This window comes from Marmota marmota, unplaced genomic scaffold, assembly GCF_001458135.2.
Source record: "Marmota marmota marmota unplaced genomic scaffold, marMar, whole genome shotgun sequence".
NCBI classification, from domain to species: Eukaryota; Metazoa; Chordata; class Mammalia; order Rodentia; family Sciuridae; genus Marmota; species Marmota marmota.
The window spans coordinates 10,418,840-10,490,928 of record NW_026000240.1 but is presented as its reverse complement, the minus strand read 5'-3'; the positions used below and the strand labels follow the sequence as shown (position 1 = coordinate 10,490,928).

Genomic DNA, 72,089 nt, shown 5'->3' with positions numbered 1-72,089 from the left:
GAGTTGTTTGAACAGGCTGGTGCTGTTTAGTAAGTGAATAAACTTAGTTGTTTGAATTCACCTGATTATTTTAAACAAACCGATTATCTTTCTGAACTTTTCAAAAATTTGGACATTTTTGTGAAAAGATATCATGTACACAAAACAACAAAAAGCTCTAAAATATTTTCTATACAACATATAGTATATTACATGTGTTGTATATAATGCAAGTATGCATAATATGAATAATATATTATAACTAATGATGATATATCAATAAAATTGATAATTAGTGATGGTCTATTAATAAAATGTGCATATTATGAATAATATATTAATAATTAATGAGGGTCTATTGATAAAATTATAATATATTAATAATTAATGACGGTCTATTAATAAAATTAATGATGGCCTTTTGAAGCACTAAATTCTGGATAGGAAAAATCTGAGGTGGTAAACTTAGTTTTGGACACTAGGAAACCAAGGTGAACCCCAACATAATGGGTAGGTGCCACAGTCTAGCTGGGCACAAATCACCGAGCCGCCACAAAGCACTTGTATCTACAAACAGAAAACTTTATGGCCTGAACTCCAACAGCATTCCATGCACACTCCCCGGGAACTCTCCCGAATGCCACGCCGCTCCTCCGGGAACCACCAACCAGAAAATCCCTCCTCTGGGACTTCCCCAACCAATGCTAACTCTTCAGGAATCCCGAGAGACTCAAAAGTAGCACGAGAACTCCAAAGTAGCGGGCCTAGGCGGACACTAAAGGTCTAATATACAATTGAAACAATTCAGCATCATCTTAATGGTTCGCCTCTCAACCACTACTATTGGCAAAATGCCAGGGGCCATTCGGACTCAGCTGTGGCTCTCAGCAGGCAGGCCACCTCAAGCCTAGGTCAGCATGACCCAGTCTGAGAGGAAGAAGGCAGATGGGAGTTTGTGGGTGATCAGAGTGGGAGTCCTCGGAGTGGAGGAGCAAGTCCCGGGTACAGCTTTAAGCCCTTCGTAGACAGTTACTGTCCATGTGGTAAACTGGAAGGGCTGGACACTGGAAGCTGCTCCTGAGTAGGAAACCAAAACAGCTGACAGAACAACAGGACTGGGAATCATGAGCAAGGGCTGCCTTCAGGATGGAGCAAGAGCACGGCTGGTTTCTTCAGTGACCATTAAAACCTCAGGAGACCTTCTGAGGAATAAAGGGAAACAGTCTTAAAAGCACACAGACATAAAAAACAAGACACCCCTGAAAGAAAAGAAGTTAACTTGGCCTGAGAAATCTACACTAGCAGGAAATAAAGCAGCATCTTTATCATCAGGAAGGAAGGTGGCGGCGCCTGAAACATGGGCTATTATATACGGTATGAAAAGATACTTTCAAATCTGCAGAGTTTCCAAAAACAGTCTACTCACTCGCACTAATTAAAAGATAAAAACAAAAACACCAAAGCCAAACTGCTTGATATGTGTAGCCAATTAAAGGGTGAGTAAATCTAAGAATGTGGGAAAATGAAATATAAAAGATTGCTGGTAAACATCAATGTTAATTAAATATAGAACTAGGCCAACAGAGAGGGGGCCACACAGGAAAAGATAATTTATGCAGATTTCTTTCTGTCTCTATAGTGAGAACAAAACAAAACAAATAGGCATGCATAAAGAGGCTCCCTGCAAAGTGTCAGATGTCTATAAGGATTTGTATGTGTCCTCTAATCTCTTTTTCTAGGCTAAAAAAAACCCATCTGAGATATCCATCAGGAGATTCTTCACATCTTCCTCATTATAGTAAAAATCTCAACCTAAATATTAAACAGTTGCAGAATGAAATGAAAGCCCCCTGACATGGTGGATTTTTGTACCATTATTAAGAATATTATTTTAAAAATTTAATGAAAAGTAAGATGTGAGATATCCTGAATAGTGAGAAAACAATGAAGTAGATGCACGGGTCTAACACTGAACATTACGCAGATAACCCAAACTCTTGCACACTAACAAAATTCCATTAGGGATTTAGATAATTTTCATTTTACTCTTTATATTCTGGATCACTTATATTTCCAATAAGGAATGTACATGACTTTTTTAAAACATTTTTTTTTAGTTGTAGTTAGACACAATACCTTTGTTTATTTATTTTTATGTGGTGATGAGGATTGAACTCCGAACCTCACATGTGCTAGGCGAGTGCTCTACCGCTGAGCCCCAACCCCAGCCCCAGGAATGTGCATGATTTTATGAAGAGGAAAATATTGAATTTTAAAATACTGAATGAGATTTTGTTTATTTGCTAAAGTGGATAAATATATAGACCATGTGGTTTATTCCACAAGTTATTTTAACAGAAGATAGACTTTTTTTTCTTTTTGGAAACAATGCAAAGTTTCATAGAAACTCTAGTACAAATTACAGAAATGCCAAAGAGTAAAGACATTAATATAAATTTCTTGGATTTAAATCTTAATTGTACCTTTAAGCAACTGTTGAATCCCCCACAAAATTAAATTACATCTGCTGACTCAGATTCCTCTGTAATTCAGAAGTCATGAGACCTGCCCTGTAGGTTGTCGAGGACTGAATCATACATGACCTGAGGAGTGCACCTAACTGAAGTGATTTGCTTATAATTTGATTCACAATAACTATTAGCTCCCAGTAAAGATAAACTCTCAGGAGCAGAGAACCTTGGAGCTTTGAGCAGCTTGCCTACACTTAGGTCTAAATAATAGTAACACTACTACTGATAATTACAAAACTAACATTCAATGTTTTATATGCTATCAGGTCCTTATATATTAAGAGATGCATGTGAACTTAAGAATCTTCATTGCAATATTGTTAGGTACTATCAAAACTACTCTTTTTCTATTGAAAACCAAGGCACAGTCCCTTAAATAGGCAAGTGTAAATGGTTCAAACAGGATTTGCACCAGGATGTCTGTATATAGACTGCAATTTGGTATTTATTTATTTGTTTGTTTATTTATTCATTTATTGTTTTAAAAATATTTTATTGCTGCATTTTAATTGTACATGATGGTGGAATTTGTTGTCATGTATTTATTCTTGCATACAACACAATGATGTAATTTGGCCAATATCATTCCCCATATTTCCCCTTTCCTTCCCCTCCTCCCTCCTTCTGTTCTCCTTTCTCTATTTCACCGATCTCCCTTCAATTTTCATGAGATCCACTCCCACCTTTCTTTTCCTTTTTTCTTCTTTATCTTCCACATGAGAAAACATACAACCCTTGAGATTCAGAGATTAACTTATTTTGTTTAACATAATAATCAGAACTTCCATCCATTTTCTTGCAAATGCTATAATTTCATTTTTCTTTATGGCTGAATAAAACTCCATTGTGCATATACATCACATTTTCTTTGTGCGTTCATCTGCTGACAGACCTGGGCTGGTCCTGACGGGGCTCTCTGTGTGCTTCTCTTTATCTTTTCTGAAGAATAGTCAAGAAAAGAGAAGGGGCTCAGCCAGACAAGGCTGTGGCCACTCCTTGGATTTTACAAAAATACTCACCCCCCCACTCCCCTGGCATTGGGGATTGAACCCAGGGGCTCTTTACCACTGGCTACATCCCTAACCCTATTTATGTTTTAATTTTGAGACAGGTGTCCCTAAGTGTCTGAGGGTCTCACTGAGTATGCCAGACTAGTCTTGAACTTGTCGTCCTGCCTCAGCCTCCCAAATTGCTGGGATTACAGGCAGGTGCTACCATGCCGTGGGGGGTGTTACAAAATCTACTGATTTATACAAAAGTTTATTAAAATCTACACAGTTTAAAGATTCACTTAGCAATACTAACTAATTCTGATAATTTAAAACCCAGATGTCAAATTAAAACTTTTGCTTGACATCTCAATTTATTTTATATAATTCTAATTAATAGATTAGAGAGTTTAGAAAAGAAATTGAATTCATCCAGCGATGCTTTATCTATACTCCTATTCATATTCATAGTATTTCAATAATTCAACTTTATGGCTTTAAGCATAAAAACATGATTTTATATCATCATTTTTATACTTGGAATGGAACTACCATTTGACCCAGTTATCCCACTCCTTGGTTTATACCCAAAGGACTTAAAATCAGAACCCAAATTTTTCAACACCATTTATTCCTGTATTATTTTATTGAGTAATGCAAGCTATGAAACGATACAGTTAAATTGTCTTAAGGACCAAGAAGGGAATATTTCAATCAGGAAACCTGGTGGAGACATCCAAGTACATCTAGTTGACCTGGACACTACAGGATGGAGAGAATGTGAAGGATGAAAACAGGATCTAGACCTGTACCTTCCAGTAGCCATCAGCCCCATGTGAAAATTTAGATTAATTAAAATTAAATAAAATAAAGAAGTGAGTTTCTCTGTTGCGCTGGTCACATGTCGATGATCTGACAACGGCATGTGGTTTCTGGCTACCATATTGGTCAGTGCACAACTGTAGAACATTTCCACTTCACAAAGTTCTCCTGGAGAGTGCTCTTCTGGACATCTACAGTGAGAAGACAATGAAGACAGCAAGGGGGTAAAGCAAGGGGGTAAAGTTCAAGTCTGTTCAGAGAAGATTGTGGTGTTTAGCTTGTGAGAGTTTGGGGTCAATGTTAGGGTGTAGGGCATGACGAGCAACCACCAGATATATTCTGAATAGCCTTCAATACCACCAAGCCAAGTTATGTTAACTTGGTCAGCAACGAGAACCATGCATGACTTCTTGTCTGGGAAGTGATGTTATTTGAAATGACTTAGGAAGTGGTTCACAGAGATAGAGTTCGTGGTTGAGAAACCGTTATGAGACCTAGAGCTTGGAATTGAAAAATCTGAGAAGTGAGAGTTTTGAAATGGATCCCACAGGCCTTGACATCATTTAAAGAAAGGGGAAGAGAAGTCTGAGGAAGAGGATTAGTGGTCGTGGCGTGGTCAGAAATGCAGAAGTCCGAGAAGGATGTTTCCTCTGTGGAAGGAAAGAAAGCTCCGTTTTGGACAGATTGATCTTCACGTTTCTTGAAATATTTATCTGAAGATGTCCATGAAGCATGAGGGAAAGTTTCAAAGTCCTCTCCTGTTTTCCCCCAAAATGTCAACTGCTGGCCTGTGAGCCTGGGATTCACTGAGATTAAGGGAGTGGTCACTGGTAGAGGGACCAATATATAAAGGGTGACTGTGCCCAAGTCGGGAGTGACAGCAGCAGATACTAAAATTAATGTGAAAAGCCAAGAGTTGGGGCTCAGGCTGAAACCATGTTATTTATAGCTTACAGCTTTGGGATATTGCGCAGTTTTAAAAGAATAACTTCATTGGTTTCACATCATTTCTCAAGAAGGCTACTACCGAAAAAGTCTATAACAGGAAAAAACCTCAGATTGTTGCATAATTTTTTTTTGATATTTATGAGAGTCCGACAATACCCTTGGGAGTATGTAGAAAGAGTAATCAGAAACTTTAAGTTAGGATTCCCTTAAGTTTCACTCTACAGTTTTATACATGATCCAAACTGTTGGTAGAAATGATCAGCCCAGCAGGTTCAACCATCGCAGAGAATCACGGTGCTCCTTTACCTGTGGTATCCAAGAAAATTCCAAGATCCCTGAAGTCATTCTCTTTTATGCATTTTTTTCTCCTGTTCTCCTCCAGTGTCATTGGTAGAGGAGGCACAGAACCAGCAGCGTCATTTAAAAGATAAAGCGAACCCAGATGGTAAGATAGAGTTCTGTGTTTTGGCCTAACTTCATGAGAGGAGACAGGAAAAGACAAAGATTCTATCTTGCAAGAGATATGCTAGTCTTTGACACAAATTAAGACAAGGTACCAGTAGGTCTTCCAGAGAACAAAACAAAGTAAGATGAAAAGATTGGTGCTAACTCAAAATTTTGCGATTTGATACAGAGATAACCTGAATGTGCAGAAGTACTTCCACCAGGACTCATCCTATATTGCGGAACTACAAATGCTGCTTTTGCGCAGTGATTTAGTTCTTTGAAAGGGTTATACACTTACTAAGCCTGAAATTACTAAAACCCTTTGAAATGTATTCAGTTCAAGAATTTCTAATGAGTCCATTCAGAAGCCGCCTATAAGATGTCTTAAATTCAAAGGAAACAAAACAGCACAGGGAACAATCCACAGTAGAATCAGGATTGAAATCCACACCTCTCCAATCTCAGTGGCAGTTCACATTACCCACAGAGAACAGGGTGGACTTGACAGAGAATTGATAAACATCCATGCCAAGGGGTGGAGAAGGTGGCCAAAGGCTCCGGCAAATGACCACCACTGCCAGGACTTATATTTGCACAAGCTACCATTACTTAGTAAGAGGTGCTTGCTTGTCTCCAGCAGTTGTGGTGATGTGTCAGGAAAGCCACAGGTCAGCTAAGATACAGGGAAAGTGCGTCGTCCTCTGGCCTCCTGTGCCCCAGGGCACAAGCCTCCCACCACAGTCTCCGCTGGTGCCAACAGCTGCCATTCCACCCCAACATCCCAAGGAAAGTGACGTGGTGCACTCTCCTCCACGGGTTTCCAGCCTGGTGTGGAATACCTGGTGCCCAAATGGGTGGTCCCTTTTTCACTTATATGTGGAAACTGGAATTCCTCTCACTGTAAGATCTGTGCCTGAGGAAGGACTTTCCTTTTCTTCCTTTAATTCTGGGAACACAGTTAAGACTGGAAACTAAAGTTTGCAGAATCACTGTGCGGTGAACTGTGCTTTGCCCCTGGCACAGGCTGTAATTGAAAGGTTGTAGTCTTTAAAAAGTTTTATTGGTGCCTCATAATTATACAGAATTGTGGATGTCGTTGTGGCATATTCACACATGCACAAAACAAAATTCAACCCACCTCCTGCCCTTCCTGACCTCCTTCCTAAACCCTGATGTTTTCCTCCCATTTTCATAAGATCCCAAATGTTGTATTCTTAACTATGAACTCATCATTATATAAATAATAGACAATTATGAATATGTTACAAAAGTAGACCTATATAATTACAATAATAAGGGAACTTTAGTTGAGGGTTGAGAGTTCATGGCATGATAATTCTTACAGGTAATATGTTCTAAGCATTTTATAGAAAAAATAGAAACAACTCTACATTTCATAATTTATTTTATCAGCTATAGGCGAGTAAATGCAATAATTGATACATCTTGAGGTTCTTCTGTTTTTGTCTACTTCAATTAAAGATAATCAGATAATCTACCTTTGAGTTTCTCCAATATATGATTTCAGCTATGTTGACAAATGAAAATTTATTAGGAATTTGGATAAGTTGTTTATTGCGATATCAGATGTAACTACCTGTGTAAGCTGTTGTAATAATGGTCTTGACTTTATAAAAGGATGTTTTTGTGTAGAGGTGGAAAGAGCATTATTGAGAAGGCGGCCTGGTTTGAATTCCGGTCCCTTATCTACTAGAAGTGAAACCGTAGACAGGTCACTTAACATTGCATCTGCTTTTCTACTCATAAAATGAGAAAAACTCATAAAGTTTTTGTAGCAGATTATTTAATATTTTTAAAGTCCTTAGGCTGATGCTTATCATAATAACAATAAAAGTCTTATCTCATTATGGGTCTTATATCATTTATAACTAGACTATGTGGGCATCAAATGCAGGAGAAATATTGTGAGAGGTTAAACTTTGAAAATAAAATAATTCCATTAACCATGCATTTTTAAAATATTAACACTTTAAGAATACTCTCCTCTTTTAAAAGGAGCACCATAGCTAATCATTCAAATAACTTATTAAGAAACCAACTCCTTTCTTTAAATGCCTGCTAATTATACAGCGTTTCTTGTTGTGTTAGAAATTTTCACATTTAAAACCTATGGAGACTAAGCTGACTTACTTGGGAACTTCTCTGATATTATAAAGTCAGTCAAATGAATTATATAAAAGACTTCTGTAAATAAAGTCCTGAATAATATCCAAACTTTTAATTAGCTGTGAAAATTGGGGAAATGTGCTCTGGATAATTAGTGTTCACAGAAAATAGTGAAAGCTCATTTTATTTAAGTCTCTTCATTTTCGAGTTTTTAATTTATTTTTGGTTGGAACTCCAAACTTAAAAACGAAGAGATTTCTCTGTTAGGCACTTTTCTATATTTCCTTTTCAATGAACACAGAAACAGACAAACTCAGGAAGTAAAGCTACATGAGGTTTCAGTGGTTTATCGCAACAGAATGATCTGCGAAGAGTTCCAGGTTGGTTTCTGAGAACACAAAACACAGGCTGCTACATACTTCAGACTGAGGCTTAGCTATGGCAGCTACCAGCTAGTCCTTTTAAAAAGGTAAATACTTTAAGCCTTAGTTTCCTACAATGTCTAATAAAATTAATACTATTTACTTATTATGATATTTGAAATTTAAATTAGATAATTCATAAAATATCTGGCATGGTTCTTGGCATATAACATTTATTAAATAAATGTGTGAAGCTCTAGTGAGTTGAGATGGTGATGGTGATGATGATGATGGTCATGGTGATAGTGATGATGGTGATACAATGGTGGTGGTGATGATGATGCTGATGATGGTGTTGATAATGGTTGTGGTGGTGAATAATGATTGTTATGATGGTGTTGATAATGGTTGTGGTGTTGATGATGATGATGGTGATGGTGTTAATAATGGTGGTTCTAGTGATGATGATGGTGGTGATGATGTTGGTATCTATTGGTTTTACCCCATTCATCTTTGTCTTTAATCACTGATAATTTAACCTATTCCAATGTTCTGTGTCTATAGTTCTTTTCTCCCACACAGGGATGCTTTACTGTGCTTTCCAAGTGAATGTTCCTCAAGGATCTAACTGGTTTCAATTTGACTTCTCATATGACTATGTCTCCTAATCTTCACTTCTGTACATTTGACTAGTCCTTGTAACTCACGGTAATAAGGCACTATCTCTGATTCCAAAGTGTCTCCTGACTCCCTGGTATATTGACAAACTTCTCAGAAATGACCCACCCATCTCCTCAACCAGCGATGTACTGGTAATTCTGATAGTGTCCATTCTCTCACTGTGGTCTGTCCCAACCTGACCTCACTGCATGCAGAATTGGGTGACCATCACACATGCTGATCTGAGCATACTGCTGAACTTCCCACAACTCATAGTGCCCCAAGCAAAACCTCATTATCTTTGCTGCCTTACTAGTTAAGGAGACATTGTTGCCGTATTTCTCCAGGCTAGAAGCATCTCAGTAGTCCTGATGGCCTTGGAGGACTGTTCAAGTGGCCCTTCCCCCATGCCTGTGCCTTAGCTTTGCCAGCTGCTTCTGCCCAGGGGGTCTCCCCACATCCTTGCTGTGGGGGTCCCTCAAGCTTCAGCTCCAATGTCGAATCCTTTGATGTGCTGTCCTCGCTCTGCTCTCCAATTAGAAGTAATCACTTTGTACTCGAGCTAGGCATTTGTCTAAAAATAGAAGCATCTGCAGTTGCTACATCAAAAGTAAACCCAGCTTTCTCAAGGTGAGGAGAGAAGGGAAAGTTCCACTGGGGTGTGAACATGGACTGGACAGTTCTGAGGTCTGACCTGCAGTCGCTCTCCCTCCTCTCATGAGCATCTCTTGTGGGTTGCAACCAACAGTATGGGAACCTCGGAGGGACCTTCTCCCTTTGATCTTGTGGTCTGAGGGTGGATTTTTCAAGTCTCCACTAATTCTGGCAACAGTTCAATAAAGGCTGAGATTGTAAAATAAAGCATTCAAAGAAACTCAAGAAAAACAGGAAGGAAATAACAAAGAAGTGCAAACTGATAATGTGAATCACTCTCATATAAGGGTTTAAGTTTGTCCGTAAATTATCAATGGCAGTTTATATTTTACTTTATTTTTATTAAGACCATTGCACATCATAAAATTTACAAAATCAAAAGAGTATCCAATATACTTTCAGGTAGATATCATTCACACCAAGCAAATAAGCATGTATTCTTATTTCTCCTTGTTTAAGACTTTGTTTTTAGAACAGCTCAGGTTCATAGCAACATGGTTAGACAGAGAATTTCCCATATACCTCCAGCTCCTGAACATACCCAGCCTCTCCAGTTATCAGCCTCCTTCAGCAGAGGGGTGCATTTGTCACGGTTGATGAACATACATTGTCAGATCAGAAGCACCCAAAGTCTATCATTAGGGTTCACTTGTGTACGCTTTAGGAATGTGGACGAATGTTTAATGACGTGTGATACACAACCCACCATTATGGTCGCATTGTCCTGAAGATCTTCTGTCCCCTACTTATTTTTTCTAACCCACAATGTTTGGCAACCCCGAGTAGAAATTACCTATTTGAGTCCTTGTTGTGCTGTGTTCCTTACCCAAGATTCGAAGCTCCTTGTGTGCAGGGACAGAGTTCTACTGACCTCTAGATTACCCTTTCTGACTGGCACTGTGTCATGTGTTCAGCAAAATTCAACCATCTGTGAACAGAATTATTGACATGAGAACTTTGGCTCCAAGGTTTAGCTTTAGAAGATTATAACAGGCTGCACAATAGTTAAAAAACCATCATAAACATTACAGTGGTTGTGTCACTGTAGTATGCTTATTTTAGGTCTTTTGGATAAATCCTCAAGTGTGGGATAGCTGGGTCAGATGGAGATTCCATTCCTAGACTTTTGAGGAATCTCCATACTGCTTTCCTGAGTGGTTGTACAAATTTGTGATCCAACCAACAATGTATGAGTGTTCCTTTTTCCCTGCTAATAAAATAAACATACAGATATTGACATAGAGATCATCATATGTCACCATCACCATATGTGTTCTTTTATATGTGAATCCTTGTGACTTCATTTGACCTTAAATATCACATAATAAATAACGACTTCCTCTTTCTTTCTATATCTCTTCTAAGACAAGAGAAAAGTGCATTATCTGAATCCTGCAGTGCTTCATTACGTGGAGACGTCTTTTAGCTTTTCTTTGTTCTTCAGAAACAGTAATGGAGAATGGTGCCTTCACAGGCAGTTACTTCTGAAGAGTCCAGCCTCAGAATGACTTTAGAATTGTGGAAGGAATGTCTTATTTCAAAGCATTTGATGGTGCCAGTGGTGTTTGATTTCTTCTTAGTTGTGGAACTTTGAACTTTTGGTAAAAAGAGGAAGAGAGATTGTGGCAAGGACTGTGAGTAAACTTGACCTAGAAGACAAACTAGCCAGGCCGGGATGGATGCGCTCAGCGTGAGCCCTGCTCAGGCTTGCTGAGCATTGCACAATGTTCCCATTCTGGCCACCAGACCTCCATTTCCCTTTGTGGAGATCAGTGAATCACAAACCTTGAGTCAGCCACCATGATCTTTACACTCTCTTCTGCTTTGTCTTTGATTTCCTTATCCTTGTCCCCTGCTGGTTTTCTCCCAACTCATGTCATCATCTACCAGGTATCTGGACAGGAAAATACATCTTAAAGGAGATTTCAAAGGAAGAGTTATTTTGGAAATAAGTGGGCTAGATTTCAGGAGATCTGGTTGCTTTTAGCTAGCTCTCTGTCCTTGAAAGAATCTCATTAGGATTCCAGACAGCATTTACAAAATTATGAATTGGAATGAATAGCATTCATGACAATTTACTATGCTCATACTTGATGATTCTGTATAGGGTGCTTATATTTACTGGAAGATAAGCTTTACTAAATATATACAGAATGTACTAAGTCCAGAGTAGGTGTGCAAGGACAATAACGTGACAGTACAGTTCCAAGGAAGTAACAACATCCAAACAACTAATAGGTAAAGAGAAAAACAGGAAAGAAGATACAAATCTGAGTATAGTAATGGGTGGCCTTGACCTCCAGACTCATAATGCAAAATTTATATGGTACAAATTTTAAAGGACAGAATTATTATAATGGGCAATTATTGTGTTGCTTAATCATAGATACTGATTATTATTTTACACTGACAATATCTGCATGGATGTTTTACTAGTTTACTGTTTACTTATGATTTGTTTCTTTATAACTGGAAATTTTTAAAACTTAAAATAAAAAGAATCCAACAATCACATTCATTGCCCAGAATCATTTTAGCACCTTTTAGAAGTTACATTCTTTATTTTCATGTTTGCATTATTTGTACATGTTGTGCATATTGGTTTGAGTTCTTCCAAAAGTTGTTTCTAAGATGAGGGTTTCAATGCAAACAGGTTATTTCAGATGAGTGGGGGACAGAAAGCAGGGTGGTTGGATAAGGGGGCTGGGAAGGAAAGGAATCACAGTATTTAGCCCATTTCTGTAGTGGCTAACTAGAGCTAACATCATGGAGAAACTCTGGGATGGTACAGAATACAGAATGATCTCACCTGGATTTCCAGGTGAGGGGGTTTGTGTTTCATGCGTCTGAAGGTGGCTGTCCATTTCTCATACTCCTGGACAACTTTCAGCATGCAGGGACACAGCAAGCCCCCATGGACAACTGTCAGCATGCAGGGACATAGAAAGCCCCCATGGCCTGGCAAGGAGAGCCCTGGGCAATGTGGTGGGTCAGATGTGAGGTGTTCCTCAGAAGCTGGTGTGGGAGACAATGTGAGGACATTCAGAGGTGAGGTCAGTGGGTTATGAGAGCTGTGACCTGATCTGTGGCTCCATCCTCTGATACGGATTAACTGGGTAGTTACTGTAGGTGGGTAGGATGTGGCTGAGGAGGTGGGACACTGGGGCTGCCTTTGGGGTTCATGTTTTGTCCCCACTGTGTGGAGCCCTCTCTGCCTTGGTGGCACATACTGAGTGCCTTCCTCCACCTCAACCTTCCACCATGGTGCCTCACGCTGGCCCAGGGCCATGGAGTTGGCCGCCCCTGAACCGAGACCTCCAAAACCCTGAGTCAAGTAAACTCTTCCTCCTCTAATTGTTCTTGTTGGGTATTTTGGTCACAGAGATGGAAAAGCTGACCAAAGACGTGGAATCTGAACACTGGCTGTCAGGAGTCACATGGAGGCCACAGAGAGGCTGGGGGGAGGTGGTGGACAGACAATGTCCACTTTAATATTCCACATAGATTTTAGGAAAATCAGTCTTTCTCTTGTAAAACAGAACATGTTTGCCATAAACATTTAAATGTGAGAAAAGTAAATAATGACATCAGTGTGAAAATCCCCCCATATTTGGCCAGGTGGTAACTGTAAGGGCTTCCTTCAGGGGAATGCCAGTCCCTCGTGTGCATGTCAGCTTTTAGTGGTCTCCTTGATACTTTCCCTTTTAAAATTTATTTCTGCAATTATGTTTATAGCATTATTTTGCTCTCTTCTATCTATAAATGCCCTAGTTTCTTATATTTTTATTGTTTATCGAATTATCGTTGAGCTTGAATGCGTGTGCTTATTAAAGCTCCCTAGGGTACCATGGTGACAAATAGCCTTGCCCTTCCAGAATGCTTTCCTCTCCATTCGGGTCTTCATCTTCCCTCTGATGGGCCATTCTTTCTGGTTTTCTTCCTCTTCCTTAACATTTTGCTTTTAGCCTTTCTCCCTTGCTTTCTTCCTCTTCTTCCCTTCACATCCTGTTTTATTGTTGGGATAGATTTACACATTTCCCATGGAATTCCCACCCACGTTGCTTGTAATTGAAGAGTTCTATCCATTCTTTTTTGATGACATAGTGTGAATACATTCATGAATCTTTCCAGGAAAAATAAGAATAAATTTTGTCTTGACATTCTCGTTACTATTAGAGAGATGCTTTGCTTTCTGTCCATTTCCAGTAGATAGAGAGAATGGAAAGGGCCGGACGAGATGCTGTGCCCTCTTTGGCTCTATCATCTGAGATTTTGCAAATATCCTATGGAAGAAGTCAGACCCCTTAGTTCAGTGTGTTACATTATCATGGGGCTTTACTTGGGTTTCATCCTATTTCCTCCGTTTGGTATGTTGGCCTTACTTTTATGGTGTAATAATAACTCAGCTTCCTGTCTTCAAAACAAAAATAGTCAGTTTTCTACTTTACTATTCCTTAAAACCAAAAAAGACTTAGTCACTGAAGTTTTCCAAGCTGAATACCCAAGAGTCTGCTGTGATCATCAACTCAGAACAAGGTGAGATTCCAGATATGTGACTTAGGACGACAGATCTTTATTTGTATCTAGCCTTATGATTGAGGAGCACTAATAAATTATATAACTATGGTTTTAAACATCTCTTGCAACTCACAGAAAAGAATTCCCATATTGGAGCAGAAGCTAAGCAACCTAGATATTTTGGTGATTTCCAGTTAATTTTTCTTATATTAAGTCGCTATATTATATACCTAAATAGCTATATATACCTAAATAGCTATATTATATCTTATAAATCTTATATACCTAAATAGCTATATTATAATCTTATAAATGTAACTTGGAGGCAGGAAAAATTCAGAGGACCATTGAAAGTACTAACAAATTAGCAAAGCATGTAAGTGAATTGAAGGCATCTGGATTGGTCAGAACCCAAGACAGAAAAACTGTTTCGCATAGTATTGAATAAAAAGGCCAGGGAGTCAGCCAGGGATTGGGAAGCACCCTGACTCAGGGACGGATACATATGACAGTGTTAGCATCCTGAACCTGGAAGGCAAAGGAGAAAGCAGGCTGCAGAATCAGGAAAGAGCTGGGCCTCTGGAGGCTTCTCCTGGGAGGGGTCACGTCCACGGCCCACAGGAAGGGCAAGAACAAGGCAAGAAGACTGGAGTCCCTTCTCCCCCAGCCTCCTGTCCTCCAGTAGTGCATCCCACAGGCCAAAGCCAGCTGAAGCAGAAGGCAAGAGATGCTGTGCAAAGAGCAAGGTCAATGTCCTGGGGCATAGAAGACACGGAAGAGCGGAGAGTGAACCTGGAGGAACAAACGGAGGCCGGCCAGTCCTGCCTCTTACCCAACATTCCTTTCTCATATTATTTCCCCAGCCATTGAGCAAAGTTCAGGGATGAACTCTTTACAGAAATAAAGGGAATATTTTTCTGCATTTAAATAAACTTAGGAGATCAATTATGAATCAAGTGTGTCACAAAGTCACTCTGTGCCCATCACCAACACAAGAGCACCCACTCACATGGGCATCTCTTTGTCCCACTTGCATAGCTATCCTTTGGTGAGTCCTGCATGCAAGGGGCTTTTCCAAGGGCTGTATGTGGAGCTACTCTGATAAAGCTCAGTGGTTAGTGGGTGCTCATCCTCTCCTATTGCAGGAAAGGGAGCTGCAGCTCAGAAAGGCCCCCCAAGGTTAATAATAAGAGGCGGATGACACTAGCCTCATAGGATGAGTTTGGAAGGGTTTTCTCCTTTTCTAGTTCATGGAATAATGTGAGGAGTGTTGGTGCTAATTCTTCTTTGAAGGTCTTATAGAACTCAGCTGTGAATCTGTCGGGTCCCGGGCTTTTCTTGGTTGGTAGGCTTTTGATGGCATCTTCTATTTCCTTGTTTGAAGTTGATCTGTTTAAATTGTGAATGTCCTTTTGACTCAGTGAGGGTTGATCATATGTCTGCAGAAATCTGTTGGTGTCTTCGAGGTTTTCTGTTTTACTGGAGTACAAATTTGCAAAATACTTTCTAATTGTATTTTATATTTCAATAGTGTCTGTGGTGACATTTCCTATTTTATCACAAATTTTGGTAATTTGCGTTTTCTCTCTCCTTCTTTTCGTTAGGGTGGCAAAGGGTTTGTCAATCTTATTTATTTTTTTCAAAGAACTAGCTTTTTGTTTTGTCAATTTTTTTGAATTGTTTCTTTGGTTTCAATTTCATTGATTTCAGCCCTGATTTTAATTATTTCATGTCTTCTTCTACTTTTGGTGTTGGTTTGTTCAGGGATGCAAGGTTGGTTCAACAAATGGAAATCAATAAACGTTAATTCATCACATCAATAGACATAAAGATAAGAATAATATGATCATCAATTGATGTAGAGAAAGCATTTGACAAAATACAGTACTCTTTCATGTTCAAAACAGTAGAAAAATTAGGATAGTGGGAACATACCTCAACATTGTAAAAGTTATCTGTGCTAAACTCAGGGCCAACATTATTCTAAATGGAGAAAAATTGGAAGCATTCACTCTAAAAACTGGAACAAGACAGGGATGCCCTCTTTCATCACTTCTATTCAACATAATTCTTGAAGCTCTAGCCAGAGCAATTAGACAGACAAAAGAAATTAAAGGGATATGTATAGGAAAAGAAGAACTCAAATTATTGTTATTTGCTGACAACATGGTTCTATATTTAAAGGATCAAAAAAACTCCACCAGAAAACTTTTAGAATTAATAAATGAATTCAGCAAAGTAGCATGATATAAAATCAATACTCACAAATCAAATGCATTTCTGTACATCAGTGATGAATCCTCTGAAAGAGAAATTAGGAAAACCACCCCATTCACAATAGCCTCAAAAAAAAAAATGCTTGGGAATCAATTCAACAAAAGAGGTGAAAGACGTCTACAATGAAAACTGCAGAACACTAAAGAAAGGAATTGAAGAAGACCTTAGAAGAGGAAAGATCTCCCATGTTCTGGTAGGCAGAATTAATATTGTCAAAATGGCCATATTACCCAAAGCGTTATACAGATTTAATGCAGTTCCTATTCAAATCCCAACATCATTTCTTATAGAAATAGAAAAAGCAATTGTGAAATTCATTTGGAAAAATGAGAGACTGAGAATAGCCAAAACAATCCTTATGAAGAAGAATGAAGCAGGTGGCATCACAATACCAGACCTTAAACTATACTATAAAGCTATAGGGACAAAAATGGCATGGTATTGGCAGCAAAATAGACATGTAGATAAATGGTACAGAATAGGAGACACAGAGACAAACCCACATAAATAGTTATCTCATACTAGACAAAGACACCAAAAACACACATTGGAGAAAAGATATCTTCTTCAACAAATGGTGCTGGGAAAACTGGAAATCCATATGCAGCAAAATGAAATTAAACCCCTATCTCTCACCTTACACAAAACTCAACTCAAAGTAGATCAAGGACCAGAGACCTTACACCTAATAGAAGAAAAAGTAGACCCAAATCTCCGTCATGTCGGATTAGGCCCCGACTTCCTTAACAAGACCTCTAAAGCACAAGAAATAAAATGAATAATTAATAAATGGGATGAATTCAAACTAAAAAGCTTCTTCACAGCAAAAGAAACAATCAGTGAAGTGAAGAGAGAGCCTACAGAATGAGAGCAAATTTTCGCCACATGCACATCAGATAGAGCACTAACCTTCAGGATATATAAAGAAGTAAAAAAATTTAACACCAAAAAAAAAAAAAAAACAAAACAAACAAACAAAAAACAACCCAATCAATAAATGGGTTAAGGAGCTAAACAGACACTTCTCAGAAAAAGATATATAATCAATCAATTACATGAAAAAATGTTCAACATCTATAGTAATTACAGAAATGCAAATTAAAAGTACTCTAAGATTTCATCTCACTCCAATCAGAATGTCAATTATCAAGAAAACAAACAACAATAAGTATTGGCAAGGATGTGGGAAAAAGGTACACTCATACATTGCTGGTGGGACTGCAAATTGGTGCAGCCAATATGGAAAGAAGTATGGAGATTCCTCAGAAAACTTGGAATGGAATCACCATTTGACCCAGCTGTCCCTCTCCTCGGTCTATACCAAAAGGACTTAAAATCAGCATACTACAGGGACACAGCCATATCAATGTTCATAGCAGCTCAATTCACAATAGCCAAACTGTGGAACCAACCTAGATGCCTTTCAATAGATGAATGGATAAAGAAACTGTGGTATATATATATACAAAGGTGTATTATTCTGTAACAAAAGAGAATAAAATTTTGGCATTTGCAGGTAAATGGATGGAGTCAGAGAATATCATGCTAAGTGATGTAAGCCAATCCCAAAAAATCAAAGGCCAAATGTTTTCTCTGGTAAGTGGATGCTAATCCATAATAGAAGGGGTGCATGCGATGAGTGGAGGAACTTTGGATGGGGCAAATGGGAGGTGGAGAAGGGTCAAGAGGATAAGAAAGATGGTGAAATGAGATGAGCATCATTACCCTAGGTACATGTATGATTGCACAAATGTGGGACCCTACTTTGGGTACAACCAGAAAAGCCAAAAATTGTAGTCCACTTGTGTATAATGAATGGAAGAGCATTCTGCTGTCATGTATAACTGATAAGAACACAAAAATAAATTAAAATTAAAAAATAAAAAGAGGCGGAGCTAAGATTCTGGATTCAGTGTCTTGCTGCAGAGCATCTACCCCTAGGTTGTCCCATATGAAGTCAAAACTACTAAATACAGGTGTTTCCAGTTGCTTGATTTTAGAGTCCTGCGAATTTCTAGTGCCTCTTTTATTATACCTGAGTGATGATTACCCAATAGGAAAATAAACAAGGTCTTAAACAGAGGAGCCACTTGCAAATTCTGCACATCTGAGAATCATCATCCAAGAGGCCGGGTGCTGGGACCTGGCCAAGTGTCTCTCCAGTTGTAAGTGGGCCAGTCGCACCCCTCTGTAACCTCATTAGCATCTTGCTGATTCACTCACCAGATCAGACGGAACTGTTTTGTAACCTTTAAAACCATCCTTCTGGAATGCAGCACAGCTCCTTGGTTCACCGTCTCCCTGCAAAGATATTTTGCGTCAGGTATGATTCTAATAGGAATTTATGGTAGTTCTCTCAAGAGGGAAAAAAATCTAAGTTTCTTCTTATGCCACAAAACAAACATATTGAGATTTTTGTAACAGAAGTCATGATTTCAGTAGATTTTGAGAATAACACTAGGAAATAAGCACAGTATTATAGAATTGATCTCTAATTTAGTTGAAGATCGATTTGTAAAAGTACTTTTTCCTCCTGACTATTCTGAATTTTAGTATATCCAAGAGCAATTTTATCACCACCATTTAGTGTCTAAAATTAAACCCAAGGATGTTACAAATGTTATGCCCATTCTGTAAACCAAAGTACATGTTAATATTATAGAATGGGCATAACATTTGTTAGCTATCTTATCATGTCTAAGACAGATTGGAAATGATGCTGTAAGGACAATCAGTGTTTCTCCTAACTGTTGCCCCTTCTACAGTTGATGCAAATCCAGATGTCTATGGTAACTGAGGTGGTAGAGAGAGGCCAAGGGTATCTTGGGTCTCTTGCTTTGGGGCCTCTGTGCTGTTGGCTGAGGATAGCGAGTCAAGGAGTGACTGACTGAGTGCACTAGTGTCCTCAGCAAGGTACAGAGTCGGGGAGTCCAATCCATTCATGATGCCCACCACCCTCACAGGAGTCACCTACATCACCCCTGTCCAGGCTTGTGAGGTCCTCTGCTACTTCTTGCCACTCTGAGTTTCTTTGTGGATAAGTTTTTAAGGAGATTTCTCAGAAATGCTGACGTCTGGGTGGGGAAAGTCATGCTGGTTGAAGGGGACAGGGTTGCTTAGGCCCCAGGAGTTCTCAAGGCAGCTTACCCCCCTAAGATGGCCGGCTGGCAAAGACACTTAGCAGCATGGACAGAGTGCATTTCTACTAGTCAGTGTGCCTTTCACTTATATCTTGTATGATTTTTTTCTAATTCATTAGATTTCAGTGAACTTATTTGTAAAATGATAATAGTATCTAATGCAAAATATTGTGTTACATTGTCACAAATATGTGTGTATGCATGACTGCATCTCTCTATAGAAAGAAGTCCTTTTACAGATGACTACTTAATAAATATTATTATAATAATGTCATTATTAATAATATTAATATTATTATTACCTCCAATTTGAAGTTTCAAATTCCTGTTTAAACATACTTGAATAGATATTTTCATCAATAGCCCGCAGTAGTCAAAGTTCTTTGTATTTTTAAAAGAGCAACACCAAGAAAATATTTGATGTTATAGCAGAAATAGCAAAATTAACTTATATAATTGGATCAGACAGTAAATTTTTCCAGGTTGATATGTGTATGTTTGTGTATACATATGTGTGTGTCTTATCTAACTTCTTTAATGAGAAAAAAAATGACTATTTTTTGAACCATGAGAACACATCTGTTATTCTGCTGCTATCTAAAAAAAAATCAAATGATTTGGATTTCAATATTGTAAATACATTCATAAGAATAAAATGGGTAGCATATGTCTATAATCCCCGCAGCTTGGGAGACTAAGGCAGGATTATGAGTTCAAAGCCAGCCTCAGCAAAGTCGAGGTGCTAAGCAACTCAGTGAGACCCTGTCTCAAAAAAGGGGGCTGGGGATGTGGCTCCGTGCTCATGCTCCTGAATTCAATCCCCAGTAGCTCCCCCCCACCAAAAAAGAACAAAATGGGTCATCCTGTCTCCTGTTTCACATAGCTCCAGGTCACCCTTCTTCACCTGGAGGAAGCTGTGCATTTGAATACTAATGAGACCCCAGTGGCAGCTTGGGCTGTCACCATTTGTCAGTGGATTGGACAATCTGCTTCACAGTGCTACTTGAATCATCTAATTTGACCATGTGACTATCAAAATGACATTTGCAGTAACAGTGCACACGATTGATACTGCAAGATTGTCATTCATTATAAGAACAGATTCAAAATTACAATTTTTAAAACAATTGCAAACAGAAAATTAGGAAATGATTGAATAATAAACTTCTTTTTTCTGAACCTTACACCAGAATACTGAGGAGTGTATTTCTTACAAACAAGGATATTTTTCTATGCAAGCACAATATAATCATTGAAACCAAGAAATTACAACAAACATGCTACTAACATTTAATCTTCAGAACTATTAAGTTTTCACCAGTTGTTCTAATAATGACCTTGCAACACAGGACCCTGTTGGCCTCTATTCATGGAGCTGTCAGATCTCCTGGGTCTCCTGGGACTGTAAGTCTCCTCAGTCTTTCTTTGACTGCCATGATCTTGGCACCTCAGGAATTTAAAGACCAGCTATTTGGAAGAAAGCTCTGACCTGTGTTTGCCTGACTTCTTTGTGGTTGTGTCTGGGTTGTGCATCTTTGGTCAGCTCTGGAATTGAGGCTGTGTGGCACATCCCCGGCCCCCCATGGTGATAGTCCCATGGCTGAAGAAGCCCATTGGGATCACTGACTAATGCAAAGTCTATGGAACCTCTCAGCTGTAGGGGAAGTTCCCCTTTTCCTTATCAATAAGAACTTGTGGACCTACAGAAAGCTATGTTCCTATCCCAGTTCTCTTCAAACTTTCAATAAATTCATTTAATTGTATCTGAAAGGACCTGTGGTTTCCATGTGACTAAGTGGACCTCAGTTCTTCACCGTCTTATTGCCTATTTGAAGGTCTGTATTGTCCCTGACTGTGTCATATGGGAACATACCCCTTGGACACTCTTCTTGTCCTGGTCAGGCTCTGACACCCATGCTGCATTGCCCTGGCAGATGCCTCTCAGCTCACCAGGGCTCTGACACCCTGTAGAGGCCACCAAAGCTCCCCAGGCCCTGACACCCTATAGAGGCCACCAAAGCTCCCCAGGCCCACACTGAGGCCTACCTGGACCTGCTCCTCCTGATGGCTTTAGGACTAGAATATTCAGAAAGGGGAAGGGAAAGGGAGGAGTAGATAAAAGAGTGAAGAGAAGGAAAACGAAAGGGAAAGGAAGAGAGACGGAGAGAGAAGAAAAAAGACCCCAATTAGTAAAATATAATGTTGAAATTCTGCAACTTAAAAGATCATTTTTTTCCCATATTTTCTCAATTTCATCTAAGAAAGCCATTCAGGCATTCTTAGGCCACTCACAGCTCTTATAAATCCTTTTCAAATGTTTAGAACGTAAACGGTCTTCATGGTTGCCCGAGTGCCTTCCTCGTCCACAGCACAAAAGCTGAGGGAGGGCCTAGTCATGCCGAGAGAGAACTGGTGATGGATTTCTGAAAGGATTCTTTCAGAAGCCTTACAAGTATGCAATTTCAAATGTCTGCTCACTAAAGATAAAATAATAGAGTATGGAATAAATCAAAGTTCTTTTTTATTATGGAGGAAAAAAAAACATTGCCTTTTAAGGTTATAAAACAAAACTGGTAAAATTGGCTTGGGACTTCTGTATCTTCTACTCTTGGAATATAAACTTTAACCTTGATCTGACCTCAGTGAGCTGCATGCTGTTGAAAAAACCTGTCTGCACTCTTCTTGAAAATGTGCAGACAGGAGGGAGACCATGAAATGAACTCAGCCCCGAGGCTTCAGTGCACGGGATGAACTGCGGTATTCCCCAGCATTCAGACCCCCCACCCTGGACTGCCTTGAGACAGCTCTTCTACCACTACCTATATCAATCCTCGGGTTGGAAACATTTTATGACTCTACTTTGCTTCATTAGCTAGGTTGTAAACAATTGGGTTATCCAGACCAACCTTTTGATGGTGATTTTGCTGTCTTCTTCTTGCTATCATCCCGAATGGCAATAATCACCAAATTGTCAAATGAGTAGATGGATGGGTGGATTAATCAATGAACCAATCAATTATTTCAAGAACCTGGCATTAACCATGCTTTAAAACTCTCTTTCAACCCTAAAACCCTTTGGATTGGCTTTCCAGGAGAGAGAGAGAAAAACAACAACAAAACAAAATTTAAAAAACTCTTGCTTTTAATGATCACATTTGTACTTAAGATTCTGTGACTTAAAAAAAAAAGAAAAAAAGACCTGTCATATTTATATTGTAATGTAAGAAAACTGTGGGATTCTTAGGCAATTCCTACTTCTATGTACACACACTGTAACTTGCTGGAGCAGATGAGCAATTACTCCTTATTTATAAAAGTCAAGGAATGATTTTAAAATCTAATATTTATGCCCTGCCCCAAAGAAAATGCTTCAGCATCATCAGCAATTTTTCACCAATACTGGGAAATCTTCATTGATGTCTTGAGGCAAATCCACAGCTTCACCAATCATACAATTTTCTGGGCTTCTCCCTTGTTTTAGCTCTCCTAGTTATCTCTCTAACTGGGAGTATAACAAATCTTTACCTGTTGGTACAGAGGTGACACACAAACATCTCTTCAGAACATGAGTTACAAGACAGCATCCAGAGTCAGCTATGCCATTTTGAGACAGTGCTACCTTCTTTCTGAAGGCCAGGTCTTGACACCCTGAGAAAACGCTAATGACACACAGTAGAAAAAATTCTCCAACTTAGAAACAGCCTGATGGTGAGACATTTACACAAAGCATTGGAAATATAATTGCAAATATTTTGCCCTATTCTTTCTTTCTGAATTACTGTTTTTCTACCACTGACTACTTACTAATAATAGCAATTGTACCTGAAGATGACTTGTGGGTTTAACATAGGAAGCATAACACCTCACCCCTCAGCCCTCTGTCTAGACCCCTTCCCCTCCCGCTGTGCACAGTGGCTGTAGCATCCTGTCCATGGCTCATATCTTACTGAACCCTCCATCTCTTGGTGTCCAGCCACTATGGCCTTCTGGCTTCCCCTGCAAGAGCCAAGCCAGTTCCTGACTTTGTGTCTTTGTTTCTGTTATTCTCCCCACCTGAGGGACTGGCAGTCCAATGACATGTGGCTTGGTGGATAAGGGGCTGCACTCGGCCACCATTTTGTATCTGCCTTTCTCACCTCAAGTAAATATACAGTGTAAGTCAACAGAGTATGTTTTCTATGTAAATGTTCACAAAATAAAGCACCCCCAACTTCCTCCCACCAGACTGCTACCCTACACAGGAAGTCTGGGGTCCACTGTCTGAAGGTCTCCCTCAGATCTCCACATGGTATTCTCCTCCTTCTGCAAGACTCCACCCACAGGCCGGCCATTTGGATGGGTGGAGTGTCACAGGGTTCTCACTATCTTGGATTAGTTTATCTTCATCATTTACACTCTTTTCACCATTCATATTCCCCCAGGAGATTGTAAGCACTTTGAGAAAAGGAACTGTGTCTGTCTTGACTCCAACTGTACCCCAACTTTTGACCCCCACCATATCCCAGGTCTATCTGTCAGGTACATAAAATAGGATTTCTTTGCTTAACAAAATTGGATATGTGGCCCAATTTTAAAACACATGACTTCAGAAATCATATTTAGCCATCTTAAGATGATTTTGGCTGCCCTCTAAAAACAGTATTTCTTCAGTATATTTAAATGCTGCTCTTCATACATGTTGGCATTTCTAAATATAAGCAAATGAAATAGCTCAAAAATACAAAATTATATTATTAGAGCTCCAATATGAGGCCCAATGAAGCAAAAGAGAAAGTCATGAATTCTCCCATTTTCCCAGACCTAGCAAATGGACCCTCCAGTCACCCGGTCCATTGCTCAAGCAGGAATGTGGAAATTGTCGGAGACTGGACGGCTCCCTCTACCTTGTCCCTTCCCCGTTCAATGAATCCAATTGACCTTGTTCCCTACGTATCTTTAATTGGCATTCACAATGGTGCTAATTCAAATTTCCATCCCATTAGGTCTCAACTAACATGCACAAAATACATTTTGTTAGGTTTGGAATATTCCCTATATTTTCTTTAAAAATCAAAATTTTCTTACTTTAACATGTAACTTAAATCTCTCATTTTTTTTTCAATATTTTAAAGGAAGAACCTTGTTAAAAAAATCACAAATATTCTAGATGTCATTGTTGAAAATGTCCAGGTCTTTAGGCAAATAGATGTCAAGTGTAATTTTCGATTTTTTAGGGAATATATTTTATTTTTCCTCAAGGTCAATGGGATCTTTGAGATACATTAATGTTCAGACCATTTGATGGAATTTTTCTAACTAGTGTCAAACATAATTGTGATAAAATTAAAAATATAACTTGAGCTTTCTTATTTGTTATAGATTTGGAAACTGAAGTTGTTTCCTTGATTGATACAGTTTGTTCTGAAGAAAATGTTCTGGTGCTGTTGGGTTGCAATGTAATATTTTAAGGATAATTTTTCTTTATAAAACAATTTAAGAGAGAAAATTACATGAGAGTACTTTTCATGACAAGGGCAGACTAAATTTTAAACAACATTAAAAGACAAAGTAGCAGTAATTTTGAGTTAAATGTATTGTGAGAAACTCATTATTCAAATGGCATAATTAGGCATTTTAATAGTGTTCTCCCTTGTATACAATTGTGACCAACTGAAGTTTTACCCCAAATTATTTATTTTCATGCAAAGAAAGCAATTTTGTGACTTCTGGATATTTGTTGAATTACAATTATTATCATTTTTTATTTATTTGCACTTTTGGCAGATCCCCAAAAGGGCTTGATATTTCCATTGTGACTATATAGCAAGGAACAGATTATCTAATAAACTTCATAAATTTACTTTCAAAGAAGTCGAACAACCCATTATTATTTCAGTTGCTTGTGAAGCATGGAAGAAAGGTTTTGAAATAATTAAACATCCAGGGAAGTGATAATATTTTCATTATATTAAAAAAAAAACTCTTAATCTAAGTGTAAAAAAAAAAAAGTTGGTTTCCAGCAGTTGATTTTAAAACCAAGTTGAGATGAAAAGAAACACTAGAGTCCTGAAGTGAAGATTTGTTGTGCCACATAATGGGATTTGACAAGGCTGAGAAGGCTTGAGTCCTAATGAGCGCTGTGGAGGCTAACAGGAATACCGTGGGGACGGCCGCGCAGGCCAGAATTGGATTTGGAAGCAGCAGGAGGGATACATCCTGGCAACCAGGGGCTGCTTGTTCTCTCGGAGTTGGAGACTTCAACAACAACGACGACGACATAAACACAGGCGCACACGTCAGCATGCTTTAGAGTCAACGCATGTTGTCACCGCAGAACAGCCAGTTCCTTCCATCTGGCCTGAGAAAACAGGGCTCCCTTCTCCTTCACTCCATCTCGCTGAGCGCAGGGTGACAGGTCACAGGCTCATTGTCTTGCCTCATTTGGTTCTGCCCAGCGCTGACCACTACTCCTTCTGGAGTTCTGACACTGCCCATGTTCCTTCATCCTTCTTTGTTTTCCTGGTCATTCTGTCCTGGTTTCCTCAGCTGAGACTTTACTTTGACTCCAACCCTCTTAAATTTCCTGCTTCCTCTAGTTGATGCCACTGACATCCCTCAACAGCTGCCCGACTCCTCGTTTTGGCCTCCCACACTGGCGTTCACCCTCAACAACCTCCTTTAATTGAGCACTAGTTAGTGCCAGGAAGTTTATAAACAGCGTCACTTAAGTCCTCTCATTTACACCTCATGAGGACCTCATGGAGCAGGGATTGTTGAGCCCAGTTTTGAGGACTGAGAAAACTGCAGCCCAGAAAGGTCAGCTGTCTTTCCTAATTTCTCCTGGGTTTGAATCCAGCTCATCGGAGTCTTGAACACTGCAGAATGTTACCCTTCCGCTCTGCTGTGCCACATGACAAGACCCACTCTGACCTTGTAGTAGGATTCTCTGTTTCCGCTCCCTTCACAGACGGTCTCCATTTAGTGCTGCCCATTTGGGGCGGGGCGCTCTGTCTGAGTTCACATGTGGTCATGCACTGACTCCTCTTCCTATTGGCATAGTAGAGGGAGATCAGGGCAAGTCAGGCAGGAGAAGAATAGCAAATTCTCATCTTTGTTTGCAATTATAAGAAAGAATACAGAGAGCTCCTATGCACCTTTTATTCTGTTTTGCCTAATAACAGCTTGTAAAACTATAATACAACATGACAAACAGGATTCCCCACATTGATAGAGTCAAGGTAGTCTCCTGACTCTCATCACAAGATTCCCTGAGGTTGTCCTTGCTTAGATATATCCACCTCCCACCCTCCTGCACCACCCCCAATGCCTAGCTGGTCCACTCACCTGGTATTCATTTCTGTGATGTGCTCATGGCTAGAGCATCATGTGAGAGGATGCTAGAGTGGCTGCGTCCTTTGGGATCTCCCTTACCCCAACTTAGCATGGTCCTCTGGAGATTTGTCCAGGTTATTGGCTGTATCAATAGTGTGTTTCTTTTTATTGCTGAGTATTATTCCATGATATAATTGCACCACTTATTGAACCAACCTTCTACTGGCAGATATCTGGGTTACTTCCAATTTTTGCCCATTACAACTAAAGATTGGAAACATTTTGCACAGGTTTTATGTGAATACAGATTTTCATTTCTCTGTAATAAGTGTTCAGAGCACAATTTATGGGCCGTATTGTAGTTGCATGCTTAAAGGGAAGAAAAAAAAAAAAACCTGCCAAACTGTTTTCCAGAGTAACTGTGCCATTTTACATTCCTACCATCAATGTCATGAGCCAATGTGATGATCCAGTTTCCCATCCCATCACTAGTATTTGGTCTTGTGACTATTTTTGTTTTAGCTATTTTGATGGGTGTGTAGTAATGTCTCATGGGAACTTGCAGTTCCTTAGCTGATGATGCTGAACATCTTTGTTTTTTGCCACCTATATACACCCATGCCTTGCGCCCACTGTCAACATGGACTATTTGTGATTTTACTAATGAATTTTGAGAGTTTTTAATATATTCTAAATATAAGTCCTTTTTCAGATATGACATTTGTAAATATTTTCTTCCAAACTACAGCATATCTTTTCCTCCTCTTAGCAGGATCTTTCCCAGAGAAAATATTTTAACATTAGTGAAATCCAATTTGTCAATTTTCCTTTTGGATGACATGCTTTTGGTATTTCCTAGAAGTTTCTCCTGGTCCTACATTCTGAATATAACCTGTGATTTTTCTATGGTTCTGTGGTTTTACATTTAAGTGCATGCTTCATTGTTAATTAAATTTTTCCATAACGTATGAGGTTTAGATCAATGATTTTAGAGTTTGTTTTGTGGTTTGTTTAAGGATATCTAATTGCTTTGGCACCGCTTGTTGAAAAGGCTCTCTTCTGTTTAATTGCTTTTGTACCTTTGTCAAAAATCAGTTGGGTATTTTTCTGTAGGTCTAGTTCAGGGTTCTCTAATATGCCGCATCCATATATGTGTATATTCCCCTGTCAATATCACACAATCTTGGTTACTATAGCTACATAATTGAGCAGTTTTGATTACTTTCAAAACTGTTTAGTTATTTTAGCTTTTGCTTTTATTTGTAAATTTTAGAATAATCATATTTATATCTACAAAAAATCTTACAGGAATTTTAATAGTTACAATAAATCTATGTATCAATTTGGGAAACATTAGCACCTTTTCTGGGGTGGGGGGCTGCCAGGGATTGAACTCATGGGCACATCCCCAGCCCTATTTTGTATTTTTATTTATAGACAAGATCTCGCTGAGTTACTTAGTGCCTCACCATTGCTGAAGCTGGCTTTGAATTCACAATCCTCCTGCCTCAGCCTCCTGAGCCACTGGGATTACAGGTGAAAAATTAGAATCTGTATTTTATTGAGTCTTCTAATCCACGAATACGGTATGCCTAACCAGCTTGATTTATTTCATCAGCATTATATAATTTAAACCTATAAGTCCTGTATGTGTCCTGATAGATTTACAACTAATTACTATACTTCATTTTAGAATTTATGTAAATGGTGTTGCATTTTTAATTTCAGCATCCATGTGTTCATTGTTAGTGTATAAAAAATCCAGTTGATACTTGTATGTTTAACTTGTATCCTGTGACCTTGTTGAACTCAGTAGTTTTAGAACTTTTATTTTGATGATTCCTTGGGATTTTTTCCTACCAGCACTATTACTCTTTAAATGACCTGCTTAGAGTCACAATGTCCGATCAGGTCTCACTGCCCAGCCTCCCACCAAATCCCATATAATGCTCTTTCCTGATTTGAACTTTCCGTGGCTCTCTGCTGCCTACTGCAATGAGCACAAGCCTCTTTGCTTGTTCCTTAGAGTGTGTTTTTATTCTGCCCAAATTACTTTCTTTCACACACTAAGCTGCAGTGAATCTATTTTCTTCCTTCTTCTATACAAGTCCATTCTCTTTCCATTAATTTGCTCTTTATTTCTTCTCTTATCCAAATAAAAAGAAAGGCTGTAGTGCCTTTCATTCTTATCCCCCAATATTAAATCCTGTCTTACCTTTAAAGCCAACTGAATAACAATTCCCTCCATGGATACACTTTCACAGTCTATTCAAGTCCAACCCAAATCACCTCCTCTGTGAAATTCTTTTGCCATTACATATTGATACAGTTCACTCTGAACTTTTCTACATTTTTGAATAACTTTGTACTAATTGAAATGCCTACTACATCTCTGGCACTCTTGAAGGCAGGGGTTATAATTGAAATATTTAGCAATGGTTAGGCGCTACCTTTAATCAATCTGTATATAGTTGAATGTTAGCCCTGGTTGGGGACTTAGACTATATAGTTCTTAACTCAACCCCATCCTTGGCGTCAGCCTTACCCCCTCACATCTGCATGAGAATAAAAGAAAGCAATAACATTGACAGTATCACCATATCTTCAGCCTCAATTACAGTCTGCTTAGGCTGCTCCAGTTGTTTATCGTCCTGTAATAAACTACCCCAAAACTCAGTGGCATGAAATAGCCACAATGTTATTTTTCTCATAGGTTTCTTGGGTTTGACATTTACACAAATCTCTGCAAGGCGGGTTTGTCTTTGTTCCATGGTTTGTAAGGCTCAGCTGAGAAGACTCATGCAGCTGTGGGTGACAAGTCTGGATCACTTTTCTTCACTCATGTCTGATGCCTGGCTGGTATGATCTGAATGATCCTTGGTATTCTCTCCCCCCTCCCCCTCTCTCTCCCTTTCCTTCTTCCTCTCCCCCTCCCTCTCCCTCTCCCTCTCTCATGCACACAGGTTTCCAGGCCCTCTATAGATAATTCATCTCTCTCTGTGACTTTTGCAGCATGTAGGATCAGAGTGGTCAGCTTCTTGTGTGGTAGTTCAGGGCTCCAAAGACAAAATTCCAAACAAGCTAGGCTGCATGACTTTTGACGACTTAGTCTCATAGTCACAATACACCCCTTCTGCCACAATCTGTTATTCAATTTAGTCACAGGCCCTCTCAGATTCAAGAGGAGGTAACATAGTCTCCAAGTCTTCCTGGGGAGAAGGCCAGTGAATTTAAAGTCATGTCTTAGAACTACTGCAAAAGCCTCAAGCCCTGCCTGAGGATGATCGTTCCTATCCCTGACTCCATCCATCAGAAGGCACCATCTGCCTGCATTAGGGGAAATCTTAATTCCAAAGTTCTTGTGAAATATCAATGATTTCCGCCCTGGGATCTTTCTAAACCTGCCTCTTTTCTCCCCGTGATTTAGTGAGGCATTCTTGCTACAAGTTTGCTTCTAACCAGCTATCGCTTCTTCTCTGTCCAGTCCATTTCTTCTCTTCCGACTTCCTGATTTGTATCTGTCTCCTGACAGCATGTCTTGCCCTTTCTTTACATATGTTCTGGAGACATAACTCCCCAAAGGAGATTTCTGTTTTCTTCACTTCTTCTTCTTCTTTTTTTTTTTTTTAAAAAAAAAAAACCAAAACCTGCCCAAAATGCCCCAGTGAAGTGTTCCCCTCCCTGTTTTTCCCAGAAAACAGCACTTTGCTATCTGGTAACCCAGGCTTGCCAGGAAAGGGATAGCCATCCCGGCTCTCCACTACTCCTTGTAATTCTCCACCCACCAACTGTCCCTTTACTCAGTGTTCTCAGTCACCAAACTTGAAATCAATCTTCTCATACAACTTCCATGATCTTCCTGCCTCAAAGCAATCTGTCCAATACCCTAGACTCACAGTGGTTGGCCCTCCTCTGCTCGGTGGCCTTTCCTGCCCTTCATCCTCAATAGCCACAGTTGTCCTAGATGAGCCCTTCCCCTATGTCCTGGTGGTACCCTCCACCCACCTGCTTTCACCTGGAGCTTGATTCCTCTAGCGTCTTTAAGAAATCCCTCTGTTTACCACCTCTTCTCTTTCTGATGTCTTTGCTTCAAGCTGTAAGTGACACAGAATTACCTCTTGGTCAAAATTCTCTTCTAAAGCTAATGTCCTCATGGGCTGCCTTGGAACTTCTGTAACTCCATTACCCCCCACACCCATCTCCAGTGTCCTCCTCTGTCCATCTTTGCTAGTGATGCTCCCCTCCTCCCCTGCTGCCTCTCTGCTCCTGTCTGCATATACTCCCTGGTGACTGCACCTACTTGATTGGTTACAGCTACCGTTCCCACCTAGATAACTCTCACATCTCTTGCTATGACCCTGCCATAAACTCTGGAGTGGCATTTGCAATGACAGATTGCACCTTTGCAACCAGATGTCCCATATGTATCTCCAGCCTCAGGAGCACCGCAGCCCTTCCTATCATCCCCCTCCTCCCATCCTCCCCAGGTAGAGCACATTTTTAAAACTTAGCTTCCATGCCAAGAAGTAATGATGGTGATAACTAATTTTTAAAAAATAATCAAATGTGAAATTTCACTCCATGTGCTGCTTAGCTGTCTGCAGCAGGCAGAGTGCAGGACACACTGATGGTCAAGTAAAGACAGATGCTGATTAGCATAACCAGTATCTCAGGGATGGGCAATTCTTTTAGCTGTCCTTCTTACTGGAAATGCTTTTCAAGAATATCTCCAATTTTGTTCTTATTTTAAGCTCTGCAGGCATCTTTCTGATAACATAATTAGATCTACCTTGAACAAAAGGCAGATGTCTGTTATTGTGACTGGGATATAGCCACTGTATACTTGAAATTGGCAATCTAGCTGGTAAATGATTCTCTTGTCAGTTTGCTTGGTGTGAGTCAGTCCCTCAGCATTGGTGAACTCTAGATGAACTGTTGAGATCAAGTTTCTGGATCTGCAAAACCAGAGACCAGACTGTGAGACTGAAAATAAACCATGAACCTGAGAGGTGAGGCCCAGCAAAGGAGGTCGGCAAAAACTTCTTGTTCATATAGTTTAGCTGGATTCACTTTGTCTCCTGCATCTTTGTTCCCCTGGGCGCGTGCCCTAGTGCAAATCAGCAAAAAGTCGAACGCTTGACTATGTGAAGTTCAGTGGGGCACCCCAAGGAATAATATTAAATGCACCCAAGAGACCACTTAGTTCCACAACATGAATCTCTAGGAGACCAGCAAAGCCTCCACAGCATGAAAGAAGATGACAGAAGTCTAGAACAAGCACAAATAGCACAAGAAGTGGCAGAATTCTCAGTGGCCTCAAAAAGTGCATGCCTGCCCCTTCTGAGTGGGAGCTGCACAGAGTGCCATGTGCTCTATTTCACTTAACTCCTCCAACACCCTGTGTGTGGCGTACCCTTGTGCCCATTTTGTAGCAGGGGAACTCACAGCCAAGAGGGTTTAAATAATTTCCCAGGGCACACAAGTTGCAAGTGGTAAAGTGGGTTCAAGCCCAAGGATTCTTATCGTAAAGCTGATGTTATTAAGCCCAAGTGGAGATTTACTGTGTTGCTGTTAATTGTTCAAACATACTAAGAAACAGTATGAAGTGGTAAGTCATCGGCATTTACATAAATCCGAATTTCAATTAAAACATCTTTTAACTGCCAACAACCATCCTGAAAGGTAGGCTATGCTGCTTCAATAATTTCTGTGGGAATTCTAAATGGAACGTTTAGAAGCAAATGGCACTAAAAGAAAGAATGGGACAAGTACATGTACAAAATTAGCAATTACCATTGTACTTACTTAAGAACAGTTTTGAAAAACAACTTCTCTTCTCCTATTCCTTTAACTTCATGCCACCTGTTACTAAATGAGTAATGGAGAATTTTCAAAAATTTTTTAACCATGACAAGATAAAAAGTAAAGTGTCCACTGAAACCTAGGACACAAGTGTGTGTATATAGATTTATATGCATATATATATGTATATGTATCTGTAAAGTTGTGTGTCTGTCTGAAATTAAAATGGCAAAGCATTTCCAGGTTACAGCCTCTGGACTATTCCAATTTGTTTTGGTTAGGAGCATTAATCACAACCCAATGCACTGATAGACATTATTTGCTAGATCCACCTTTGAATGAAAGCTTTGTTCTATCTGCAAACCAAGGTGACAGAATTAACTGGATCATTTCCAAGGTCTCTATTGCTTTAGTCCATCATCAAGGACTTCCCACCTCCACAGAGGTGATTTTCTCTCCCCACAGGTCATCTAGAAACACAGTGCTTTTCTATCTTTGAAGTGCCAGTGACCCCCATGAGCCTCTCTTGCCACTGCCCCTACCCAGTTCTCCCAGCTGCTCAGACCGGGGGCCTGGCTCCATCCACAGCTGCTGTTCTGGACTGTCCATCCCAGTGGCCATGCTGGCTGGAGATGGCAGTCCCCAGGGGCCAGCCCAAAGCGTTCTAACCCTGCAGGCTTCAGCAAGCATGGCATTAACATTAGCATGGACTTCCAGTGACATCCGCTGTGTCTATAATGCCCCACCCCATCCGATCTCTGGACCATAAGACTCTACTTTGAATTTAGGAAAAGCATTTTACATCTGGCAATGGAAGCTCTGGTCATATTGGGGGCAAAATTCTAAATCTCCCAAAAAGAATCTAAACTCTCCAGTTCTTTATGGCAAGAGAGGGGGAATCAAAAGCACATTGACTTCTGGAGAGACAGAGCTCTCCAACTCTAGCCCCAAAGTGATTTAGAAGATCAAAAGTTGTTCAAAGCTTTAGAGTAAATTCTTCTTCAATCAGAAAGATAATTGCACAATTTCTATTTATGTACCACACACACACTACTACCCTCACACACTACACTTGATGTTAATAAGTAAGGCTTCCCAAATAGTGAACTCTGGACAGTACATCTAATGGAGGAGCTGGCATCGACTGACATGCATCCTAAGGGCGGCAAGGGTGCTAGGTTTTCCACACACAGGCTTTTGTTACAGGGCCCCCTATTTCAGCAGACACCAGGAAACCTAACGCAGGACCATCGTTCACCTATCTTCTCCACTGAGATAGAAAGAGGGGATGTTTTAAGATGCTTCATTCCATCATCTGCATTACCTCTGCAGCACAGTGAACACATCTGCGAGATGCAAGCAAAGTAGGTGAACAGACAGCAACCACAATGGACTATCATTAGCATGATGACGTCCATGGATCACAAGTCAGATGCAGGAAGATGAGAGTCAGTGCTTTAAACCCACATGGGAAGTACGTATTAGGGCAGTGCTGTCTTTTGCTTTAAATAATTAAATCACACCCTTGTTGACAATGAAAGATCCAATAATGATGATATTAGGAATCACCTTGCATCTGGATGCTTCCCTTAGCATGTAGTTTCACAGCCCAGTTTTCACCTTGAGAAATACCCAAGTTAGTTCAACACACCCACAGGACTTGTCTGTATGTAGTGTATCAATTCAGGAAAACTTGTGCATGATAATACTGTAATAACATAGAAGCCAGAAGCCACGTTTTATGGTTTTATTGAGTCTTTTTCAGTTTTAATTGTCTATGGTGAGTACAATTCTAGTGACTCTCATTATGAACCTCTGCTGCTGCTATAAATAGTGGGTACAAAGTTGGCTGTCATGCCTTAGCTACACACACACACACACACACACACACACACACAGATTCTGCATACTCCTGCATGCAACAGTACTATGCTATTATAGGAAATATATACTCCTTTTATTAAAAACACAATTATACACAATTAGTCTGGATATCGTTAAGCTACCGCCTATTGAGATAAACCTGAGAAGGCTCAAAATGTCAAGTAACACTGTTTCATACCACCCATTCAATGGCACTATTAATCACAAAGAAATCTTGTTCAATTCTCTATATTAAAATCACAGATAATATAAAAATAAACATTTTTGCAAAAACACTAAAACATAATTCAAATTCACAAAGCTTGATATGTAACATATATTCACCTTCATGTTAATGTGTGATGTGTACACGACAAGGTACATGAGAATTTGAAACTGTCACAGAAATCAGCAGCCCAATAAGAGAATGAGTCTCCAAATCCTGCTGTTAAAGCTACCCACCGAACAATGAAGACATTAAAATCAATAGCAATGTTGAACTTGCTGATAGTGTTACTTAAAAATTCCATCTCAAAGAAATTAAGATTATACAATTTCACTTTAAGAAGAAACACAATGCAGAATCTTCAGTACTAAGCAATAACAGGTGATAATATCAGCTGATTTTTTTTCTCCCATCTCCCTGAGGCCTGTCAATAAAGTCAAATGTTGGTCCTATAATGCACATTCCAAAAGACAAACACAGAAGTGACCAACTTGATGTAAGAGAAGCATTTTGCCTTTGGGAGTGGATACTCTGATCACAGTGGGGAGCAAAATTCTAAATCTCCTGAAAAGACAACACGTATTTTTCTATAATATATATAAAATGTAGATAGACAGAGCCAGTCTGGCTAAAGTACTTCCTATTTTGACTATTGATTTTATGATAATCTGACACCAGATTGTGTCTACACAGAAGAACTCTGAAAAGGCTAACACGCAAATCCATTTAAAGGGAAAATTAGTCACTTGCATTGCGAAACAGATTTTCATATTTTAGACACACAGAAAACCAAAGACGAACATTTCAAGAAACTGCTATTCGAAAAGAGCATCGTGATATATAATTGTCATTGTGTCTATGCATCATATATTATGTTAAGTACACCAGTGTGACATAATAATATACATTGTAATAAATACCATTTACATCATGATATTGGATCTTTCAAGAAGTTTTTCAGTCTGTACAAATGAAGGACTGTGAGCTTCCTCAATAAATACTATTACGATAGGTACAATTTAACCAGCAATGCTGAAGCTTCAGTAGATCTAACTAGGATCACCTTTAAGTACTGTCACTAGTTGAAGCGCAGCTGCTGTAAGCACTGATATCTGATGTATCCAAAGGTTATCAATCAGTGTCCTGTCTGAGGAGACAGAGAAGACTTGCAGGGTATGACCTGCCCATCACAACCTCTGGACCTTGTAAACTTGTGAGTCCAGCACTGGACTGCAGAGTCCTAGAAAACACAGTAGCAGATTTCTTGCACAGTCCAGTTTTCAAGCTTTGCCAAATCCCTTACAGCATCAGCAAATGATGTCAGAAAATCCTTTCTAATCCACGAAGAATGGTCTTCAAAGGGTCAAGAGTCCCACAGCTGGCCCAGCGGCAACTTTATGGGCTTAACTCTGAATTCTGACTTGCAGGCTACATTTCTTCTTAGCTTATCTTTCTATTTCAATGTAAATACAAATTGATGTTCAAAGAGTCAAAGATATCCATTTATACAATCAATAAGAATACTTGAACGTGGCTTTAAAATATTTTTGTAAAACTTAGTTAACTGCTAAGTTCTATAATTGTAGCAGCTTTTTCATCCAAATGCCAACAGATTGCTGCCTCTACTATTCAAATACTTACTCATTTCCTCATGTGGCATGAATCAGCTTTTCAGCCAATAGATCACTATTTCATCCTGACCCTCTGTTATGTTTTTCACCATTAGGACGGATCTTCCCAGAGACTTCTGTTGGCCTGGAAGGAGTTGGCAAGATCATTCTTGTTACTAGGTGGCATGCATTCACATGTCATTGTTGGCATGAAGCAAAGAAGAAACACTTTGGAAAAAAACATGCCAATTAGTAAAAGGACATTTCTAGCCACTGTCCACCTTCTGGCTGGATCTGCTCCTACAGAAAGTTCTCTGGAACCTGAAACAATGTATTTAACACATCCCCCCAAGGAGTCTGGGTATCCTGAGACCTGAAAGGAAGAAAACCTAATTAAAAAAGAGAGAAAAATATTACAGAAATGTGTACCAGCGGGCTGCAAGTTCAAGTATAATACAGGCAGTGGAACTGTGGTCAGTTTAATAATATTGATATTGTTTGAAAGGGTCAATACTCTAAAAAAAAAAATAAGTAGATTTTGTCTTAGGATTTTAAAACTGACAATGTTGTATGAGCCTCATGAAGTGAAAATGTTGCAAACCCTCATTGCTCAAAAGGAGGAAGTACAATAGGTTTCTTCTTGACTTCATTTCCATAATCCTATGCATTAAGATGCACTTGTGAACAAACGAAAAGCACTACCCAGAACGGCTAAACACAGCTTTTCTTCATTGATCTTAATGGCTGGAGTTGGGTAAACTGAAGCAACTCCGAAAGTCTCACAATTCTCAATCCATCTGGGCATTGCAAGTACTGACACCAATTTCTGAATTCCCTGTCACACTGTTTCATTGGGGCACTGAGCTTCCTTCCTGATTTAACATACAGCCCTACATGACTCCACTTATGAGGTGCTTCTAAATGTGTCCTCCACCCTCAGCCTGCACTCTGTGTTGTCAGCTGGATGGGGTCAAGTTTTACAGCTGGAAACTCCTTGGATGTTGGGTTTGTTTATTTGTGGTTGTTATATTTTCTCATCATTCCCACGATACAACATTTGAGCATTTCAAGGGCTAGAAATGTAGTAATTCAGTATTCACTGAAAATTATTATTTAAGTTGTTGAACTATTTTACAAAATTTTCATTAAAGCCTGGCAGAATAAGAAAACACTGCCAGGCCCTCTTCATTCTATAGTTTGCTTTGGATTTTTTTTTCTTTCTTTTTTTTGGTACCAGGGATTGAACCCAGGCACTTAACCACTGGGCCATATCCCAGTCCTTCATTCTATAGTTTGATTAGTACTTTCTACGGTTTGCTTTTCAGTGCAATGATACCTTAGATGCTTCAATTTAATTTCCCATACCTCTCTTTCCACATGTTTCATTTTCCTTTAAATGTTAGGATATAAGATTCAGGAAGACTTTAGCTTCCTATTCCATCAATACAACCCATACAAATTCTGCCTACTTCTCCTTTTCATATTGCATTTAAAGTTTTCAAACACTCTGAAGAAGCAAAAAGAACCTTTCCACCATGGTTTTATAGTCCTTGTTCTAGAAGTTCTTTTCCCACCCTCACTTGCCTCCTGTTTAAGAGTATAATTGTAGCCTCTGCATTGTGGGCGACCCTCAACCACCCACTTCTGAAAACACTGCCCCCATCCCTCAATTTGCTAACCATTCTTCAATTGCACTCAAACTTTACTCTGTAATTTTACTGTGATTTTTGTAAACTTGTTTTCACAGATGTGAGTGAGCACTTGTCCTGGAACACAAACAAAGTCCTAAGACACTGCCCAGCAGTGTGCAAGTAAACTCATTATCTCAGGAAGTCTAGCAGGGCTCATTGTGTTTACAAGGAAAATACATGCACTTTGATTACTTCAAATGCATTTTTCCAGTAAGATAATATATGCAGACCTCTACCATCAGACATTTAGTATCCAGGGTGTCTTAAGCAGTTTTCCAGAAATAACTGGAAAATAAACACTTTTCAGGTTTTTATGTTCATTGACTTTACTTTTCTATTCAATTCCCCAAAGAAATTCAGTCAGCTGTATTCATTCTTTACTGGACGAACTCAGTTAAGGACTCTTAAACTATTCTAAGTATGTTTGAGGATATGGATTTTCAATTTGTTCATGCCATGGGTTATTAAAAACAATAAACCAGGATAAGTCACACACTCAAGTTTCAGGTGGCTAGTTTTCCTGGAGAAATTATTAATATTAAATAGCTCTACTTCTCATGTGCACACACACTTTAACTAGAAAAGCTTGTAAATTTTAAAGGCAGACAAGAAAGTAAAAGTTTAACTAGGTAGTGTCGTTTTATTATATAGACTACTAGTCGGTAAGAAGGGGGACTGAAAAGAAACCTGAATGAGCTAAGCACAGAGGAGGGCATTTCAATCCCCCTCCCCCTTTAACTCACTACATTCTTTGAATTTTCTCTTAACTAGAAACTTAAAGGGGAGAAAGCAGTTGGCTGTGTTAAGCATCCTACCATGTTACAAAAGTGAGGTGTTTGGGGATTCTGGTGCCTTCACAGGCTCGTATCTCCATTTTGCTTGAACTCCGATAAAATATTGAGGGTCATGTCCTCGCTCTTGGATTGCAAATTTGCCTCACTTCTTCTGGAAGCTTTCCTGGTCGCTCGGGAGAGCCTCCTTCTGAAAGTATCTCCAGCCAAGAAATAGAGGATGGGGTCTACACAGCTGTTGAGACTGGCTAGACCTCTTGTCACCTGATAAGTGGCATACACCCTGTCATTGAAAGCACACATTTCTGGGGTTTGAAAATCCAGCCGGGCCCTCAAGTTCATTGTCTTCATCACATGGAAAGGGATGTAAGACACAGCAAAAACGGTGAGCACGATAATCACCAGGTAAATCGATTTCCTCCTCAGAGGCGAGTTGTCCAGGTCATTGTAAATCAAAGCTCTCACGATTAATCCGTAACAGCCCAGGATCAGCACCAACGGGACACAGAACATGGCCACGGTCGTGCACATGCTGTAAATGAAGTAACTTCGTAGGTACTCATCGGAGGTGGTGTCATAGCAGGTGACGGTTTTGTTCTTCCGGACCCCGGTGCCAGAGTAGAAGAGGATGGGCGAGATGGCGGCCACCACGATGAGCCACACCAGCACGCTGATGTAGACGGCGTTCTTCTTCTTGAGCCTGCCCAGGGACTTGAGCGGGTACACCACGCCGCTGTACCTGTGCGCGCTGATGCACGTCAGGAACAGGATGCTGCCATAAAGGTTCACGTGGAAAATGAACCTCTGCAGTTTGCACATGGCATCCCCGAAGATCCAGTCGGTCTTGTTGAAGTAGTAGAAGATGAGCGCGGGCAGAGTCAGCACGTACAGAAAGTCGGCTAGCGCCAAGTTGAACATGTACACGGAGATGCCACTCCACGGCTTCATGTGGAACACGAACATCCAGATGGCCCCGCTGTTGCCCAGGAAGCCGGTGATGAACACCAAGATGTAGACGGCCGGCAGGTAGTAGAACTGGAAGCCCGTCTTGGTCAGGGCACATTTAAAGGAGGTGGTGACGGCGGCGACGGAGGCGACCGTGCTGTTTCCCCAAGGCGAGCCCGGGTCGGTCAGAAAGGCAGCGTCCGTCCCGTTGGGGACAGCCGGCCACAGCACCTCTGTCATTCTCTTCTCCCCGACTTAGGCGGCAGCTTCGAGGGGGAAGCGGCGGCGAGAGGGCGGAGGTGGCAAAGGGCGCAGGGAGCATCGGCAAAGCCCGCGAGCGGAAGGGATCGCGNGGCTCAGTCCCGAGTGCAGAGGGCAGGCGGGAGAGCCGAGCTCCCGGCGCGGTGGGCGGAGTCCGCTCTCTCGGGGAGGCGAGGGGCGTGCCTGCGCCCGGCCGCCGGCGCTCTTGGGGGCGCCGCCGGGGCGGTCGTCTAGGGCGAGCGGGTCTCTGCAGCGCCCGGTGCGTTCAGTCCCCGCCCGGCCGCCGCCACCCGAGTCGGCCGCGAGAGCGAGGGGCGCACTGGGTCAGAGGCGGCTGCTGGCCAGCGACTACCCGCGCGCGCTCCTCCGCGAAGTGAAGTTGCTGACACACAGGAAACCCTCCGGACCGCCGAGCCCCGCGCCGCTGGCGCCCGAGCTGGCGTCCTGGAGCACAAGTGTCCGGGGCCCAGCCCAGGCCAGGTGCTCGCAGGCTCCCGCAGCTCGCGGTCCCCAACCGGGAACGCCCCGGCTGAGCCTGGCACGTGTAAGAACCTGCTGCTGGGACGGCGGGAGCCTCCGCGGAAGCAGAGGGGGCTGGGAGGGGCGTGCCAGCCTTCAGGCGTTCTCGGGGGTTTGTTTCTGTTTTCCCCCTTTTTATTACAGTACTTTTTTTCTCCTCTTAATTAAGCAAATAAACCGACGTCACGAGTCACGTCAGTGTGAGAAGTCAAAAGGAGCCTGGTGAAAATTCCCGGAGTTGATTTACACGCTGCTTCAGTTAACACCCCCTAGACAAGCCAGCTCGCCAAATCCTCCCTGGAGCACGTCTAACCAAAAGATCAGAGACTCCAGTGAAAGAAAGAAAAAAAAAATCAAAATTAAACCTTTTGGAAGTAATTTGAATATTAAATCAGCTTTATGTAAATAAATGTAAAGAACAAAGTGATTCAGGTAAGGTTTGGGGCTTTATTACCGATCATATTTTTCTTTAACTTTTCTTTAACGGGATTACTTATAAATACCTCTAGTAAGTATCTTAAAAATTAAGGACATCCTTAATCACTGCATCTGTTGAGAAACTCATTTTTTAATTTTATTTGAAAGTATCCAAATTTTCGACAATGCATTTCAAAAATGTGCGTAAGCTCAATTGAAATGTAAATGGACCCATACAGGAACGGAATCAAACAGCACTTCTTGACAATTTACTAATTAATAATGCGTTATTTTTGTGACTTATTATCAAAGGCTATTTATTCTCTAAGAGGAATAAAGTCCAAGAATAAAATGCATTTCTCACCCCTAATGTTATATGATGGTGCCCCTTAAAAAATACTCAAGAGGAAAACCACAAACTCCTGGCTTCAGTACCAGAAAGGATAATCCACAGAGCCCGGGATGGTCCTTTAGAGGAACATGTGAAAGCTCCACTCCCCCGCACAGGGGAAGGGACTAGCTGGTATGGTGAGTTGCCCTGAAAGGAATAGCATGAAAATAACTTGACAAAAACAGAGTCATATCCCAAGTAAAGTGTCAAAATGTTGCTGTTCTGATGGCTATCTTGGTTATCTTGTATGTTTCCTTCCGGTCTTCAAATTAAATGATCCCATAATTCTGAGCTTTGATGTGAAACATCTTTCTGTTGTTTGATGAGCACAGTACTAGCTGGGATGGATGGAGAGTCTATTAAGAGGGAAACGGAGAAGCTCAGCTGCTCTGAAGGCTGAGGCAAGAGGATCCTAAGTTCCAGGCCAGCCTCAACAACTTAAGGAAACCCTATCTTGAAATTTAAATTTTTTCAAAAAAGGGCTGAGGATGCAGCTTAGTGGCAGGGCACTTCTCTTACCTATGTGAGGCCTTGAGTTCAATCCCCAGCACCACAAAAGAAGGAAAAGGAAGCAAAGAAAACCATTAAGAGTGCTCCATAGGTATTAACTCCCCACTCTTTCTCATTTTTCATTTGCAACCTAAGCAATATGTAAGCTCACTCAGAAGCCTGTTGCAAGTGCATTAAGTCATAATGTGAGTGCTCTGAAATGTACACTTTAGTCCAAGCACCATTAAGTACTTTCAGAAAACGTATATCTTAGTATGAATATGGAGGAGGTAGTTATCCCTAACTACACTGTGGACTTTTTAAAACTCTTTTTTAAAATATTAAAGTATTTTAAATATTTAAAATTTAAAATATTAAATCTTTTAAAAAATATTTTAAAAGATTAGATTATTGTAAATACTGCTTTTTACCTTCAGCATATTCAACTTCATGTTTATAATGCAGAAGTTCAATTTAATTCAAAATTGTGCTTTATGAGAATAAGTTAGGTGTAACTTCAATAATCATTTGTTCATAACTTTCTATTGGTAAAACATTGAGCAAGATTTAATGAAGGAAAAATAATAAAATGTCATCCAAGACCTAACAACAACCTATCAGTATTCATATTGAGTACCAATTAGAGATACCTTAAGGTATCTATAAAGATCTAACAAATGTGCTCTGTGTCTTTGGATATTTATCTCCAACATTCCGTGTTAATTTGCTTTTTATTTAAATAGCAATGTGTTGGGGCTCAGATACCCTAAAGTGTGACCCTCTGCTGGGCTGAATACTCTGAGCTGGAGGAGACTGGAAGGTTTCAGATGCAGTCAGTCTCTCTCTGACCCTCTCCTGCCTATCTGTCTCTCCCTCTTCTTTCTCTCCTAAAACCAGAAATTCTCTTCCCCAAGGTTGGTCTAGATTCTAGAGCTCTTCTCCCCCAAAGCCAGCCCTAAGACCCAGAAAGTGACTGTCTCCCTTCTCCCTGAAGACTCTCGATGCCCCACAGCTGGGAGAAAGAAGTGCTGCAGGCCGAGGCAAGAATCATCCCCAGGAGACCTGCGGGGTTTCCCTCCTCCAGTTACCCCTAGATAATGCCTCTTTAATCCAGTCACCTTTCTGTGGACTGTCAACGGTCTCCATCAAACCTAAGCATAAAAACAGTTTTCCCTGGGTCCTTGGGTCTTCATGTCTGAAGGCTCCCATGACGTATAAAACTTTGTTTAAAAAATTATGTTCTTCTCATGTTAACCTGCCTTTGTTATAGGTGGCTGGACCCTGACCCTTATGATGGCAGAGGAAGGTCGTCCTACCTTTCCATCTCTACAGATGTAAGTTTCCTGCCTTCGAGGTATTTATAATTTAGCTGGAAATGCAGACGGTACACAGTTAACCACAGTAACAGTGTGGAAGACCGCAACAACAAAAGACCTCGCCTTCATATTCAGTACTATGCACACCCAAGGAACACCATCTGCTTTATTCTTTAAACTATCCTGTGACAGTAGTTGGCTGTTGTAGCCCTATTTTATAAGTGACGAAACTCAGGGACAGAGAGGTTCCTGAGCAACCCATGAACACACGGCAACCTAAGCAAACTTAGGCCACCTCTCTCTAAAAACCCATGCTCTTATTCACTATCCTGGGATGAGATGCAGACAAATGAAGGACACCGTTGGGGGGCTGAACTTTCAGTGGCCAGGACAGGCAGGGTCTAGAGAGGCTGCTCACAGAATCCTTGTACCAAGAGGGAACACTCGGAGCCAGATCTTGAAGGCAAAGAGTGATTAAGATGCTTCCCAAATATTCTAGTTTTCCATATAGGTTTTATAAAAATAGCCAATAATTTATATATAATCCAAAAAAAGATTGACAATTATTAGAAGTCAACAGTCGCTCTCTTCAGCCTTAGACTCATGAACAGAAAGGCTGCCTTCTGGGGTCTATGCAAATTTTTAATACATCTTTAGCAAATCTCTTCTTTTTCCTTCTTCAACGTCACAAGAAGTCCACTGATCACTGGTGATGAAAACATTGAAAAATTATGACTGAGGGCTTGGACTACATCTATTTTAATTAAGACCCCCCCGCCATACCTCTCCTTCCCCTTCCCTCTCCCCATCTCCTGCTCCCTTTCCTCTGTTGATCTTTCTGCCATTTACCAATAGTACTTTTTTTCTTTTTCTTTCTTTTTTTTTTTTTCCGTATTGGAGATTAAACACTCAGGGGCACTCGACCACTGAGCCACACCCCTAGCCCTATTTTGTATTTTGTTTAGAGACAGGGTCTCACTGAGTTGCTTAGAGGCTCACTTCTTGCTGAAGCTGACTTTGAACTTGTGGTCCTCCTGTCTCAGCCTCCCAAGCTGCTGGGATTATAGACATGCGCCACCCACCTGGCCTCTAATAGTTATTTTTATTTATTATTTTTTCAATTAATTTCTGTGGATGTACACAATGGTGATATTCACTGTGGTGAATTCATATATACACATAGGAAAGTTAAGTCAGATTCATTCTACTTCTCTCCCTTTCCTATCCCCTTCCCTTCCCTTCATTCCCCTTTATCAAATCCAATGAACTTCTATTCTTCCCTCCCTTCACTTATTGTGGATTAGCATTCACATGTCGAAGAAAACATTGGTCCTTTGGTTTGGGGGATTGGCTTTTTCACTTAATCTGATTGTCCCCAGATCCATCCATTTACTGGCAATAGTCATAAAGTCATTCTTCTTTATGGCTGAATAATATTCCATTGTGTATATATATATATACCACATTTTCTTTATCTATTCATCTATGCCATTTATTGATCAGCATCTAGGTTGGCTCCATAGCTCAGCTATTATGAATGGTGTTGCCTTAAACATTGATGTGGTTGTCACTGTAATGTGCTGATTTTAAGTCCTTTGGGTATATATCAAGGAGTGGAATAACTGGATCAAATGGTGGTTACTTTCTTAGTTGTTTGAGGAGCTCCATTATGCTTTCAGAATGGTTGCACAAATTTGTAGGTCCACCAGCAATGTGTGGGTGTACCCTTTTCACCACACCCTTGCCAACACTTATTATTGCTTGTATTCTTGATATTACATTTTTGGCTGGAGTGAGATGAAATCTCAGTATATTTTCAATTTGCATTTCCCTAACTACTAGTGATGCTGAACATTTTTTTTCATATATTTGTTGACTGATCGCGTTTCTTCTTTTAAGAAGTGTCTGTTCCGTTCCTTTACCCATTTATTGTTTGGGTTCATTTTTTAAATTTTATTTATTTATTTATTTATTTGTGTGTGTGTGTTAAGCTTTATGAGTTCTTTTTATATCCTGGAAATTGACACCCTATATGAGGTGCAGGTGGCAAAGATTTTCTCCCATTCTGTAGGCTGTCTCTTCATGCCCTTGATTATTTCCTTTGCTGTGAAAAAGCTTTTTAGTTTGATGCTATGCCATTTATTGATTTTTGATTTTACTTCTTGCACTTTAGGAGTCTTAAGAAAGTCAGTTCCTGAGCTGACATGTTGGAGTGTTGGGCCTACATTTTCTTCAAGCGGGTGCAGGGTTTCTGGTTTAATTTCTAGGTCGTTGGTCCACTTTGAGTTAAGTTTTGTGCAGGTGAGAGAGGGGGTGGGTAAAATTCACTCTGATGCATAAGGATTTCCAGTTGAAGAGGCTGGTATCTTTTCTGTAGTGTATGTTTATGGCGCCTCTGACTAGTAGGAGATAACTCTTATCTATGTGGGTTCATCTCTCTCTTCTGTTCTGTCCTGTTGGTCTTCATGCCCATTTCAGTGCCAATACGATGCTGTTCTGGTTATGATATCTCTGTAGAACTTCTGTGAATATAAAATTTCCTGACTTTAAGGCTGAGACCAACAAGCATGGAACTTGACTAAGTAAATACCACAAATACTAACCCCAATGCTGGTGGCAATATGAACAAGGGAGAGCCCATGGGCAGGAAGGTTATTGTGATTTTGCAGGTGAGAGACAAGGACACCCTGATTTAAGAGACAGGAGATACTTAGGGGATTCCTTTAAATATAAGGTATGATAACATTTTAGGGTCCATCTTAGGAAAAATAGACCCTTCCCTTTCCCAAGAAGAAAACAGGAAAAAGAAGTCTGGGGAATTCCCAGGATGTCCTCTAATGAAGGAGGAGGAGAGGTGGCTAACGCAGAGAGGACTGGAGACAGGACCTCCTGAGCCAGAAGGAGAGGCCTGTCCTCTGCCAGGAGGGCCCAGCTGCTCCAATAAATCACCCCCTCGTCATGCTTCCCATCAGAAGCCTTCCTGAAATTATTTCATTAGGAAATGCATCAGGGTGTAGGACACGGAATACAGATGGGAAGGTGGATCCAAGGTCAGAATGAAGGGAAGAAGGGAAAAGAGCAAGAGATCAGGGGTAAGAAGGAACAGAGAAAGGAAGGAGAGGGGGAGATGATGGAGGTGGAGGAGAGGGAGTGCTGGAGGGAGCAGTGCCCTGCTCAGAGGAGGGGAGAGCCAGGATTGCACGGGGGAGAGGGAGGAGACCCCTAGAGGTCCCAGGGAGCAAGCCCTGTCCAGTATTGAGGGCTCTGTCCAGGTGATGTGCAGAGAGGCGGGGTCTACCAGGTGGTGAGAGGACACAGGCTATGTGATCCTGTGGTCAGTCATGTCCCTGTTGAGTATCTGACCCTCAGCAGATAACCCCAAGCCAGGTTTCCTATCTGTGCCCTGTCACTGTACAGAACTGGAAAATGCCAGGCCACCTAAACCTTTGACTCTCAGGAACCTTCTTGGCCCCCAAAATTAAGGAAGTACTGGAGGGGACTGCTTTTTAAGTTCCCCTTTAAAGGACATGCTCCCCTTTCTTTGTGGACGTCAGCTCTAGTGTTTCCAGTTCCGGGCCTTTCCTAGGACCTTCAAAACCATTCTGTTAAATCAAGAATAGAAGACTCCAGCCCTGGCTTGAGTACCAGCTTTTGTCTAGTCAAGCTTGTCTGATAAATATTTCCTTTGCTTTTTGTCTCTGACCTCCTGTTTACACAAAGGCCTGTCTTAGAAAATTTATGATGAAAAGATTAGAAATTCCATGTTATATGCCGGTTCTCCTCCGTTTCTTCATATGCTTTGTTTAAGAAATATTCATAAAGCCTGTGGGTACACAAACATCTCTAAAGCCAGATATTCAAAATCGGAGATCACAAGCTATAATCATGACCCATGGGTTTTCCATGAAGAATGAGAGTTATTTGTCATCAATATCATATCCATAATAAATAATTAGTGACTTTGGATACACCTATATTCTGAGTACATGAGCTAAATTCCAATTAAGCAAATGAAAATTATGTGTAAAAGTAAATACCCCCACTTTCCTTATGTAAGTCTCCTCTTCCACCGGCTTAATTCCTGGTGTGTTAATCTCAATTATATCCTGAGTTTTTCACACTTACCAAGATGAAAGCGAAAAGCAGTTGGAGTCACATTTCCGGTTCTGAAATTTGGCTCTCTGAAGAGCTGGTACCCAGGTTTTCCCAGTAGCACCAAAAGTGTGAAACAACTTTAAATAGATGAATATTGTATCAGTTGTTATAAATGATTCTGATGCTCCCTTTAGTTTGATGTTCAGGAAGTCTGGCAGGAGGAGTCTCCTGTGACACGCAGACTGTAGGCACCCTCCTGAAACCCATCTGGGTAGCCAAGAAGAGTTCCCACAGGCTCTGCCTGGTAAAGGGAAACAGTGCTTTCATTTGTCTATAGAGTCAAATAAAATAAAAATCAGTATACAAACAGTTACTTTTAGTTGGAAAAGAACCAAAATAGAGACTAAGTAATTTCAGGCTGAGAAATCATCAGCTTCTTCTTGACACATTCTCACGGTTTCAGCCATAAAGCTCAGCAAAACCTTGGTCTCAAATTGGTTTTGCTTTTCTTTGTCTTTCATCCTTACTTCTAGATACTGGATACTCTAGCTAGATAGTTCACTGAGAGGTGTGTCATGGTGATAATAACTATATAAATAAAACAGCATCTTACCCTGCAGTACCAATTTTGGATTTCTTAGCACAGATTCTTAAACTGGAGTATTCTTACAGATCATCAGGTGGAATCTCCCTACCCTATAATTGTAAGCATGGTGCAATCTGCCCAAAGCTTTGCATTTCTATCAAATCCCCTGTGACGTCCAAGCTCCCCAATCCACCACTACCCTCTGAGTAGTGGGGATTTCTGTGAACCCGCTTGACACTGTTTAGCTATGTCAATTTAGAGACGCTGTAGCTGCTCCTGTCCAAAAACTGATGCAACTTAATGATGTAAGAATCTTGAACTGTGACATAAACGTGCCATGAACTGTTTAGAATGCTTTTCCTGTAAGGCTCATGGCACATACGTGAGAACAAGGGCTTGGGGAAGAAGACAGAACTGGCTCCACTCAGAAGCCGTGTAACTGGACACATTGCCAAATCTGTTGTGTGTCAACGTGCCTATCAAATAACTCTTGTATCACAAGATAGCTCTGAGAAGGGGCTTAGGCATAAGTATGTTAGACTGTGCTTGGCACATAATAAGTGCAGAATAAACTATTGCTCTTATGATGACGGATATGATTGCTAGTTGTAATATGCTTGCTTTGCTTTGAGAGATATATCTTGATAAGGGGGCATTTGGATGAAAGAAATAACAAAATCCATCAAACCCAGTTTGTGCAAATAACATGACTTCATTGGAGTATGAGTTTCACAAGAAAATGGGTAGAGGAACTTAAAATCTGGGGTTTTGCCTATCTCTCTACTTCTCCATAGACAAAGGATCTTTGTTCTGCCCTTCTCTGTTCAGCTGCTTGCTTTTCTCCTTCCTCCCTTCCCTTTCCCCTTCTGCTTATCAGTTTTCTCCTCTTCTGCAGGAACATAACTCTACGTGGCTACTGAAAGCCCGGCATCATCTCCCCTGATAAATCCCTGAGGGAAGAAAAGGGGAGGGCCAAGCAATCAGAGCCTCCTCCAGGGCCAAGAAAAGAGGAGTGAGCTGTTTCTCCTGGAAGGGGTACCCAGGCAGAGGGGATGCACCCAGCTAGTGGTGGTTATCATCCAAGGCACAGAAGGCCAAGGATGGGGCTGGAAGGGAGGAGAGGAGGACAGGAAGAGAGTCAAGGAATTCCACAGGACAAACCCACCCCAAGGTCTGGAGACAGAGGATTGTCCTATGGCCACACAGAGAAGAGTGTTCCTGGAGAGACGGAAGCAGGCCAGGCGCCCAGGGCATTCGGCTGCCTCACCCTGGTTCAGAGGCTGGTGGGAATTCCCTGCCAGCGAATGCACCCAAGCAGAGATCTACAGAGCAAATGAAAGAACTGAGCAAAACGAAGGAACGCAGGCAGAACAGTAGTATTCTCTACTCATCTGTTTTGTCTTTGCTCAGGATGAGAGGTGCAAAATATGAAAGAAAGGGAGAAAAGAATCTTTGCTTTCCCTCTAGGTAAATGGAAGATTCCCTTCAATCAAAGATAAGTTACGAGGTTTTGCTTCCGTCACAGAAACCAGTGCTGGGGCATGTAATGCTATTGGGACCCTAATTATTAATTTGGTTGGGTGGAACCCCAGGGACATATTTACAGTAATTTTAGTCCCTGGAAATACGGAGTTTGACATGAGTTTTAGATCAGCAGAGTAATTGAATTTGGTTTAGAGAATGAATGACTCAGGAGAAAGTGGGAAGCGAGACTGGAAAACTGTGTGATTGCATTACCCAAGGTCTGCTCCTCCTGCTCAGGAACAAAACGTGGCTGTGAGAGACACTGTGTGCCACAAGAAGGTACCATGGGAGATTAGCATTGCTAACAACCAGGCCAGCACTTGGAATTCTGTGCGGGAAGGATGGCAGTGGCCAGGGGAAGCTAGCTTACTATTGGCCAAATCGTTTCTGTTTAGAGATAGGCAAAGGCTGTCACCAACACAGGGACCTCAGAGATGTGCGAAGACAAACTGGTTTACAAGGAAAGCAAAAATTATACATAATTGTGCTGAAAGAAGGTCACCATTATCATATCCACCAAGAGCAAATTATAATCAATGAAGTGGGAAATGAAAGAAGCAAGCTGGTGATGTCTGCTCCAGATGAGCTCAGGAAAAAGATGCAGGCTTGGAGGGGAAGGGAAAGGTCCAGAGCAGTGTGTCCAGAGCAGGTGGGCTGGAGCGGTGGGGACTTAGACACGGAAGGGAAAGGCCAGTGGAGGGCTGGAGGGAGACACAGTGCAGGACGGGCCTGTAGGTCAGCTGGGCACCAGGAGAGGAAGGAGCTCCCCTACCTCAGAAAAGGTCATTTTGGCCAGAAGCATGTGAGGGACGAGAAGAGAAGGAAAAAATGCATGAGAAGAGAAGGAAAGCCATTTCTTGTTTCTCATGGGAGAAGACAGGAGAGAATTCTATGGCATCCTGAAGACGTAAATAAGCAGTATTTAATAAATGAAGTGGAAAAGGCTATCCGAGGAGATTGGTATGAGCAGACTACAGTGCAGTTTCAGATGAAGAGGTGCATGAGGAAATGGGGGGTAATGTTGGGCAATGAGGGGGGGCCAAGAAAAAAAGGGAGGTGGCAGGAGTGGGTGGTACAAGGGAAGTCTGTGATCCAAGGACCCTTTAAGGACCGTTAAACCTCCTACAGGTGTGGACAAAGCAGAACGGAAAGGCTCAGGATGACATTGATTCTGTGTGATTGCAGTACCCAAGGTCTGTTCCTCAGGTAATGATTGATTTATGCCTCTTGATTCATGCCTTTGAAGACTGACTCTAGCACCCTGAAATGAAAACCACACACATCATGTGTGCACGTGTGTGTGTGTGTGTGTGTGTGTGTTATAAAAAGAAGCAGGATCAAAAAGGAAGGGGGCTGACTCTTCACTAAGAGGAATATCGCCAGCTGACTTCACCCTGCAGGAACGATGGTGTTTTCAGGGAGGAGAGTGTTCCCAGCAAATGGCATCAACTCCACATGAGCTCAGGAAAAAGGTGCAGGCTCGAAGGGGAAGGGAAACAAAGAATCCCTGGGTCCTTTGTAGACTATCCTGACTGACTTCTTTTCTTTATTGTTAGCTGATAGGAAACTGCTATGGGATCAGTAGGATGAAAATAAGTTCACCCATCATGTCAGAAGTGAATCTCATTCCTAATAACAGTGACTCAGCTGGTTACTCAAGAACAGGGTTAGGGTGGGAAGATCATAACCACTGCAGGTAAGTCACACCTGCATGCACACAGGCACCCATACCTGTGCATGCACTTAAATACAGGAAGACACAAACAAGACCCCAGACCCTGCCACAGCCAGACCTCCACTCATCCAGAGAGTGCCTTCTAGACAATTACTGTGCACTCATGCTTATGTGTCTGTTATGGATTGGGCACACATATGGCTGCACCCTACCTTCTTGCCGATTTATGTACAGATCTTACATTTTCTTAATACCAGTAGGACAAAGGAAAACCAGAGTCTAATGGCCTTACTGCTAGGAAGGAATGACAGCTTGATTTGAAATGTACACAAAAAAGACACATAAAGGGATAAGGGGGCTAGATTTCTGTAAGACATACCACAGTGTATCAGTGAAGTTTACATTATGAATTTGAATCAGATAAGCCATGATTTTCTTTCTAATACATAGACTAAGTTCTTACCTTTTAAGTTACTCCAAAAACTTTATATCTTAACCTTCCCTGCTCAGAAGTTATTAGAAACGAATAGACATGGCAGATAGCATGCATACGTAGCATTTAAATGTGGAACTAGGTTAAGTTTAGAAAAATCAAAAGAATTAGTATGTAAGTTATAAAAGCAAAAGATATTTATTCTGAATTATTTAAAAACACAAATGATAATGGGGGGAAGGAACAGGTATTTAAAAAAGAATCACTAACCTATGCAAGAAATGGTAAGAAGAGCCATTAAATCAAAAAGAAGAGCAAAAATCTTATTTATATGGAAAGTGCAAAGAAGATCAAAAGACAAATTAGAAATCAGATACAGGAAAGTGAGCATGATGAGAAATTATAAATAGTTGTTCTTGAAAATAAGCAAAGCTAAATGATTAAGGGTGTAGCAGTTATTACAAAATATAAGAGCAAATATTTAGTGCATTTTACTGAATGAAGTCCACAGCACTTTACATTTTTTATAATTTAACCTTTAGGAATAATGAAAAGGTACTTTTCTGCTGAATATTTGGGGTTTATAGAAATGGAAAGCAGAGAATATAAGGTAAAATAAAGGCATTTAGACAAAGGAAGATAAAACAAGTACAAGGAAATGTGGAAGTAAATCAATATCTACAAGTTAGAAGCTGTTAAGTTTGAAGAGGAGGATATGAAAAAAACTCATCAAGGGACTGCAAGAAATAAAACTAGAGCAAAATGAAGACGTTGTGCAGCAAGTTCTGCAAGCACCCCCAAAGTCCTAATTTAAACCAGGGTAGGAAAACATGGCGTCTCTCCAAAAGAAGCATCTGAGGATGAAGTACCTCCTAATAATGGGATGCATTGTAGCCAGAGGTTTGGGCCCAGATGGTTGAGATTAGCTGGAAGAGGCTCAGGAAGGGCCCTGGGAGGGGCAGACAAGATGGAGATTTAAAGGAGAACTCATCGGGTATCCTTAAAAGGGAAAGAAAGAATCCCAAAGTCCTGATCACGGGGATAGGTCCTCCTGGGAGAGCAGAAATGGGGAAATCTATAAGTGAGTGAGGGAGGAAGGAGGACGTGCCAAGTGGGGGAACCACATCATAGGCGAGGAGGGAGAGGGAGTGGAGGGCAAAGAAAATGTAAGACATTGATTTTCAAAGCCATGCAAATTGTTGGTTAGGGGCGGAGTAGAAAATGCGTAAGTAGTATTTCCAAGTGCCATTTATGACAGTGAATACATAAGGACAAAATATTACATATGGAAAATAAACCTTAAGACACAAATTGGACTCCCTTTGCTAAATTCTAGATTTAACATGAAGGGGATCCATCAGGCTCAAGAGACTGAAGGGGTGAGGGTCACTCATGTGGCTTCCTTAAGGAGACTAGGAGGGGATGCTCAGCTGATTGGGCCCTTGTCCTTCCTTGGGAGCGCAGAGCCACCTCAGATACAGTGACTGTGTCTGTTCCAGCTGGGGTCAGCACCTCAGCGCTCTGCATGTGAAGCTTGCTCCTTCTCAGTAATGGAATGTCTATAGTACGTATTTTTGTGATTTATGGTGGTTAAAAAAATCAGGACTTCCTAGTTAGTGTAAAACTCTGAAAATGATTAAAGCCTCCCTTTATCCACAGTGGAAGAGAGTATGCCAAAGATGACCTAATAATTCCCGTTCTTACCCAGCGACCCTTAAACTTTGCTTCTCTAAACTCAGCAATTTAATTTCTCAGTATAGTTCATAACTCTCAGATCTTTTCTCCTATGAAATTATTATGTTAAATAGAGGGAGTTAACAAGATAAGGTATTTTAATATAAATTTAGATTATTTTGCAGGAATGATAGAACAGATATTATCTAGAACTCAAAACCCTTGGCACACCAATACCCTAAGGTTACAGAAGGTAGACTCAGGCCTAGATTCCAGTATGGCTTCCATCAGCCTAGCAAAGAGCACTCAGCCTCCTGATGCAGGCTCCTTTGGCTGTAAATGGAGAGTATTAATTTCTATATCTATTTCATCTCTTGAAGAATTCTGAGAATGGTATAATGGACTTCCACCTTCAGCTAATTGGAAAAACAAGACTACACAAATTTAAGGGAGTGTTGTTTTAAAATCTCTGCTTTGCAACAAAGCTGTGGAGGTTATTTGAGACTCTATGGTCAGTCAGTTTTGAACTTTTATGTCATGTCTGTGATGAAAGTGTTCCCTGAGTTCTTGTTACGACTATTCACTGCATAAATACTTAATAACGTGGAATCTAGATTGTTCTGTTTCAGACTATTTCTTTCAATAAAAATAAGAAAACAGATAATATGAACCTGTATACAACAGATACATTTTTAATTCTTTCTTTTTTCCTATAAAGGGACTGTCATCATGTTTTCTGTGCTAAGAAAACTTAGATTTTGTCCCTATTTCATTAAAATGTTTTCAAGGCTCTTTCTAACAGCCCCAAGACTCCCTTTCCACACCTTACCCTTCTGTCAAGATATCATAATCTCTTCCCCACGTATCCTGTGGTCTTCTGGCCTCTCCATCTTTCTTCATGCTATTTATCATCATCGTTATACTTTTTTGTCTTTTCAGCTTAATTCATCCTCCAAAATAAAATATATGACACATTGAAAGAATTTATATATGCTTATTCACAGCTGATATTCTATATTCAAGTATACTAAGATCTTCATTTATATGTTTTGACTTCCCCATAATATTCAAAGCTCTCACTTTCCTGAGATTGCTTCTTTTTAAGTGCTCAAATGCTTCTCCGGCCTTGTCTGATATGAAACGCTCTGCTTAACAGTCCGCATCTCTGGGAACCCTCCAGCTTGAGGAAGAAGAGGAGGCAGTGGGCTCAGCATCAGCTGCCTTGCATTCCTTCACATGCTACATGGCAACCTTCTCAATGCCCCCATCACCATGGGAATGAGTGGAAAAAAGGCTCTGAGGGTGGAACTGCAGCTTCTGCATAGACTTATCCTACTGCTTCCCCCATAATCTATGGAATTTACATGTGTGACGGATCGTGGACTCTACTTCCTGTCCAACCAGAGCAGTAAAAAAACTGTGCTCCATTTGTGTACCATGAAGCAATCTGCATTCTGCTATCCTTTGTTAGAACAAATAAATAAATAAATAAATAGAATTTATGGAGTTTTCAATGCCAATAAGAAAAGTTTATGATAAGGAAAATTCAAAATGAGATGTTTATCATAGGCACACATCTTCATTTGGTTTCCATTGATGTATCCCACAGATATTTATGAATACAGTATTATGTAAGAAATTAAGTAGGAACTGGGGTTGTGGCTCAGTGGTAAAACACTTGCCTTGCACATGTGAGGTCCTGGGTTCAATCCTCAGCACCACATATAAATAAACAAATAAAATAAAGGCATTGTGTCCATTTACACCTAAAAAAATTTTTTAAAAAAGAAATTAAGTAGACCATGCATACATATTTTGGACTTTAATGAATTGTTAAAATACTAATGCCCATTTTTAAATGAAAATAAAATCTTCAAATAACTTATTTTTAAATAATTTCATAAAGATAATGAAAGCAGCATAATAATATATTCAGAAGAATATTATAAAAATTAGATTACACAATTTGAAAGTCTATAGCAATTAGCAATTGAATCAATAATTAAAAATCTCCCAAAACAGAAAGCGTCAGACTCAGACACATTTACTAATGAAAAATACCAAATATTATACCAGTTCTCTACAATCTCCTTTAGAACCTAGAAGCAGAAAGAATTCTTTCTTACCTATCTATGAAGCCAGCATTACTAAATATGAAAACAAGACAAAGATATTATAAGAGAAGAAAAATACTGATAAATATTTCTCATGAATCTACATGCAAAATATTAGCAAGTAATATGCAACAATGTGTAAAAAAATATATGCCACAATACTGGGATTTATTCAGGCATGCTAAACTAGATCAGCATACAAAAAATCAATAATCCTAATCCATCACAGCCAACCAGCTAAAGAAGAAAGGACACATGATTATATGAACAGGTGCAGAAACGGCATTTGACAAAATCCTCTACCCATTCGGGATTAAAAATTCAGCCAACCAGGAATAGGTTAAATAAATTTGATTACCTGTGAACAAAGACAGTTTTACCTCTTCTTTCCTAATATGTGCACTGTTTGTTTCCTTTTCTTGGCTAATTGCATTACCAATGCAGTAATATAACATCTTTGTTCAGAGATGACATGATCATCTATATAGAAAAAAAATACCCTCCTGGAACAAGTATGTGTTTAGTACGAGGTTACAGGATATAAAGTTCACACGCAAAAGTCAACTGGTTACCAGTATACAAGAAAGAACAAGTGAAATTTGAAATTAAAAGCATAAGACCTTTTAACTTAGCCCCTCCCCCAAATGAAATACTTAGGTACAAATCTGACAAAATAAGTGCAAAACCTCTATGAGGAAAACTGATGAAATTCTGATGAAAGAAATAAAAGGATTCAGTACAAATAGACAGTCCTCGTTCATGAATAAGAAGATGCAATGTTGTCAATGTGTCTGTCAGTTGTTCCCAACTTGATCTATTGATGGAATGCAATCCTAATCAAAATCCTAGCAGAGAATATTAATGACACCAATAGATTAAATCCTTGTGAGGAAGCAGAGATTCCAGAATATGTTAACACGTGAGACAAAGTGCTACAACTTCAGCGCTTCCTCTAAGTCCTGATATTGAAAACAGCCTGGCCCTGGTGGAAAGAGCAACAGGTGGATGAAAAGCCCGTGGAACCAGCCGGTTATGAGATGAGTGAAGGTTTGAAAGAAGGATCCCCAGGTCCTTGGTGCTGATGTCACAGGAGTTATAAAGCACTTTCCACAATCGCTGCCATGCTCTAATAATGACATGTAGGTCGAGGAGGGGCCCGGGCCTGCGTGGTCCCCGAGAGCTGTACTCTGTCACACTGCAGCATCGCCACCTTGGTTTGTTAAGTGTGCTCTGTGGTGTCCACACCAAGACTTGCCTCATGATTCATTTCTCAAAGGGCCTACCACCAGTGAGTATGCCTGGTTGAAAGTAGGAATCAAGCACGTTTTTTCAGTCTATTGATGCCAAGGGGAAGATTTGGACACAGCAGAACTGGAGACACAGGGAAGGAGGATTGCTTGCACAATATAAAGAAAGAGATGAGGAATTGATTTTAAACCATGCTATACCTTGTTTGTGAGGAGAAGAACATGGATGTGGCACAGGGTGGTACTAAAAGGTAAATCTTCAACAAATGAAAATAATTTTAATTACAGTTTAAAAATCAGCTCCATGAGCATAACTAAATATTGAAAAAAATTAAAGAGCTAAACAAATTGGATGTTGTTCCCCCTGGGGAGGACTTAGGGTTTGATAGATTTGATGGAGGATGGCTGTTTGGCTCAAGTCTCTTAGTGCTGGGTTTGATGTCCTAGCTTTCATAAGTGGCTCTGGTAAAAAGGAAAAAAGTAAGATCAATTTTTTTTTTAAAATTGAAATCTTTAGTTAATTTTTTCAGGCAACGTCATTATACAACTTAGAGAATATAATTTTGTTTCTGATGATTCAATACTCAACAGTGATCCAGGGTCAGTCTTTGTGAATGTCAACCTTGGTTTTATAAATAGAAACTGGATAAGAGAGTGTAATGGATATGTATCTAAACTAGGGCATAAGTTAAGAAAAAAAAAAGCCCATAGTTTTTTTATTAGTTGGTCATCTATTTTTACATTTTCATATTGCAAAAAAGGTAAAATTAGTGGAAATAATTTTGAATTAATTTAGCTATAGAGCATCTAAGTTAAGAGACTCATTTTGATATTTCTAAGAATAGAATCAGTTTTTTTATTATAAATTATTATATTGCTACTGACTCTTACTAATTATTTGCATAAAGTGTTTTGAAGATTGTGTCTGTAGCCATCGATACATGGTTGACTCCTATTTTAATCAGACACTGTTTTGTTTTTTTACTCTTCTATTTAATACACAAAGTTTTGTACTTCATTGTGAGTCGAGGGGGAATTAAATTCTGTAGATTATGTCTGCATGAGTATTTCTTGGGTGATTAGTGATTTTTCATTTATCATTTGAAGTCTTTTCTTATACAAGCTTTCATCTTTCATCAGAGAAAAATGGGTAATTAAACTGGGTCTCTAAGTCCCAAGTGAAACAAGCCAGGAAATGCAGCAGAGATCTCCAAGAACACCCAAGTTCATGTTTCAAGAAGCCACCTGGTAGCAAAGCTGGTAAGTTATAGCTGCAGTGTTCAATTGTCCAGTGGTCACCATACACAGAATTGAGAATTGATGCATTATTTCTCAGCATTTAATAAAAGCAATAATTTCTGCCAGCTAATGAGAGAATAAGAAATCACAGTCATATGGGGACTAAGCTGAGTTAGGTTTAGTTCCATTAGGATATAAAATAATCTTCAGTTAAGCAATTGATAAGCAATCACTATTTCTAACTACTTTGGGTCTCCTATTTCCTGACAAAGTGATTATAAATTAGTAAAAATATACTCTTTTATCTTTACAAGAGTGGAGCCCATTCAATTGTACCAAGGGCTCTCTCACTGTTGCTGTTGTTGCTGTACTGGGATCAAACCCAGGGCCTCACGCAAGCAAAGGATGTGTCCTGCCACTAAGCTGCATCCTCAGCCCTTTTTTTAAAAAAACAAATTTTGAGACAGGGTCTCACTAAGTTGTTGAGGCTGGCCTTGAACTTGGTATCCTCCTGCCTTCACCTCCCCAGTTGCTGGGATTACAGGTGTGAGCCACTGCACCAGGACTGTACCAAACACAGCTGAGTCATTGATTGGCCTGGTTCTGTGCTTTTGAGCTTTCTCCCTTTCTTTAGACAATGGCTTCTCATAACCACCGATGTACTTAGATAATAAATCAGATCAATATGCAATCATATTTTGACAGAAAAAAATGGATTTTTATATTATTTACTGTTACCAACAGGAATAACCTCAAATGGAAGACAGAGCACAAGACTTGGGAGGAGCAGGAGTTGCTATTTGCTGGTCCTGGCTATCCGATATATTCTGCAAAGCAGCTACTACATCAGAAAATCAAATTATCTGGGGAGATTAAGAGCTGCCTGTGAGTGACTGGTTATAACTCACAATTTCAAGCAAATTTTAAGACCATCATATTTATATCTTGGACATTTCTACCACTCCATTATTTCCACTTGGAACAATCATCTCTTTAAAGTCATGAGGAAATAATGCCTAACAAGACTGTCCTACCAAACCTGCAGGTCCATCTGTGAATTCTTTCTCCTGCTCTTTGCTAATGTGGAACACACACAACCCTTCCCCTTCACTTCATCCTAATAACATCACAGAAACCAAAGCCTGCATCAAACTGTGGACTTAATTTTTTAATGCAGTATCAGTTCTTCGCACAGATGATGGCTGCTCTGGGCTGCTGGTAAGCGCAGATGCAGGGCTGGTGGCGGGGGGAGGTGATTTTCTCTGCTTACTCTGGGATTTGAAGACAGTGATAGGGAAGCATTCCCTAAAGGAATTCTTAAACAGTTGTTTAAGGTCAGAGAAAAGATAGGACCAGTTAAAGCAATATTTTATTCATAAGAAAACACAGCTCAGGGCTGAATAACATGTCTGAATACTTGGGTTATGAAAAATCCATAACAAAATTTGGCAAAGGGGCCCCTAGCTGAATAGGGCCGAAATCCTGCTCGCCTAGATTCATCCTCTCCCTTCAGATTTGTCTTTCCAGTTTTCTGCCTAATAATTTTTTGGCCATTTATAATATTTACTGGTTGTAATCTTATCTCTCCAGTGTATGAGGTGTGGTGGTGGATGTGGTCTCTAATAGTGCTGACTTAGTGAAGTCCACATTACCAGTTACACCACTACTGGCCTGTGCTACTTTAAAAAAAATATATCTAATATCTCAAATCTAAAATTGGTGTCCAAATGGAGCACTTTCAAATGATAAAAGTCATGTCCAGCCTGGTTTCAGAGGAGCTGCTCCTGTCATTAGACTGGAAAGACAGGGCAAAGGGTGGCTTGTGGTCTGTGCAGAGGGCATGAGATGCCCCAGAGCAGCTACCCCTGGCACCCCCTCTTTTGCCCTGTTGTTCTCTTCCCTGTTTTCTCTCCTCCTTTGTCTGCTTCTGCATCACATCTGCATCTCTATATGGCTTCTGGCTTTCTTACTTCCTCAGGTTTTCCCTTTGCAGATGGTAGATGGCTCCAGACCCACATCCTGTAAGGTCCATCCTTGTGGGAAGACGTCTGGCTCTTCCCAGGATTCCTGGTGAGTGCTGACTTTTGCTGCTGTTTGGGTGACGTAAGCCACTGCGTAACTGTCCATGATGGTGGGTGGAAGAGTGGGGGTACACTCTTCATCTCAGAGCCGGGTCTCTAGTTCATCCCTGGACCCACCTGTATTCGTTTTCCTGTGGCTGCCCTAAAGCATTACCTTCGTGGCTAAAAGAACACACATTCATTCTCTGAAAGTTCTGGAAGTCTGAAGTGTGAAATCAGTTTCCTGGGACATAATGCAGGTGTCAGAAAGACTCTGCTCTCTTTAGAGGTTCTGGGGAGAATCTGTGGCTTGCAAAGCTTTCCTACTTTTCAAGGGGCATTCCTGGCTCTTGCTTCCTTTCTCCAGCTCCGAGTCCAGCAACATAACCTCTGGCATTGAGGTTTGCATTATACAAAAAAATGCCAAAAAAAAAGTTCCCTCATAGAAGGAACTTTGTATTGCCCTTAGGGACCACCCAGATATGGCAGGGTAGTCTACCCATAACAAGAGCCTTAAGCACAACTGAAACCACTTTCTCCACATAAAATAACATTTGCGATTCCAGGGATTGGGATCTGGATATCCTGGAAGATCATTTTTCAGCCTACCACACCCCAGCCAAGCATAAAAACCGAGATGAGGAGGGAGGGAAGCCAGCCTATGTGGGGAGAAAGAATAACAAACACCCACGCGATGCGAGATGCATCTTGGAGGGTACTTTTGTTCTTGGTTGTTGGTCTCCTGTATTATATTTCTAAAGCAAGGGTCCTCTTTATGCTTCTGCTTATAACTAACCTTTGAAGGTCAAATGATGAAGTGTTGTATAGAAAATAGAAGTGAGTCATGGGGAGATGAAGATTCAATTATTACCTGAACTTGGCATGGCATAAAACAATCCATTTCAAGGACAGTTTGGATGTTAGAAGTTAGTTCAAATTATGGTATTGGTATCTTTCTGTGTCTTGAAGATAGAATTCTGCATTACTCATCTCTTAAGAAAGTGAACCAAACAAGATGTCTGGTCCCTGTGCAATAAAATAGTTGTGAAATAGATCAGCTGAAAATGAGCATGTTTTCTACTCTAATAGAAACAGGAGAGGTGAAATTAGCCTTAATCACATCCTGATATTAATTAATGCATAGTTTATAAAATAACTCACATTGCCCAAATGCTGTGCTTTTCAGCCTCAACATGCATGGAAAATTCTTACACTGGGTTGTTCAGTCTACCTCCTTTTCTGGGTGATGGTATTAATTGCTTTACCCCTGTTTCCCAAAGTACAATGGAATGATAACATTCTCTCCTCAATTTCAGGATCTCAGAGGAAGTTGGGACAGGTTCCATTGGGTTGGGATGAAAACTGTCTTCCTTTATGCTCCCATGGTCTCTGAGTGCTCTGCTTGAACAAATGAATCAAGTAAATTATGAAGAGATGAATTATATTGTGGATGAGAATCAAAATATCTGGGTTTAAGTCTTGAATTGAGATAATATGAGCTGCAAGAACTTAACCAAGTCTCTACACTTCTCTGACCCTCTGCTTCCTTATCCACAAAATGGTTAGATAATAGTTAACTCTTGGGGGTTACTGTCACGATTGAATGTGCAATGCCCATAGGCAGTTCTAAAAATAGTTTCTCTTTCATTCTGTCACTTGGAAAATTTTTAATATGTCATTTTAGTCAATGCTTTGAAGGAACTAATGTGTCAGTTAATAACAACTTAGTGATCAATTCCACCCTGCACATCCCCGAAGCAGGGCTGTAGGTCTCTGAGAAGACAGTACTGCATCAAAGTCTGTTTACCAGTCCTTACCACAGCACATGTAAATATGTTTGAAATAGGGTCAGCCACTATCTTAAACAAGTGAATATATTTAAAATGATTTATTAAAGTACCATTAGATGCTTCTCAGTGACTAAAAAGGCCTCTCAATTTTGACATGTTTGACAACTTTTAGTTCAGAAGCGAGATGGTACTGTCTTACAGAGGGGCAGGCAGGTGAACTTATTGGTATAGCAGAGGCTCATACAGGTACCACTTCAAAGACTTCTACATCCCTGTGACTCTCATTTTTGTATGCATAGATTGGTCTTGGGCTCATCTTCAGACACCAGGAATCACATGAAAATGGCTACACAAGGAGAAATTGTGCTGATGAAGCAAGCCATGGCCTCATCACAATACCAGCTGTGGCCTGGGTCTGTGCCCTGGCTTGGTAGGTGTGACTCACTGATGCTTAGAGTTAGAATGTACGATCTTTTAAAAGTTAACTTTAAGACATAGGTTCTTATTTATATTTTTTTCTCTTTCTCTTCCAACTTTGACTCTATAAATAAAAAAGAAAAGGTGAAAATCTCAACGCTGGAAATCAAAATAGTTTTGACTATCAAATAAACATCAAAAAACTTACCTTTATCTTAAACTAGCACATACACCTAGCACATACACCAAAATGTTTTAATAGAATAATGAGAAAAAAATATGTGATTAATACTTCAGTCCCTGTTTTATTATCCTTTCGTGAAAAGACTGTGAAGAGACCAATTTTGATTAATAATCCTAAAATATACAAAAGTTATTCAAATTTCAGAGTTACTTGAATTACAGTGAAGTAATATAGCATTCAGAGACCCCCTATGACAGCCCCCAATAGCCCTTCTTCTATTACTTTATAACATGCCCTAAGCCTTTAATGAATAAAGATGTGACTTTCTAAAATAACTAATGCTTTTAATTTAAAAATAAAAACGAAAACATCTAGCTGGCATTTTTCCATAACGATTACAGTATTCTAAAATTATATAAAAGAAGACAAGCTCAAATTAAATTATTAGTCCCAGGTGGAAGTTGAATGATACCTACATAGGTAACTCTTTTTTTAGAAGCACAATTTTCTACTTAATAATTTGTTATTCCTAAGATCCGTAATTATTTGAACAGTTTTTGTAAAAGAGCCACTTGTATGGGAATAGGCTGACACTTAGACAAAGAGATTAATGCTTCTTGTCCACAGGGGAGGGATTTTTGCCATTTCAAAGAGAAGGAAAAGAGTCCAACAAGACCATCCATCTTCCATAACAATGCCCCTCTGCAGTTATTAACAGCCACGGGAGATTGGGCCACAGTCTGAATTTTCTCTTGAATTTTGTGTATGTAATTCAGGGTGTGAAAAGGGTAAATCAGGGATCTAGTTAGGTTAATTTTAGCCCATTAAGTCTTTTAAAGCAGCTCAGTGAGAGCTAAGCAACATGGGTATCGATTTTTCCTGACCCAAACTGGGAGGATAAATCAGAGGCAGCCCAAGTTCGTCCTGAAGTCAACAGTGGTCTTCCTATGAGGCTATCTGTGGTTCAATATTTTTATGACTAAGGTGGAAATATAGATGCCAGATCAAATTGAGACAGGGTAGGAAGAGATGAACATTTTTCTAATGGAAATCCTGGTTGGCTCAAGTTTGTTCAGCTACTGGATCAGGAAAGTGTCTCATGCCACATTCACTGTAGCATCTGACACTCAGCTGCTGCCCCAGCTGCAGAGATGGATGAACACAGGAGGGTAGGAGGTAGATATTCTGATAGAAGAACTGAGATTTAATTAATCTCATTTGTAAATACAATACAATTGCTTTGAACATGCATTATCTCATTTAGATCTATCTGTATTGCCAGCACTAAATGTTTTTCTATTATTTTGGCCTGATTATTATACTTTCTTTCAGTTGTGTATCGATAGCTTGGGTCAGGCATTATTGTACGTGCTGAGCACACAGGGGCAAAGAAGACAGGAGAGGTTCTTGTCCACTTCAAGATAGCAAGTGTATTAACAATTTAATGAATTAATGCAGGTTGGCATCAGTTCTACCAGGAAAATAATGAGGGTCCCTAAGACAGGGAGGAGTTGGGAGGATTCCTGTGGGAAGGATGGTCAGGGAAGGCCTCTGAAATCACGGCCCCATTATGAGAGGAGAAATTAAAAGAGGGTGGGCCCAAGTGAAGACCTAAACTCTTTCCTTCCTGGATCAGGGAGCAGGAATGTCCTGAAGTGGAAAGCCTCTGGGTAAGAATGAGGAAGAGGCAAGATGGAGAGAAGATGGAGGTTGGGGGGAACCGGCATTAACATGAAGAGGCATCCAGGGGTGAAAGCCTTGTTGGCCCAAGTTATTCCAAGAATGTTTATTATGGAACCAATATTTTAGGACAATATTCTGCTTAGAGTCCATAGTAAAACGTTTTAAAAATCTGCTTCAGAATTTATCAAGTAGGTGATGATAGGCCTATTTTTTGACCTATTTTATTTTTTACTTTAAGAACTTTAAAAATGAAATTACTCAGCAATAGCGTTTGTGAGGAAAACTCAGGAGAACATTGGACTTCCCGGGGCACACACCCCACATGGAGAGGGTAGTTATTGGAGGAAAGGGAAGAGAGAGGAGATGGATAGAGCCTTAGGATTGACAAACCCCGGGTTCTCCTCTCCATCTCTTCACCATCACGACTCACAGACAGAGAGAGCAGCTTAGCTGGACGCAGAGCTTTCAAAACCCAGCTTCTGTGTAAGAAGCGGGACCTCGTTCACTTCTCAGCATGCACAGGCAGGGACGGTGGCACCCCACAGCCTGACACACAAACAGGGCTCACGGGTTTTCCACCAGAGCCTAAGGTACCTGAGCCCCGAGGTTCTCAGAACTCAGTGGACAGGCTGCCAGCTTCACATCCACACAGGCAGGGAGATGCTTCCTCCCTGGGATTAATGTGCAGAAGCACAGGGAGCAGGCCCAGGAGTTTTCAAACAGGGAATGCAGAGTTAGTGGAGATGGGTGCTTATATTTCCCTACAGTTACTAAAGAAAATGATGCTGACTGAAGATCGAATAAGATATCTTAGGGGAATAAGGTGTTGGCATGACTTATCAGCTGGGGTGTCTCAAAGTGGTTTTACACAGGTTTCTACATAGGCTGGGCATTGTTATTTAAGCTAAGGCAGAACTACGTAATGAAGCATTGTCTACATTTGAGGTCTAATCAATTTCTGTTTTCAATTTTTCAATATTTTGTTTTTCTATTAAAACAGCTCATCTTCTTTTATATTTTTATTACTTCAATTTTGGTGAATATAATTGATCTAAATGAATGTCTTCTACTTTTATAATTGCATTAAAATGTAGTAATATGTTAAAGCGAGTTAAATATTTGAGGTAAAATGTGCAGTCTTATCTATTAATAGGTTTCTGGAATAATATACATTCGATTTTAGGATTGAAAATTTGTTCACATTGGTAGCACAATTTTCAGTGTAGTTTCCTAGAAAGGTTGGTCAATAGGTAACATGAATTTATTGAGTTTGTATTTATGGAATGGTGAGCTAACATTCACAATAAAGATACTTGGCTGATCTTTTCCTTTATCCCTGCCACTTTCCTACATGTTCCCTATCACTGTATGATGAAATGTTCATCCCTCCTGGAATAATCACGTGGACATCACAGGCATGGTGCTCTCACCTTAGTGGACAGGGGAGGGAGGATCCACAGCACTGGTCTGCATGTAGCATGTCCATGGCCCCAGAGGTACAGCACGATTCCCTGGGCACTATGCAGGCCTTCAGAGAGCTCAAGGAGTTGGAATTCCAGATCCTCAGTGTCCACATGAGCTGGTCCTCAGTCTGATGTGTTGGAAACATCCCTGATGTTGTGGGAGACTGCCTTCTAACTCCTGTAACATCAGCACCAAGGACCTGGTGATCCCTCTTCCAGACCTCCGCTCCTCTTATAACCCGCTGATACCACAGGCTTTTCATCCACAGGTCTCTCTTTCCCCCAGGGCCACGCTGTTTTCAATACCAGGGCTTTAGGGGAGCGGTTGAAGTTGGGCGGTGTCAGTCCTCTGACTTTGTCTTGCATGTTAATATATTCTGAGATCTCTGCTTCCTCATGGGGACTTTAATGTATTGGTGCCAAAAATCTGTGCTAGGATTTTGATTAGGATCACATTCCATCAATAGATCAAGCAGGAACAACTGACAGACTCATTGACAACATTGCATCTTCTTACTCATGAACGAGGGCTGTCCATTTGTACTTAATCCTTTTATTTCTTTCGTCAGTTTTCCTCATAGAGGTTTTGCACTTGTTTTGTTAGATCTGTACCTAAGTAATTCATTGTGGGAAGAGGCTCAGGTGAAGGTCTCATGCTATTGATTTCAAATTTGGTTTGTACACCGAAAACCAACTGACTTTTGCATTTGGACTTAGGACTTCCCTCCACTTGAGTCTATGCCTCTCTCATGGACCTTTGCATACACCTTAAGCCATATGGTGAACGTAGCCCAAGGAAACAAACCTCTGACTGGCCAAAGGGATATTGTTCTGTTTTACCTTTTGTGCTGAGATGGTGAATTTCTCTGAAAGACAGTTTTGAAAATCCATTTGTAATGGGAGTTTTTTTACCAGTTGAGTTTTCCAACAAACTTGAGGGAAAATCAAATAAACCACCCACTGCCAGATCATGAGAAATGTTTATGACATACCACTATGTGATTTTTGGCATATAATTCCGAAAGAATTCAAAGACTTGAGAAACACTGACCTAACAAAGTCTTTGCATTCTATTGTGCTCAATGTATACAAGTGAATTTCTCTTAATTTGTCTCCTTTCCCTCAAAAAAATTGAAAAAAAAAAGGAATTCAACTGATTCTGAAAGTGGCACATTTAAGAAGCAATTTATTTATCTCAAAATATTTGCAATAAAATTGTACTTTATGTTGAATATCAGACTATCAAAATGTATTTCCCATTTATGTTGTTTTCATTATATAGTTTTACAATAAATTGAAATTATTACAAAGTAATAATTTAATAGTTTTGTAAACAAACTCATTCTGAACATACATTTTAATACTTGGGGCATTATGGTAAGGAGTGACAATAGCAATGAGATGGTGAAAGTTAATGATGATGATAAACTCCTATATTCATTAAAGTATCTATAGTATTTAATGTATTGAAATCTACTAAGATGAGATCAGTAGAATATTTTAATGCACACATTTTTACTACCTAAAGATGAAATCCTCCAGGGTATGTGGAATGACACAGCAATTCCAGAAGATTAAGAAGTCATGTATAATTTTTGATGTTAGCTTATTCATGTATCATTTATGGGGACGATGATGGTCACAAATTGCCAAGGCATTAGGCATCCACTACCTTTGAAAGAGTAATGTAATAGCAGGTTTTAAATATTTACCATATCCCAGAAGTCATATCCTTGAAACTATTTAAAATAATTATGAAAAAGTTTAGAAGTCAAGTTAAATATATGTATAGCAGTATCAAGTGTTTTAAAATTCTCTTTAAAAGAATGTGAGCGAACTTTTTTTTTTTTTTTGAGAAAATAAACATCTAGTGGGCAAAAACTATGAAACTCCCTTCAGAAGAGTAAAGAGCAGTTCTCAGTGCAGGCACGTGCAGCCCAGGAGCTGAAAGCCATGTCCTCACACTGCTGGCAGCGTCCTCCACCCTGTCCCTGTCCTTCCTGTCCAACTGTCCTTCCTCTGACCCAGTCCCCTAGTTGCACGGTGCTCTTGCTTTCTCCTGAGACAGGGAGGAAGGCCCTGCCTCTGCCTTTGGCAAGCTCCCTCCTTTACCTGGAAGAGCCTTCCCCCATCGTCCTCAGGTCACACTCTGTCACCTCCTTCAAGTCCTTGTCACCCCTCAGTGAGACCTGTTCCTGTCATCCACATGGAATCTCACTGCTTTTCTGCCCCTGTCCCACGGCCTGCATGGTGGCATTCTCTGGGGTGCGCCTGGTCTCCCCCTCTGGCCCGCAGTCCCATGAAGGCAGATGCTTTGGTTTATGTTGCTTGTTGCTGTGTCCCCATGACCGAGCAGAGAACCTGGAGATCGGGAGGTTCTCATCAAAGACAGACCATTGCTTAGAAGAATAGGAAAGTCACTTCTAGATTCACGCCTTGAATTTCAAAAGTTTCTTCACAAGAAAATGATAAAAGTCTCCTAGGAATTAAATTTTCCTCCTTTTTTTCTCTTCACTGTCTGAAGGGAAAATGGAGCCTACCATGGATTGAGGCAATGAAACTTCCTGTTCTTGGAAGGCCACTTATTAAAGATACACCTAGTCTTACTACAAACAGGACTGTGGAGATGGGTGTGGCCACCCCTCTACTGTTCTGTAACTAGTCACAGCACATTCATTCAATGCCTGTGGTTACTGGACTCCTGGTGCTAAGATAAGTAGCAACCGCCCCTGCCCCCGTGGCACAGAAGAGAAATATAGGCACTTTTCTCTCAAGCTCATATTTCTTCAAAAGAGTTTTAATTAAATAAACAATATAGTTCTACACACATTCCCTAGTTAATCCAATGTATCTGCCCACAGGAATTTAATGAGGCATAATGTAATAGAATGGCATGAAAAAACAAAAGCCCTAGAATAACCACTTTTTTTTTTGAAGAGAGAGAAGAATCCGTCGATGAACCCTGTATATAATTTCTAAAGCTATCGTAATTGAAGGTATGTATTGAAAAAGGAAACAAATATAATGAAACATAATGGAAATCCTGGGAATTGTACATATGATGAAAATAGCATTATACTACATGGCTAGCTCATTAGAATGTTATGTAACATTTTGTTCTTATAAGTAAACAAAATTCTCTATCCCTGAACTCACATAAAGAAATTCCAGATGACCTGAAGATCCAAATCCAAGAGCAAAAAATTTGGTAATATGTAAAAGAAAATTTGGGTGTGTATATTTATGATCTTAGGGTATGGGAGATATTTTTTAGAAAGGATTAGGAAAAATCATAACAAAAAGAATTGATTGCCAGGCACAGTGGCACACAACTGTAATCCCAGTGGCTCGGGAGGCTGAGGCAGGAGGATCACGAGTTCAAAGCCAGCCTCAGGAATGGTGAGGCACTAAACAACTCAGTGAGACCCCATCTCTAAATAAAATACAAAATAAAGCTGGGGATGTGGCTCAGTGGTTGAGTGCCCCTGAGTTCAATCCTCTGTACCAAAAAAAAAAAAAAGAATTGATTTACTTTATCAAAGATGTAAATAATATAAAATCAATGTAAAAGTTAAGCATAAAATGGAAAGATAAACTTTCTTAATATGTAATAAAGACTATTAGTTGTAATATGTAGCTTATATAATAAATTAATAAGGAAAACACAAGCCACCAAATCAATAAATGGACAAAGCCCATGAAATTCAGAGACTAGGGTATCCAAGTGACTAATACATGAAAACTTGCTTACTGTTGTAAGGGAACAGAAATATTCAAGTTAAAATGATACTGATAGCATTTTATACTCTTTAGATTGTCAAATAATAATAATAATAATAATAATAATAATAAGTTTTGTAGAGCATGAGGAATAGATATCACAAAATGTTGATTGGGGGACATGTTGGTTGAATAACTAAGGAGGGCAGTTTGGAGAACGTGGTAAGTCAAACAGGCTCCCCTGCTTGGATTTGGCCATTTCCAAGTACGTGCTTTAGACTCACGCATGGGTACACAAGGAACCACATGCAGCATGCTCAGTGTAGCTTCTCAATACAAGAAATATGCAAGGATTAGGAACAACCTAAGTGTCCATCACAAAGAGACTGGGTAAAGGACAGCCTATTTCACATGAAATATCATAAAGCACTTAAATAAATGAATTGGTTCTGTACATCAAAGCGATGAAATCAGGGAGAGAATACTAGGGTGGGTCACAGGCACAGCATGATGTCCTTTATACAAGGCCACAAACAACCTGAGGCTGTGGGTGGCTTACAGTCAGAGATGCAGAGAGCAGCGGTGGGTGCGTGGAGCCTGCTCCCGAGCTCTCCCACTCTCCCCATCCCGTTAACACCTCATACGTACTTTCTATTACATATGTTTGTATTTCTGGGTAATTTGATCAAATCATTATGGTGCTTGGATACAAGGGACAAGGTTGTAATTAGCCATCCTCCACCTGAGAAAGTCTTCCCGCGTCAGGGGTCCATCAGTTCTGGGACTGAGCCCTTGGCCCCATCTCCTGGGTGGCTCCTTTGGATGTGAGCAGTCACATGTTGCAATAATTCCCTGGATATGTCTTCCTGCATGGAATTCCCAGGCCCGAAAGAAAGTTTAACCCCAAATAAACCCCAAGGCATCTCCTTCCCAGTCCTCACTCCCTGTATCTCCATTAGTAGAATTGCTGTCATGTGACAATTGTCCCAGGCAAAGGGGAGCGTCCTTCTCCTTTCTCTCCTGCAGGCCTTGGGCCTAACTAGCCCAGCATTCCTAGTCCCACTTTCCCTGCCTTTGCTGCAGGCTCCCTCTTCTCTATTCCCTCTGTGAGTCCTTGCCCTGGCCTCATGTCTCCAGGCCAGATTACCACCACCACTTCCCAACTACTTGTCTGCACACTGCAGCGGAGCTAAAAAGCAAATCCAGCTATCGAAATTCCAAGGTGCAATGCCTTCCGTGTGCAAGTCTGCCCTTGAAATGTCCCTGCTGAAAAGTTTTGCAGCAGTTCCCAGTGTCCCTGAAGCAAGCATCCTCAAGATGCTTGCAAGGTTCTCTGTGCTGCCAGCTTCATTCCCTGCTGAGAGCCACAGCTGAGTTGAATGGCATTTGCCAGAGGGAATGTTTGAAAGGTGAACCATTGAGATGATGATTTGAGTTAAGCTATATATAATTACTGTGATGTTGGATTGATTGTATTGTATATTTGACCTTTACTGTCAGGCAATGGGGTGCTCTTGCTGCCTCGGGCACCTGCTGCTTTGGAGTTCTCTGGCTACTTTGGAGTTCTCAAGGGGATTCCTGGGGAGTTCGCCGTTGGTTGGGGAAGGGCCGGAGGAGGGATTTCAGGAGGAGGGATTTCCGGTTGGTGGGTGGTGTGTCCCAGGAGAAGGCTGCGTGCGTGGCTTTTGCGGGAGTGCTGAGAATAAAGGAGTTCCTGTTTTGAACCTACAAGGCTGTGTGGCGGCTCAGTTATTTTGTGCCCAGCCAGACTGCGGCAGTTCCCTCTCTCCCACTCAGCCCTGGAGCTGATGTGACCTTTCTTCTTTTTGTTCTTCTGATTCTTACTCACTGTCCCTCCTGCACCTTGATCCAGCTAACCTCTGCCCACTACCTGTGTTGCTTCTTCTAATTTCCAAGTCTGGGTCACATGAGCCTCTTTGGCTCTTTTCTCCAGGCTGCCATGCCAGTGTGCACAGGCCGAGCACTGCTCAGAGGTGGGAGAGCTATCCACATGGTGGTCTTCTTGGGAAGTGTGCCTGGAGCTGGGTAATATGGCAGCCACATCTGCACTATCTCTAACACGGAGCTAACTGTGTTGTGATATAATTGCTGGCTGACCTCTCTTAGTAGGTCACTTAGTAGGCAAGGAACACCAGAAGTCACCAGACAGAAACTCTGTCTTCACTGCTGTTGTGGGGCCATGTAAGCAGGTACCCTCTACTTAAATACCAGGAGGGCCTCTTAGGGAGAGAAGCAGAGAAGGAATTGGGGGGGGGGGTCACCTAAGAAAGTGCTTTTACCCAAGAAAAAAAATGCTTCCCAAAATGTGTTAGATCTAGTACACCAACAGGGGAATCTGAGCAGCAGGAAGGCAGATTGTTCTGCTTCATCCTTGGCTGTCCCCTTCCCCAGGAGAGTCTCACTCATCGTGAGGATGGACTCAGACTATGCATAAGTACTGAGGACCTTGAGGGAGATCTGAGCAGAGCCTGGCAGGCATGTCCAATGCCTGCGGTTTTAGATTAGTCAGCACGTGAAGAACTTTGGTTCTTGAGTAGCAGGAAGCTTTGTAAAGTTCTTCCAGGGACAGGGCATGCACTGTGGGCTTCCTGGCTCTTTAGTGAGTGACATTTGTCTAGCACTGCACAGAACCTGATAGGCCATTTTCTCCTCTGCTCTTCACCAGGAGAGATGGAGATGGAGCCTCCAGACCTTCCTGTCAAGATAATTCACCTCTCCACCCTAAACAGAACTCCTTTTAAACGTTCCTTTATATCTTAAAGGTCATAAAAGTTAATCATCACAAAGTTTAATCTCTCAATTGTGTTTACTTTATTTTCAAGGAAGTTTTCTGTCAGAGGAAAAAAAAAGAAAAAAGAAACTTTTATAGAACTGGGTTCCTAGGTTAAGATTTCCTTCTTTCCCACATCACCCTGGGATTCCATGAAAAGGTGCTGATGACCATGGACCTATTAACTAAGAAGGCTTCTGTTTAGAGATCTTCAGTGACAATTAGGATTTCTTTTGTATTTCCTTTTGAAAAATACCACTGAATCTAGCCTTTCCTTTTTTTCCACAGCTCTACACTACAGATTTAAG

The 72,089-nt window shown here is 40.4% G+C and overlaps 1 protein-coding gene and 1 long non-coding RNA gene across 3 annotated transcripts; one reads left to right on the top strand and one right to left on the bottom strand.

Annotated features, from left to right (window-relative positions):
• Nucleotides 1–34,300: 34,300 nt before the first annotated feature.
• On the bottom strand, nt 34,301–40,042 carry P2ry1 (purinergic receptor P2Y1). Of its 2 annotated transcripts, none has more exons than XM_048794555.1 (2): nt 38,773–40,042; nt 34,301–36,639 (listed from the first exon to the last, which is right to left on the bottom strand). In XM_048794555.1, the coding sequence occupies exon 1, from the start codon at nt 39,931–39,933 to the stop codon at nt 38,812–38,814; it is 1,122 nt and encodes a 373-aa protein (XP_048650512.1). In that variant the 5' UTR covers nt 39,934–40,042; the 3' UTR covers nt 34,301–36,639; nt 38,773–38,811. The 2 variants fall into 2 exon arrangements, with proteins under 2 accessions (XP_048650512.1, XP_015342411.1); XM_015486925.2 differs by having other exon boundaries at nt 34,301–36,411.
• A 10,461-nt stretch (nt 40,043–50,503) lies between these two features.
• On the top strand, nt 50,504–66,430 carry LOC125613625. Its single transcript, XR_007344184.1, has 6 exons — nt 50,504–50,987; nt 54,230–56,685; nt 57,575–57,694; nt 58,418–58,891; nt 59,667–59,743; nt 60,300–66,430. It is a non-coding gene; the product is annotated as an uncharacterized LOC125613625 (long non-coding RNA).
• Nucleotides 66,431–72,089: the final 5,659 nt, after the last annotated feature.

What these genes read in the sequence shown, in the direction of transcription:
- P2ry1 (XM_048794555.1), bottom strand. Translation starts at nt 39,933, where the DNA reads ATGACAGAGGTGCTGTGGCCGGCTGTCCCCAACGGGACGGACGCTGCC.